Source organism: Papaver somniferum, chromosome 5 (assembly GCF_003573695.1).
Source record: "Papaver somniferum cultivar HN1 chromosome 5, ASM357369v1, whole genome shotgun sequence".
NCBI classification, from domain to species: Eukaryota; Viridiplantae; Streptophyta; class Magnoliopsida; order Ranunculales; family Papaveraceae; genus Papaver; species Papaver somniferum.
The window spans coordinates 145,803,842-145,864,789 of NC_039362.1; the positions used below are offsets into that span (position 1 = coordinate 145,803,842).

At 36.7% G+C, this 60,948-nt stretch overlaps 5 protein-coding genes and 1 non-coding gene across 7 annotated transcripts; 2 read left to right on the forward strand and 4 right to left on the reverse strand.

Moving 5' to 3' along the window:
• Positions 1–18,333: 18,333 nt before the first annotated feature.
• LOC113279812 lies at positions 18,334–19,083 on the reverse strand. The gene has a single exon (XM_026528471.1). The coding sequence runs from the start codon at positions 19,081–19,083 to the stop codon at positions 18,334–18,336; it is 750 nt and encodes a 249-aa protein (XP_026384256.1).
• A 5,470-nt stretch (positions 19,084–24,553) lies between these two features.
• On the reverse strand, positions 24,554–27,947 carry LOC113283084. The gene is made up of 2 exons (XM_026532239.1): positions 27,202–27,947; positions 24,554–27,037 (listed from the first exon to the last, which is right to left on the reverse strand). The coding sequence occupies exon 2, from the start codon at positions 26,164–26,166 to the stop codon at positions 25,093–25,095; it is 1,074 nt and encodes a 357-aa protein (XP_026388024.1). The 5' UTR covers positions 26,167–27,037; positions 27,202–27,947; the 3' UTR covers positions 24,554–25,092.
• Positions 27,948–36,348: 8,401 nt separating this feature from the next.
• On the forward strand, positions 36,349–41,090 carry LOC113283085 (putative G3BP-like protein). Its single transcript, XM_026532240.1, has 10 exons — positions 36,349–36,508; positions 36,656–36,786; positions 36,877–37,011; positions 37,464–37,770; positions 38,226–38,512; positions 38,598–38,754; positions 38,886–39,007; positions 39,212–39,277; positions 40,024–40,099; positions 40,606–41,090. Exons 2-10 carry the CDS (start codon positions 36,748–36,750, stop codon positions 40,806–40,808), a joined length of 1,392 nt encoding a protein of 463 aa, XP_026388025.1. The 5' UTR covers positions 36,349–36,508; positions 36,656–36,747; the 3' UTR covers positions 40,809–41,090.
• Positions 41,091–41,716: 626 nt separating this feature from the next.
• On the reverse strand, positions 41,717–41,819 carry LOC113284734. Its single transcript, XR_003328356.1, has one exon. It is a non-coding gene; the product is annotated as a U6 spliceosomal RNA (small nuclear RNA).
• Positions 41,820–41,888: 69 nt separating this feature from the next.
• LOC113283086 lies at positions 41,889–45,497 on the forward strand. Of its 2 annotated transcripts, none has more exons than XM_026532241.1 (4): positions 41,889–42,238; positions 42,864–43,092; positions 43,850–44,002; positions 44,356–45,497. In XM_026532241.1, the coding sequence occupies exons 1-4, from the start codon at positions 42,002–42,004 to the stop codon at positions 45,054–45,056; spliced, it is 1,320 nt and encodes a 439-aa protein (XP_026388026.1). In that variant the 5' UTR covers positions 41,889–42,001; the 3' UTR covers positions 45,057–45,497. The 2 variants fall into 2 exon arrangements, with proteins under 2 accessions (XP_026388026.1, XP_026388027.1); XM_026532242.1 differs by having other exon boundaries at positions 41,993–42,238; positions 42,871–43,092.
• Positions 45,498–45,682: 185 nt separating this feature from the next.
• Positions 45,683–47,350, reverse strand: LOC113277935 (cysteine-rich repeat secretory protein 11-like). The gene is made up of 3 exons (XM_026526898.1): positions 46,471–47,350; positions 46,181–46,303; positions 45,683–46,072 (listed from the first exon to the last, which is right to left on the reverse strand). The coding sequence occupies exons 1-3, from the start codon at positions 47,195–47,197 to the stop codon at positions 46,065–46,067; spliced, it is 858 nt and encodes a 285-aa protein (XP_026382683.1). The 5' UTR covers positions 47,198–47,350; the 3' UTR covers positions 45,683–46,064.
• Positions 47,351–60,948: the final 13,598 nt, after the last annotated feature.

Consider the following 60,948-nt stretch of genomic DNA (forward strand, 5'->3'; position numbering starts at 1 on the left):
CAATTTAAGCAAACCCATATGGAATCAATCCGAGTTTAAGTAAGATGAATCGAGACGAGGGAAGCCAGTCCTTGCCCTTTACTAGGAAATTAAAGCAGTCGTTTTCATATACTCGGCATATATACAAATGAAGGAATACAGTAACTCGCTGACAGGGGATTCGCGAGTGTTTCGACAAACTTACCTCCCGTACCAGATGGGGGATGAACCGCTGAAGTCGACTCGGGCCACGACTCTTATGTCATGTACGAACCCGAGGGGCCGAGGCGATATCGTAATCGCCGTCCTTCTTTGCAAAAAATTGATATTTAAACTACCCTTCCGTAAGGTTTTAAAAAAAAAAATTAAGTCCCAAAGTCCACAGTCCAAACTCCAAAATCTGTAAGGAAAAGAAAAAAACCCAAAAACGTAAAGAAGAACAAATAAAAATGAAAATGAAAAACAAATAAACACCTAAAAAAAATCCAAAAACTCTAGCCTAAAGACAAGTCCGCGTCGGCGACGCCAAAAATTGATGTGATTTCAAGTTGTTGTAGTAGTAATAGGTTCGTTGAAACTTGTGAAAGCAAAAGATTTTAGATTTAATGAAATTTAAAGACAAACAAAACTTAATTCAAGATTATTAGGAATAACCAAGACACTGATTCCACTATCACACATCAATTATGGAAAATGATCCAAAACTATAATTATCTTTTTAAGTCCCTTATTTCTTAATTCACAAATAATCAGGCAAATTCTCAAATATCAATTGTATTCCCTAAGCATAGATTATCAATTGACTAAACAAAGTATAACCTATCAGATTGAATCACAACTAATTAAGAAAATTATGCAAACAATTTAAAACTCTGCAAAAGCAGTTATTGAGTGAATTATAAATTATAAATTAGAGAAAATAAAATAGTTACCAATTATTCATGCGTAAATAGCTTCCTCATTGCCTTGGTTGTGGGAGATTTAGCTTATTATCATGTTGGAAACACGCTCAAAAGTTGATTTCATTGCTCAAATGGTGTTTACAAATGATGAAAAGGGAGAAATAATTCAAAACCGGGTTTGTAATGCTTATAATTGTTGTAAACCAAAGAACGATAGAACAGTACTGTCGCTGATTCTGTAGCTCTCGACCCACGCCTGTGTGTCGTTTCCACTGTTGAAAAACGACTGTCTTGGATGGTCTGTTCTTCGTGTTCTTCAGATGAGCAGCAACAGAAGCAGTTTTCTCTGGTGATCGTATTTCGCCTCTATGATGTTCCAAATCCTTCCCAAACTCTCTGTAACCTTCTCTGCAACACCATCACCCTTTATATAGCCAGCAACACCAATAAATCTCGCTCAATCACTCCAAATATTCCTCCATTACTCGGCAGTAAAAGAATATATCCTCGAGATATTTTCTTTCCTTTCTAGTCTTCTGACGCTGTCAACCAGTGACTAAATGCGTCAAACATGCAATCCTGTTTAGATGAAACAGGCCCAAAGCAACCAAACCCAGTGATTGATTCTCGCTCAAACTCCTCAGAATTCGAAACAGAGCCTTTCGTTTGAAGATAAACCCGAGATTCTGTTTTTCTTCAACTCCACCATTATAGCCAATTCTGGTCGAAACCTTTGATCATACAACGCATGTTAAGCTTAATCAAGACGTCCCACGAAGTCTCAGCCATTGAGTCCTTCTAAAACACCCCCAAAATACGAACCCTAATTCTGCCACCTGAAGAGCACCATTTCCCGCCAAAACCAGAACTTGAAATGTAGGAGATGACATGCCCCTTATCCACGACAGGGGTGCGAATAGCAGGTGGCGCCCTGGGGGTGCAAATAACGGGTAGTGTGCCTCTTAGTAATTGGGTGTTTAGGATGAATTTGGGCTACACATAACCCTGGGTGCCCCTTAGCCAAATCTGGGGTCCGTATAGCAAATGTCCTCAGGGGGTCCAAATAGCACTTTTTGAGCAACTTTTTCCACACAAGTGTATTTCTACAAAAACACCTACACAAACATAAAACACCATAAAAAGTACAAAATCAAGCACTAGCAATACAGACACTGAGGACAATTCAGACACAAAAATGTGTCTATCAGGTCCCAATAGCAAAATTGATTTCCGATATTCACATATACTTTAGGATTTTTGTGAGTTTTGAATTAGGGTTCTCTAGATAGGAAAGTTTTAGATTTCGACATAATTTGAACATGTGCATAATTATTATTGTTGATTGTTCAAAGATATTCCTTGATTCTCCAGGTGATCCCAAACCGAAATATTGGAGAATCTTTTGATTCAGATTTTCGAATTATATGTTTTTGATTTCCATCAATCAAAACATATCTCTAGAAAAGCTATATTAGTCAAGTGCTAAACTAATATTAGAAATTTTCTAAGAGTGATTTCGGGTTACAGGTTGGATATTATTTGGAAATATGAAATAGAAATTACGCATTTGATTGCATATCTTGAGAATCTTCTGGGTTTTCGAATTTCCTTGTTGTCCAAACATCCTTAGTCTATAAATACTGAAGTTTGTTCTTCTTACAAACTATCCTTAGCCGGGAAAGCTTAATATTTTTTTTTTCTGGTGAATCCAATTAATAGTACTGCTTCTCAACTGGGAAAATGGTTGTGATGTGTGTTTTGATGTCACTGGGGTGTCACCTTTCACTGGCAATTGGGCTAATCATCCGGGTGTTGCTTTGGGAAATGCTATCACTCGTAAAAATAAAAAATATCTTGATAAATGTTAAGATCAAGGTTATGGTTTTGGAGCATTGGCTTTTGAGACACTCGGTGATTTGGGGGACGATCTAGTGGTTTTATTGAAGAGGTTGCATAACCATCTGTCTAGGTTTGATGTTACTGCGAAGAAATTCTATCCACTCTATCTCCTATCTTGAGACAAAAGTCGTATTGCTATATAGACTTCGATTATACACATTTGCTATTTTCATCCGAGTTTATTTCGCTTATCTATTTCTAGAAATATGTGTTGGTAAGCTTTCGTTTTGGCCAAGTTAATCTTTACTCGTGACGAAAGTCATGTTGAACATTTCAATTTCTTGAAAATCGCTTTGATGAAAAATAGTTTGTGGATAACAACTATATAACATCCTCTAAGAATGTTTCAATGATTGAAATGAGAGTTGAGATTATATAACCATGTTCGGATATAAACATTGTATGTGAACTCATACTTGTGTAAGTCCAAAAATCCTTGAACCAAAGTATGCGTACTATACTGGTTTAGGATGACCGGAGCTGAGTCCGCGTACTATCGGAAGTTCACATCCCGTGAATTTCTGCTGGAGTTTGTGAACTGAAAACAAGCTCAGTCTGGGTACTTAAGTATGCGTACCCGTATGCGTACTTAAGTGGGTTATTTTCTAAAAAAGGTTTATTCATGAACTAAGAAAATTTTAAATTAAGGAATGCATATTTGCAAACCGTGGCTATAATGTTCAGGAATCGATTCGAGTGAATCAAAATCGTTTTTGCTTCAATTGTGTCTTGTATACTTCTATGAGATCTAAGTAATTGAACAACTCTCTAAACTAGTTCATTTGAGTCATTTGAATTAGTTATGGTGAAGGTGAATAAGTTTTATATGAAAGTGCTCATATGGATAACCATTGGTTAACTATTGTTGAACCAACTAGGTGTACATGTTTAGGTACAGTTACACAAACCTAAATGAACGTGCATTTCATTTGTGTATAACAAGTTAAGTTAGATATAACGGTTGAAAGATATTAGCTTGAATCTAATAAGGTTTTCGTCTAACGGTAAATATTGAATTCTTTGTTACCAAGGTAACTTAGATTGCAAACCCTGGTTTGGAGACTATATAAAGGAGAACTCTAGCAACTGAGAAACTAATCCCCATTCCTCATGTGTGATACTAGTTGTATAAGCTAGAGTCGATTCTCCTTTAACCTTAGGTTTCTACCGAGACCCTGTAGGTTAACAAATTCAAGACTTCATTGGGATTTAAAAGCCAGACCCAGCTATTTTCTCCATAGTTGCGTCATCCGATCTTGTTGTTTCTATCGTATTTGAGTACAATCGTAAGATTGGCTTGAGATTAATTTCTCCGATAGGCAAGATTTAAAAGTAGTCACAAACATCTTCGTCTCATCATTTGTGATTCCACAATATCTTGTTTCGCTAGTCGATTAAGATTATTGTGAGGTGATTGATATTTCTAGGTTGTTCTTCGGGAATATAAGTCTGGTATATCAATTGGTTCCTGTTCACCTTGATTTATCAAAATACAGAACAAAACTCGTAGGTATTTCTGTGGGATACAGTTTTATCTATTCCTATAGGCTTTTCCGTGTGAGACAGATTTGTTCAATAAAGTCTTCGACTTTGGGTCGTAGCAACTCTTAGTTGTGGGTGAGATCAACTAAGGGAATCAAGTGAGTAGTATCCTGCTGGGATCAGAGACGTAAGGAGGTACATTTGAGTGAAATTGTACCTTGGATTAGTGTGAGATTGATTAGGGTTCAACTACAGTCCAGACCGAAGTTAGTTTGTAGTAGGCTAGTGTCTGTAGCGGATTAATACAGTGTGTGTTCAATCTGGAATAGGTCCCGGGGTTTTTCCGTTGTTTTGGGGTAAAAACTGATTCTCCTGGAAATGGTAAGTTTGGGTGTTCCGCTGAGAAACCAATCTAAACCCTAAAAAAATGCATTTCACGGGAGTACTTTAGATTCGAGAGATCAATCTGTACAATTCTGACCTAAACCAATAAATGGTTGTTCCATCCTTGCTTATGTCACAAAGTGAAGGAGAAGGGTTGATCTTAGGGAGGGAAGCGAATAAGGTGTTGAGATCAGAATGGTTAACTCTGAAGGTGTGGCTATTTTATGACTTGTATCATAATATGGAACTGGCTTGCGGAATGTAAGCTATCAGTTCTTGGTGTTTTTCTGGATACTCGTATTGATAACCAAAACTCTGTTGTTGGTTGAAATAAGTCGAAACCTATTTATATCAGTATAGTTGCACGCACCCTGATCTCATAGGAAGTGGGAGTAGTTGAGTGATGGAGAAGTGGGGTCGTGTGAAAATATAGATACCACGTCTTACTATGAGGGGAGACGAGTCAGTTTACACCCACTAATTCTCTGTTGCCACTAACTTTCTGTCTTTCCTGACACTTTCTCATAATGGGCGTGTTGCACGCCGCACGCTGTAAACCGCCATACCAATACCCTGATGAACATCCCACAGTTTGTGACATGTTTGATGTCTCGAGTATAGAAAATATGTAGCAAGTTGCTGAGTGAGTCTTGCCTAATTATTCTGACGAATCACGCGCAGGCTAGGTGGCGGGTGGTCATGTGTGACGATCCAAGTCATGAGACTTGCCGCAAAGAATAGCATGTGGCGCTATTAGGTTAAATAACTAAGTTATTTATGAAGCCGATATTCATAAAATATCATATGTACTCGATGCATATAAAGCATCGCTTTTAAGCAAGCATCTCAAAATAATCGATACATGTGACACATCGTTGTATGGATCCTGTCTTGGTTGGTTGCAGAACCTAGCGTCTTAAAAGGAGCGTGATCGGCCACTTTCAGGAAGCTTTTGGGAGCTGTTCATGCATGCCAAAGGTAGGCCGGTCAGTCTCTTTAGGAGAGTGATGGTTGGTAGCCATTTCGACATCCTATTGGTCGGTCCAAGTTAAATCTAGACCGATTAAATTGGCTAGACAAATTGGATGGCTGAGATGATTTGCGCCAGTTATTAGTTGCCGCTAATTTATTTAAGATTTTTATGAAGGGCGCGGCCAACCAACTTTGGGCGGACGTTTAGAAGCCATATGGGCAGGCCGCGGCTTGCCCGATTGTTCTTCATGGAAGAGGAGCGGCCAATGGTCACGGCCACATCTTGTATGGCGCCTAGAATAGAAGTTTGGTCGTCCAATTCATCTGGCGAAGTTGGGCGGTTGAGATGATTTGCGGCAATTAATGGCTGCCGTTGATTTAATTTAGGTTTTAAAAGCCGTGTGGCCAACCTATTTTGGGCTAACGGTTTTGGGTGCTAGCGGCGCGCTGGAAGTTGTTCGACCGGCCATCACTATATCCGGGCCGCTGGTGAGCATATCCACACCTCACCCGTCGATCGATATTGAATCTAGGACGTTCAATTCGGCTGGCGAAGTTGGGAGGTCGAGATCGTTTTGCGGCAGTAATGTAATGTCGCTTAATAAAAATTAGGGTTTTGTAACTCGTGCGACCAACTATTTTGGTAAATGTTTAGTGGCTCCGCTTGCGAGTTGGAAGGATGCCAATCGGCCTGGGCATTACCAGGCCCGCCGGTATACACAATGACGCTTGTCCGACCATGTTAGGAGGCGGCTAAACTTGATAAATCGAGTGGCCAAATCGTGTGGTCGTGATCGTTTTTTTGAGACTGACATGGTAAGTCTAGATTAGATTCCTTAAGGAATTAGGCGTATCAACCAACCAACTTCCAACTTTATTTAAAAGTGTGTGTGGCGGGTTTAAAGTGATCTGATTGGTCGATGGGAAAGGGGGGCCGGAAAGCGGAAACATGGAGCATGGCCATCCGACCACAGGCGACTCCTGTTGAGGCAAATCGTCCGGCCAAGTGGAGCGTCCACGCCTCTTTGCTGCATGTTCCTACTCGCCGTGGCTCCTCTTTTACTTCTCGTTTTCTAATTTTTGGTAGGACTTTGCTCCTACTAGTCCATGGCAGATTAATTTCCCAGCTCACCTAGGCTTGGTTTCGACCAATAGGGTTCGAGATATTGCGCAGGGCGCAAAAAACCTAATTTTTGCAAATTAATTAGGCAAAAATTCGAATCTTGTAAGCTATCACAAAATTGAATAAATTTGATAAATTTTGTGTGTTGACACAAAATTCTTTGATTTCATTCTCAGAGACCAGTTAGCGCATCTTCTAACTGAGTGCTTTCATGCAGACCTTAATCTTGATACTTCGGGAAATTCATGCCACTCAGCTGCGAGTGAACACTAATTGTCATGTCATACCAATACTAAGGGTTCAGCCGGGGAACATAGCATAGGAAAAATACTCAATAAGCCATACATTAACGAATAATGCAGGCGGGAATTTACAGAATGTTTGGGATTGTTGCCACATGCACCATTCTGAATAAATATACTTAATTGCTCAATACATGTGTAAGTAGAGAGGCTCGGGCACTCATTACTTTTAAATGGCTCTGTCTCTTTGCAGAGCGACAACGCATTAAATACAGGGTTTTACAATTTTAGCCATGAACTAAAAACCACCCTCAACATCTGCATTTGCGGTTTCCAGGTTAACAAAACTTCTGGTGTATGTGTTATTTCTTTTCCGCATTATATTTTGTTATATAATTGAAATATCACAGGTTGTGCATTGTATCGATCAATTGATCGAACCTTTGGTTGTTGATTGAAATTGATTGATCATTGAACATTGGTCTTTGGTATCGTTCAATTGATTTCTCTTGTATTCAATCAGGCTCGCAAATTTCTGTTTGTTTGAGTAAGGATTGAATCAAAAAACTGAGATGTAACTTTTTGATATACTTTTTATTAAGATTGAGTATGACTGTCTAGTTGATTCTCCTAAAGGTATATTGGAGTTAGTTCATACAAATTATTAAGAGAAATATTGGATGAGGTTGTTGTACCTCCACTTTTTCATAGATAATTCAATTTCTATTTTAGTTTTCGATTATTGATTTGATTGACTAACAGTTGTTGATCCTTTTATTGCATCTAGTTTGATTATTCTTGATCACCTTCTCTTCTGACATATGGTCACTCAAACTAGATCAAAGGATTGAAGGGATATTTAAAACTGTTGTTTGATCTGAAGATAACTTGTAATCATCCATTGTTAACAAACTCCATTCTATGTGTGATCGATCATAAGTTGAATCAAGTTTTGTGTACAGGTAAAATCGAAGACAATTGAAGATTTCAAGACAAAAAGATTTTTCTTATTGGTTTCGCATCTTGTGATATTTGTACACACTCCGACTAAGATCTTATTTATCTTTGGTAGATTTGATCAAGTAGTCGTGTAGGTCGACAACTATCTTTGGTGGTATTCTTCAATATCTGAATCTGATAGCTTGTGAATTTAGATCTGATTATTTCAGATCTTGATTGATCTTACCCGACAAAGGATTTTACTTGTTAAACGGAAGAGCCTTTGTCAAAACTCAGCATATCTTTATTCAAAGAGTAATAGAGTGGTTACCAAACAACTTTATTCCTTTATTATTTGGAATACGATTAAAAGAAGTTGAGTGCTTAAGACTTTACACCGGTAAAACAACTTAAGTTAGTGGTTTCTGTTTTGGGATTCACGTGCTTTGGCCAGGAGGTTGTAGACGCAGGGATACTGAGGGAATTAAGTAGCCAGGGGTAGATTACTTGGTCTCAACTATACGAAGTTGGCTTTGTACTTTGTATATCGGCTTAATTTTGAGACTATTCAAAACTGGACTAGGTCCCGAAGGTTTTCTACATTTTCGGTTTTCTCGTTAAAAAAATATATTTGTGTGATTTACTTTTAATTTCCACAATTATAATTGCTTTTACTATGATTAATTAAATACACTAGTACGATAATCCAAGGCACTTGATAGTGATCCTATAGTATATCGATTTTATACCATAGCCATAACCAAGTGTATATCGTGTTGTTGTGTTGTCTCGACTTTGTCCATAGACGATCACACTAGGTATCAGATTTGTAGGTTGATGTCGAAAAGATTGTGGTGTACTTAGGTACCCTCGTCATTTCACTCTGGATGCTTAATCTTTTTTACCCATTTCACTTTGGATGCTTAATCTGTTCATGATGAAACTAGAGAAACAGAATGAAAGGTGACTCATATTGATGATCGTGTCTTGATACTAAGGAGCTTATTTAAACGACTTTTGAATCTTACAAGTAGGACGATAAAAATAACGCCACTGCTGATAAAGCAAGCACTATTGCGACATACTCAGATAAACTGGTTTCTGAAAAGGTCAATCACCATTGATTACCACTAACGGTGACTACACGTGAATCAACAAGGATATATGCAACAAAGATTAAATAACATTATCTGAGTTAACCCAAGAAAAAAGAAAAAACTTAAAGGGGTCTTAAAGCATATGACCAGCACAAAACTATAAGATATAGATGAACATATTTGAAAATGAAAAAAAATACAAGTTACAATTTGATTACTTCTACAAGGAATTAAAGAATCTGAACAACCAATCCGACTAACATAAAAACAGGACATGCTAACACATACTAACTTATGATATAGAAGGTGAAGAAGATAAAGACTAGACTATAAAAAATCAGCAAATCCAATATTGAGAACCGATTTTTAAAACCGAGTTAGCTTAAAATTTTCACTCGATCCTCAAACTATCTGGCTCATTTAGCTCGTCTACTAAAAGAACTATCTAAAAAAAGCTTTCAATTCTGAATGAAGGTTTTTGTCTGATGTTATTACTAGATGTGAATAAAATAAGAGAGTGATCTGACATACTTCTAGATGTGAATCAAGATTTTGGTGCTTTTAGGAAACTTACTTTTATAGTTTGGTGATATTATTAATCTATTTAATCTGTACAAAATTGGATGAGCTTGTATATTTATCCATGTTACAGGACACCCTTCATTGGGAGGTATGTGAGGTCTTGACTAGATATAAACTCATTGAACAACCTTTTTTCCTTTCTTGAGGCTCCCATTTTTTCCCCATCTTCTTCTTGCAGCATTAAGATCTTCAACTATACACCAAGCTTCTCCAGACCAACCTGATAAGTCATCCAGTTCCACCCAAAAATCCAACCTTTCATGGTCTACACAAGGACTGTAGAAATATGTCAAAGTCCATTCAAGTCCATCTATTTTTGATTTTCAATTTTTTCACTAACTGTTTTTAGATATACTACTTCATCTACACAATATAGTATTTCCATATTCCATATGAGCATTCCCATTGCAAGACCTTCTAATCGTATCATGCACCATTTAATATTATCACTTCCCCCAAATTGTACTCACAAACTAGTTTATGATTTCCATCAATTTTTGTTTCTTGTATGTCTACTATTGATGGTTTATGTATTATGATGAGGTCCTTTAAGCAATCTATCTTGTCACTAGCATTTAAGACCCTAGCTTTTCAAGAAGGAACTTCAATATTCATTAAGATTGACGATCCCATTACTTTCTGAAATGGTGATCTCCTTCTCCTTTTTTACTGGAGTAATTAATCCTTTCTCATTCCTTTCCACAACTCTTGTTAAAATCTTCTGCATTTTTCGATTTTTCCATTGTGGTTGAATTGAAACTTGCACCCATCAACAAGGGCAGTGATGGTGTCTACAATGTTGACTGCATCTGAATTCAGTTCATATATGTCTATGATACATATTTAAAAGATAAAATATAATATTTCGTTCATTCAAATTTATCATTAACGGTATATATGGATCCCATGGAACCTGGTTGCAAAATCCATTCCATTTTCCCATTCCGGTAGCTTAGTGGTGCGCTTGTTGTTATGGTGCCGACTCTTTTGTATGTTATACATTTTTTGGATAATCTACACGTGATTACTTTTTACTTGTTGGGTGGAGTGGCTTATCTTACCCTCCTCCTTAGGCTGAGTGTAGTGGAGGAGGGAAGGTATAGGTTGAGCAGTATTGACACGTCACGCTGAAGAGAGGCCTGAGTGTAGCGGTGGGGGAGGAAATTTCAATATAGGCGAGGACGTAAACATCGCTTGAGCGAGGTCCAAAACGTCGCTTCAAAAGCGACACCACGTCCTCGCTTGACTGGTCAACATGCGTTGAAGCGATGTCCCGCTCCCCGCTCCAGTTTTATTACAGACATAAGCATCGTATTCTCCTCCCTATTCGACCTCATTAGAAATTTTTCTCAAAATCCCTTCTTCATATAGGGTTTTCTCTTCATCCTTTTTGGTGATTGAGTGTGAGTGGTTCATGAAATATTAAGAGAATTCATTGGATGGTTTTATCATTATGGGATGGTGATCATATGGTTTAAATTAATTTGATTCTAAAGACCCAAAACTCATTGAGGTATGTAATTGAACCTAATTCTCTTGATTGTTATTGATTGTAGTATTTGTAGTGATTATTACTGATTATGTATTAAATAATATGTTGATGGTTAATTGATGTATGTTTTATTTCATTTGATTTTGAATTGTTCTTGGTATCTTAGGGTTTTAGGGTTCTATGTAGCATGAGAGTAATTTTGAATTGCAAACACCTATTTGGGAATATTTTGAATTGTTCTTGGTATTTTTAATTGATTGTTACCGATTTTGAATTGCAAACACCTATTTGGGAATATGAAAACACCTATTTGGGATTATTTTTTTGAATTTTTGAATTTTTGAATTGTTCTTGGTGAATTTTTGAATTGTTCTTGGTATTTGTAGTGATTGTTACTGATATCTGCAGTGATTGTTACTGATATTAATTTTTTGAATTTTTTGATTTTGAATTGTTCTTGGTATTTGTAGTGATTGTTACTGATTTTGAATTGCAAACACCTATTTGGATTATTATTTTTATTATCGTTAGATGAATGAATTTTTGCTGATTTATAATGCTTGGGTAAATTCTTATAGATATAGATGAAATAATTGTTAATGATTTACAATGTAATGCTTGGTTAATTTTTAAAATTTTCAATTTAGATGAAAACTTTATAATCATAAATGGAGAATGGGAGTAATATATGTTGTGCTTGTTTTCAATGTAGTCAATTTCCATGGCATCAAGTGAGATTTTATCTAGGAAGGGTGATGAAAATCATAAAAGTAAGGATAATTTATCAAAAAAATAGGTGTTTGCAATTTAAAACAAGTTGGTCTCAAGTGAAGAAATATTATGACATAGTGGTGAAAGATAATCCTCAAGCCTTAGATGTGTTACAAAGGTGTGGTTTTTCTTCGGTGTTTCGATTTGATTTATCTTATGTCGATTGTAAATTAACCGAAGCACTTATGGAGAGATGGTGGAAGAAAACTAGATCATTTCATTTTCCGGAGTTCGAGTTAGGAATCACACCTTTAGATTTTGTAAGGCTAACGGGTATTCCAATAGGTGGTAGATGAAGGTTTCCAAGAATACCTGCTGGTTTGAAGAAGGCAAATTATATAGGATATGATAGCACATATCTTTCTTGTGTGAAAGAAAACCGGGATGCAAGAGCATCTGCTGCAGAGCAAGCGAGGAGAGAAGGTCTTAGGGGTGATAAAGTTGGTTTATGGGATTTTTCTGCTAGTGTCATTCCAATCAGTTTTCTTGTAAACTACATTACTAGTAGGGAACACCTATATAACAAGGGTGTATGTGAATAATTGGCTAGAATTTTCTTATTATGGTGTACTGGTAGATTTTTGTTAGGAAACACCACGACAAGAGTACAAAAGGGTGGTTAGAATTGTTGGAGAATCTGCATGACTTGGGCGAATATGATTGGGGTAGTGCCGCATTGGGAAATTTGTATGATTGCCCTGACAAATGGACCTCTAGCGATCATAGTGAAATGGGTGGGATGTGGAATATTATAGAGTATTGGTGCTACTTTTATTTCCGCAATTGCCAACCACTTTTGAGAATGGACGAGACTATCATCAATAATCAGTGCATGTATCCCGCAATTTTATTATTTATGAAGGAAAATCGTCGAAGTCAATTTGATAGCTTCAAGCATTCACTTAGTACGACCAGACACCAGATAAACATGAGAACTATACAAGATATAATATGGAAACCTTGGAGAGATGATCAGTACAACGAATTTCAAGAGGTTCAGGTGGCCAAAAACTTATCAAAGACCACAATTGTGTTCTATGGGTGGAAGGGCGAGAAGTTGAGTATGTACCTCGGTGAGAGATTTGTGCGTCAGAGTACGGGTGAAATATTTATTCCATGTGATCCCGTCGATTTAGATTCAATACAGCCGATTGATGTTGAAGCCGTACATCATTCATGTTGCCCCATGGTGCTGAGTTCTACAATGCATGGTGGAAGGAGAAGAGTTTTGGAAAATTCTATCCTGGAGGAGTTACACACATACAAAACCATGCTGTGATTGGTGTAGTTGATAGTACACGTCGAAGCGGACCCTCCCGTCCACCTCCCGACATGATGTCTCAATCCTATGACGATTATCCCGAGGACGAGTTGGTAAGTGAACTACCGGTAGTCGACTGGCGTTTCCTTGTTTACATTAATGATTATCTTACAGATTTGGAGGTGCCCAGGCCTACATCTTATCCCTGTAATTTTGCTCATATTACTGCAGGACGGGTAAGTACGTTACATTTTATTTCCTTGTTTGATGGATTAATTGTTTAATTTGTTGTGAAATGGATTAATTGTTTAATATTTTTTTAGGAGGAATTGTTGAACAAGTGTTTCGAGAAACACATGTTTATCAATGAATGTAAAAGAATTGTTAAGGACCATACAAGAAAGTACTATCTTCGTGGGAGCTCTTCTTCTTTCGGTTTTACCACAGGTAAAACACCGACTTGGAGTAGTTCACCCTAAATGCCATAGGAACAGACACTACATGGCGCGTTTCGACAACATGAAGGTGTTGCGAAACTCCCAAACCATCAGGTACTATTATGTATAATCTTGAAGAATGTTATCAGCCGGTTCAACCAATGGAAGACCCCTATGCAAGTGTATATCACGGAAATATGGATATCGTTTGGGGAGTCAGGTAGATGATTCGATTGGTATGGATCTCAACATTGTTCTTTCGATGGATAGCACTTTTGATTGTGTTATGGATACCCCACCCGATTCATGAGCTTCAAATGACTAAAATAGTATGTTGAAACTAGTATGTTTGTTAAAGAAACAACTTTTTTATATTTGTAATTTTGCCATCTTTAGTTTGATGTTGACTAGACGTATTTGGACATTTCTGTATCTGTATAATAATCTTGTGACACAACATGTGGTAGGGGTCTTCCGTTGTTATTTTGTGTGGTAGGGGACACTGATTTCTTCCCAACTTGCTTTCTCTCTGATTCCTTTAATAGTGTTTGCAGGGTATCCAACACAATATTGTAATCAATAATGTAGACATGCATTTTCAGGGTTCCAACGTCTCGTTCAGCTTTTATAGCTTGACAGTATTCCGAAAATAATGTACTTATTTAATTTAAAAATATTTTTAGTTTTCCCAAATAAAGTATTGGCCCTTCAACTTGTCAGTTTTCCAACATCTCATTCTGTGAATATTGCTTGTCAGTATGCCGAAAATAGGGGTCTTATTTAATTTAAATATATAAGTAGTTTTACCAATAACCTGTATAGCATTACAACTATTTTTCTAATGAATTTCAAATTATATCCGTTGTTCCCTTGTGTGTATATAAAGAGGATAACCTATTCAGTATCGTACACTACCTTTTTCACAGAAATCTTTCTCCACTGTTATTTTTTTTCACTTGAAGATGTCAACTCCATCATCATCAACTATCGAAAACATACTTAGAAGATGCAAGCGAACAACCAAATCAATTACCGAAATGGAAAAAGAGATACAGAATAGAAGAAAACATGCAACTTCAAATGCAACTTCGTCTTCATCACTTAACAAATATATTAATGTAATGGATGAGTTGTACGCCAAACGAAAACCTATAACTTATGAAAGAATAATATCGCCAAAGGCTGTGAAAAATATAAATAGAAAATGGCGTCAAAGAAACGAGGTGAAGATCAACACAACCTAAAGGAAACAATGAAGCAAGTTGAGGAATAGACCGAATGGGTTAAAAATTATTACATAGTCAAGGATCTTGTCGAAGAACATTAACATGAGAATTTATTTTGGCAACAAGTACAGGATGGTCCTTTCGTATGAAGGTTGGGCGATAACTGGAAAAAACCACACTTTGATTATGAAGATTCCCACGTCAGTGATAGATTCTTTCATGTTAGGAAATTGTGCACCAAGTACAATGAGTTTCTTGCCAGGAACAGAGATGACATGTTTGTAGCACAGGATGCTTATACCAAGTGGAGAAAAGAGTTGTTTTATCATTTCGAAGCCGTCTTGATATTTGAATCTCGCACTAAGAAATAAAGAAATTTAATTTTATGCTTTTTAAATTAAATCATTGTGGTAGTCTAGTACCGTTCTAGTTTAAAAACCCACCGAAGTTATGAGCTGTGATCCTCCAAAAAAATGGAGGTGGGGCTAATATGTTTAAGAGATTAGTTTTTTATTTGAGTATTGGGTGAGTATCTCTATTATAAGAGTTGTCATTAGTTTTGTGTTCTTTCTTCTATTGTTGCTTTGTATGTCGTCAGTAACCATGGATCCACTATTCTATAAATCTTTTTTTTATTTTCCTATTATACTTGTGGTCCACTATTTTTGTTAGTTTCGTATCCTTTCTATATTATTGAAAAGCTAGGTAGGATGTCGGTCACCACTGTAGCCTTTTAATAATTCCAACCCATCGTATTCTAAATTACCTCTATAGCATCACAACTATATAAACCCAACCAGTCAGTGTAACCTCCTCATCCCAAACTTGTGTTGTTCCAAATTATATTCCTGTTAGAATCACCATCGAAATGCCTGCCTTTTCACTTGCGGAGGATTATGGTATGGTACGGTCTGAAGCTATTGCAAAGTTTTAGATGAGGGAGACAATTTAACGGGAAGACGATTTTGGTGTCGAGTTACTGAAGATTTTAATCGTACAAATGTCAATGATACCTATCGGAAACTCACTCAACTCCAGCACCGGCTTACCATTGTAAAGAGGTTTTGCGTGCTCTTTAGGAAGTATCTTTTTTCAGTAAATATATTCGATTTTTTTGCTTTAATAAAAAGTTGTTTGTTTGTTATATATATTTCGATTTATCTTTTACCTGTAAATAGTTCCCTCCACATAATTTATGGTGCAATGTGCAATTGCATTGTCACTACATTTATGGTGTAGTGTGACATTATGTTGTCACAACAATGTATGACCCTCAAATTAATATTGCAGCTTATCCATGAGTTATATGTACTCATTAATTCAGACAACATTTACTGGTCTTGTGTTGTCGTTTGCCTTTTTTTTTTCCTTCTATTATTGCGTTGCATGATCTCCATGAACACGGGAATGACAAATTTATACATTTTCACCAGTAATCCTATCAGGTAGTAATGTTATATAAACCCAAACACTCAACCATACTTTGTCACCCCAAGCTTGTCCAGTTTTAAATTTTATTTTTGCAATAACATCCACTGCAATGGCATATTCAAATGAGAAAGATAATGACCTCGTTAGAATTTTTTTCAAAGTGTTAGATCTGGTCCCAATGGCAGGAAGGAACCAGAATAGTACCAAATTCTGGAATCGAGTTAGGGAGGAGTTTGCTCTTGTCAATGGCAACCAGAACCAGAGGCTGGTGAAATCTCTGACGCATCATATTACAATACTGAAAAGAAATTGTAAGATATTTAGGAATTCTATATCTCTCGCAAATGGTGACCAAGTGGTTGTGCTATCCCTATATGAAGCAGAAAGGAAGCATCCTTTTACAAATTTCGGCGCAAAAGAATTATTTAATACTCGTATTTGAGTAATTAATAATGTAATACGTCCGTTTGTTTTATATTTTTTGTTTTCCCGTTGTATTAGTTTAATCACATGTTTTGTGGGTATACCTCTAAGTAAGCCCTCACGAGACACAACTCGTCCTCCAGGGTCACCTGGGGTTTAAAGGCATGTTGCACGGGCTAAGTGCAACCGTGTTCCCGACGATAATGGCATATTTTAATAAATTTGTCGTATTTTCTTTTTCGGAATCTTTTTTCAATAAATGTACTAGCCTTTTTAGCTCAAATCAATAATACTTGATTTGAATCCTTATGGTGTGGTGAGAAATCGTGTTGTCAATTCGTTTTGTGTCACAAAACAGTGACACCAATAATTCATAAACCCTTATAAATAGGATCCTTATTTTCCCAGTAACACACGTCCAACCAAGCCAGCCTTCTATCCGAGCTAAAGATTATACTCATCTTCTCTTTCCTCTTTATTATTATTTTGGTTTAGTTTTTTTTTTCCTTTTGAATGATGGTGAACTTTAGCGAGCGAGAAGACATAACCTTGATTAGTTCGTGGATTACCGTTGCACAACATGAAGATTACATAAATCTTTTGATTACCGATAACGAGTTTTGGGGCAGAGTTATGGATAGATTTATAGAGACTGTACCAAACCACCAGAGAAATAGTAATTCCATTCAATGCAGGGTGAAGGTGATCAAAAGAGCAGCTCGAACTTATGTAGCAATTCAAATAAATATATATCGGACAAAATCCCCTCGACTTAGTTGTGCCGACATCGTAAGTGATTATTACTATTTCTTCCATATATATTTTGTGTGTTATCTCAATGTCCACAGTAATTTGATATTTTGATATGATGTTGCAGGAACTCATTGCAAGACGAATGTATGAGCAAGAGAAAGGACAACGGTTTAAGTTCTAAAACTGTTATTTAATTTTTAAGGGCAACTTACCGGAGTTCAACCCGGAGCTAACACCAAGGCGTGATCCCACCCCCACCCCCCAAATTTGGATGAAGCGTCGTAATAAAAAATTAGGTTTTGTGGGTATACCTCTATGTAAGCCCTCACGAGACTACAACTCGTCCTCTAGGGTCACCTAGGGGTTTAAAGGCTTGTTGCACATGCTAAGTGCAGTCGCGTTACCGGCGATAATTGGTTTGGGTTTATTAAAGTGTTACCTTGAAATTCTTTTGTTATTTGTACCTCAATCCATCTCCTTTGTACGCAAATTATAATAAATCAGCCAGTGTTTTAACAAACATGCTAAAACCATATTTTGTAATTAATATTCCAACCCACACGTTACAAACATAATCCTACTGCTAACTAGATTAAAAGAAATACTGATACAACAAAAGCACCATACCACATTACATTAAAAAACATCATAATAAAATCATGTTATTATTCTCCATCCTCGAAAAAGTTCTCGTATACCTCTGGTTCATCTTCAGGCGGATATGCATCATTTCAGGGTCAATGTCTTCTGAATCCATGTGGACGTCTGCATGGTTGTCTATAATAATCGGTGTGTTTTCTTGGAAACCAGCCCTATGACGCTCCCAAATGTGCTTTGTCAGGTCCAACCTCATCCTTTCCTATGTAATTGGGTCCGCAAGAACACCGGCGGGCATTCTCAGATCACCAACCACTGGTTGAGTAGGTTGTTCCCCAATCCTATGCACGATTCTTGTTCTCCACAACCATGTTGTGCATTATCATGCATCCTCTCATTATTGATTTCATATCTGATTTTTTCCAATACATACACGGATTTTTCACAATAGCAAATTTGCGTTTCATAGTACTCAAAGCTCTTTCCGCATCTTTCCTCTTTGACTCTTGGTATGTGTTGAGGAGTTTCTTTTTTCGACTTAGGGTCGCTTCTTTGTAAGAAGCCACGAGTACTTTATACCTTGGATATATACCATCAGCCAAGTAGTAACCTTCAGTGTATCTGTGACCATTTACTTCGTATTCCCACCGGGGGGTAACACCATTATTGACGTTGTCAAACACATCAGAATGGTTCAAAACATTGATATCATTGTTTGACCCAGGTTTTTCAAAATATCCATGCCAAAACCATCTATCGAAAGAAGCAGCCTCCTCTAAGATGACCGTGGGTGCTCTCTTATGGCCCGAATAATGTTGACCCGCCCTGTAAGTTGGGCAGGCCATCCATTTCCAGTGGAGACAATCAATACTTCCTAGCATCCCAGGAAAACCGCTCACAGCATTATCTCTCAACAACCTTCCCGTATCATCCTGGGAGGGCCTACGCATGTATTTGTCGTTAAAACCATACATCAGCGCATCAAGAAACCTCTTCGGATACCTGTAGATGGTACACGCACCCATTGCAGTATAATCTTCAATACTATCCGGAGGAACTGCCTTGCACAAGCACTTCATGATGACAATCATTTTCATGTGGGTGAGTGTCCCATAATTCCAGCAGCATCGGGACGTTGTTCGAACTCGGGGTCCATCTCTATAATTTTGCTTAAGATAAGAAGAAATAGTGGTCGATACATACCAAAATGACAATGGAATTTCTTCTTACCGTAAACACAGTTGAAGTTGAAGTAGTCTTGCATCATCCTCGCATCGGCGGCGACACGATCCATATGAACTACTTCCCAAGATGTCACTTGAACCGGCACCGATTGATATAAATCATGAGCATTTTGTACAATTTGTTGATACGTTAATACAACTTCATCGTTGTCTGAATCATCCATTTCGTAATTAGCCCCCGCTTTCATTCTCATTAGTGTTCTGAAATAATCCATGGAGCATCAAAATTCGAACAACAAGGTTTTGATGATGAGAGTAGATTGATAATTGAAAGATGAAAATTATAATTCAAAGATTTTTATTTTTTTGGATAAAAGTAATTCAAAGATTGAAGATTACTGCAAATGGGTGTGGTTTAAAATGATGTTAAGTGCTCGATATTTATATGCATTGCGCACCTAAATGGATACATAGAAATTGGAGGAATACGTAACCATCAGATTCTTCTGTCTGTTGAATATCCAGTGGCTCAACTGGAGTCAAGGTCCCTCACCGAGGATATGATGGTGGCATCGCTACTTTTCTGAGCCGTTAGATGATCAACGGGAGAAAATATCTACCGGTCAGAAAACCCTGGATCCAACGTTCGTATTTTTTGGGCGATGAATGATTTCTCTCCGGGCGATATCAGAAGCCTCGCTATTATTTTCAGTCATATAATCTCAACGAGCATAATTATCGTGCGGTTATCATCATCACACATACAACGGCTCTATTGAATCTGAGATGCCTATATATACACTTCTGGTTTGTGAAGCAATTATCACTCCAAGCTGAAAAATCTCCATCTACCTATCTTATCTATTTCCTGATACATTTTATTTTTTCTTCAAAAATGGTCAATGTCTCCACCAGAGAAGATGTAGCGCTAGCAAGAGCCTTGGTCAGTATCACAAGAGATGGAATTGTCGGACATCAACAAACCGGTAAGATATTTTGGCATTGAATTATAACAGAATAAAACAAACAATTTTCAATTCCATACACACGAAGCGTAGGTTCTCTACAACACCGAGCGGGTATCCTTAAAAGGGAGTGTAAGTTGTATGCCGCAGTTGTTGCCCCATATCTGAGAAATGGACCGAGCGATTGGGACGATGATGTCAAGGTAAAAGGGCTAGGAAACCATACAAAGATTGTTGTATTTGTAGATTGTTTTTTTTTATATTATAATTAAAATCAATTACTAATACGTCTTTCATATGTGTTGCAGTATTAGGCAGGTCGAAGACAATATGAGATGGGTCCGCCCGCAAAAATTTGGAAATATGAGCAAGTATGGTTAATATGGAGGATATGAACCCGAAGACACCAAATGAAAACTGTAACCAGTCTCAACCGGCTCCGGCTCCTTTTCCCAGCTCAGATCCGGAATCCATGGTTGATTTAAATGCCGATACGGAAGATGGTTCTGGAATAAGTAGCCAAGGTCGCCGTCAGAGATTCTATGAAGAAGACGATCCAAGAGAATTCCCCGGTAGGGATAAGTTGAATAGGGTCGCTGTAAAAGCTAACTCCATCGACAGAGGAGCCACTCGAATTGCTGATCAAATGAGGGAAAACAGCACCGCTAAATTAGCCTCCTTAGCCACAAGTGACGCAATATTTCGTGAATATTTGGATATACAAAAGCAACAAAATAAGTGAACCTTATGGGGAGAAACTTGAGGAAAATGCCTCCATTACAAAGAGATGCAATGGAGAGACTTCAAAATCCTATTTTGACCCGACTCGGACTACCTACACACGGCAATCAAGCACAGGAAGATGACGGTGATGATGAAGATGAAGATGATTATGCAAGTTCATGATGACACTCAAGGAGTTGTAATTTTTTTAATTGCGGATTTCTTTGCTTTTTAGTTCCACCAATGTTAAAAAACCTTGTAACCCTATGAAATGAACAATAGCCCTGCTTAATTAAGTTATAATTATGTTTTTAATTTTAAAAGTGTTTGGTTGTATTAGTTTACTTTCGTAGCCTTAATTGGTGCAATCTGTTTTCGAATAAATGAAGTAAACCCATATTTATAGTAGTTCCACAAAAGTTATAAAATTAAATACTACTTTTATTAATCTCCAACATAATTGAAGTCAATACACTTATTAGTTATTGAATATTAAACCCAACTCACTGTCGCAGGCACCGCGGATGCACTTAGCACGTGTAACAAGCCTTTAAACCTCCAAGTGTCCCTGCCGGTCGAATGGTGTCTCGAGATGGTTTACAAGAGGTTTACCACTGTATTTACGATTCTATCCGTGCCTAAACAACCTTCTTGGATTGTAGTCATCCATTCCGTCCTTCATAAGGAGGTAGCATTCGTAAAACCTGAAATTGCGTCCATGCTTTTCATGAAAATATGATTTCATAATTGTTTCCTACATGAAGTAAATAAATACTCAAATTAGTATGTCTTATTTCCAAAAAAATCAAATAAAATGTATTTAAAACTATAATTACTTACGATATCCATTTCCGTTGTAATGAATGCCGGTGGAATGTCTCTAAATGGTGTAGCTTGGATGATAACATACGTTTTGACCTCTCTTTCTTATACTACCAACCTTGTATCTTAAAGCTTATTTTGATCTATGGTTTGGATTCAGAAAGTTTTCTAGAAAATGAGAATATACCAGTTCCCAGAAGTTATAGGGTGGTGTTACAGCATCAACTGCAACCGGAGCTCTCATTACACTAATCCATGCAGCTATGATTGTCGTATCTTCTTCAAAGGTGAAGTTAACATCCATATTGGATGAATAAGATGTTCACGGTTTGGTTGTGCAATCCAAATGAATACCCGGGACTCTATTTATATTAAAAAACTTGCAGTTACTCTTCACGGATATGTAATTTATTTCAAGGGACTTTTGTTTTTAAATTGATAATATCAGAAATACAACTTGGAATAGGCCATATCATTACACTCATAACTTTAGTATAGGACGTGACAGTTCAATGTCAATAGTTCCAAATCGTGGTGGTAATAATATTGTTGGTATCAGAATCACGTGGGAAGGGATACACTGCAAAATTTTAATGAGAGATAACCGAAAGGAAATAAATAGTTTTTCATTATTAATAATACATGGACAAATAACATAACAATGTCTTGTCGCCGGACCCGCGGTTTCATTGATCCCGTGCAACAAGCCTTTGAACCATCAGGCGACCCTGGTGCACGAGTTTAGTCTCGTGAGGGTTTATAAAGAGGTGCACCCACAAAACCAATTTATTTGATGCAAGCATCCTTAAAGACGTGCTTACAATTGGGGGTCCATATAAGAAAAGTGATGCCTGAAAAATGAGGCAGCAATTGTGATAAATAAATGTTTTTCCCTTATGTTGGCGGTATAACTGCCGCGCATTTGAATCCTCCAATAAAAAAACAAATATAAGGTTCGTGTTTAGATGAAACATTCAATTTAAAATCATGTAGACGTAGTTATATTGTTGAACCTACAATCATTTCTTCAGACCACCCTTCGGGTACATTGCGATATATCGGTACCTGGAGTGCAACAAAAATGTTCACCTCCTTCTTTATGGCGAAGACCCGAGACTTTAATGATTTCCATGTCAGACGGTTTTCATTGCCAATTATTTCGGTAAACAATTGAGCAACACTGATCCAAAAACTCATTTGATTTTTCATCCGTTAATATGTCTGGATCATTCGAAACATTGCAGCAAGCCCGTGTTAGAGCTTCGTCTTTTTGTGAAGTGTACTGGATTGCCATGCTACGCAGATAAAATATGAAAAACTAAAACAAAATGATACTCAAAGGATAAAGGTTATAATGCAATGAAAATATAAAACTTTAAAAAGCAATTGTGCATATTTATAGGTTAAATTTAACCCATCCATTAACAGTAAACGCCTTTTACTTTTTCCTAGAGTCGGGTGTCTATAATGGGTCTGACAGAGTCTATCTATAGGTAATAATCAACAAATAGGGTAACAGTAGATGACCTAAAAATATTTGAAAGAGTATTGTCACTGTTTACAAATGACCCCTTCTTTTCACCAACGTCCCAAACTTTTTATAGACGCTCATCGTTGTTCACAAACGACCCTTTCGCATTTCACTCGCATTATAAAAACGGCGGTAAGGTTACCCAAGAATATCCACAAAATATCTTACCTCTTTTTGAAATTAACCCGAGTAGAAAAAAAATCTTCAAAAATGAGTTATAATCGCAAGGGAAAACAAATAGTTTGTGTGAAAGCCAAAGAGATTTGTCCATTATGTTACAAGGATAACCATAGATTTCTTGAATGCCCATGGATTTACTCAAAGTGTCCCCAAAAATATTGTACTGGCATTAATATGGTAAAGGAGTCTCCGAGGGATAAGATACGTTATTTGAGGTGTATGTATGAAAATTGTTCTGAAGAACCGCAGTTGCTGTCAGATGCAATGAAAGCCAAGGAAGATGAAAAGATCGATGAACTTTGCAAGAACTTGAAGAAAAAAGGGAAATTTAAGATTGAGAACCAAAAAATTTCTCCTTGCTCAACCTCGGACTGCAATTTTTATATGAAACTCCTCTGCTCAAAAGCAAATAACACGTTTGGCATACATTGGGAATGTTCAGTATGTAACTCTGTGGAATGGACCGAATAGTTATCGTTATCCTACAGTTAAATGAAGCTGAAGTTGGTGATGTCCCATGCGGTTTTTATGTTTTATTCTGCGTTTTAGTTTGGTCAAGAGATGTTTATGATGTTAAGTGTGGTTGCATGTGTTAGTTCGAAATATGGAACAAAGGTAAGGATTATGATGTATTGTGTTTATTTTGTTTTTGCATTAATGTAATGAACACCTTTTTTAAATTACGAGTTTTATTATAAACATCTCAGTACATTACAAATAATTATTCAAAACCTAACTCACTTTCGTAGGAATCACGGTTACACTTAGCACGTGCAACAAGCCTTTAAACCGTAAGGTGTCTTAAACAGACGAGTGTTGTCTCGTGAGGGTTGATAATAGATTTACCCACAAAATCTTCTGTATAACTTAATAAGTACCTTCCCGTTCATCAGGAACTCCATTAAGTTTTCTTTTGAGATCTGTTAAAAGGTCCACCCGATACTTGGTTTTGAGAAATTCAAAAACTTCATTGTGAGGAAATTCTACGCCTATTATGTAGTGAACTCACTACAAGTTGTATTATCAGGAACAACTTTCATCTCTATGGATTTGGATAATTGGGAATAAATAGAAGGGATTAGAGAGTTAGATGAAGAATAGACGAATTAGGGGGATAGTAATAAGAAGACATTGTAGAGAAGGAGTAACAGAGAGATTCGGGGAATAATATAAGTTTCACATTATTCATTAGCTAAAGAGTATCCAAGGAAAAACAAGGATACTAATACACACTGCAAGCATGTCAACCGTGTGACATGGGGTTTAGGCACCCGATGACAATCTAAGGGCACCTCTATCAAGAATTATAAAATAGAAAGGCACTCAGAAAGTTGGTCTATGACAAATACCCACCCCTCCAAATCATCCTTGTCCTCAAGGATGGAGGATAGGAAACACTCTCGATCACGACAGATCCAGCTACTGCCACTACAATAAGAATTTGACTTCGTCCCCACTTCAAAATTGGCGCTGCAACTGATTGTACAAGCACATTTAAGAATGATGCAGTAAGAAAATACCCCTCTATATAGGTTGCCTTTTGTTGTACACTGAGCATGCAAGAAGTGTTTGTATACTGAATCACTGATAGTATCTGAAGGATGATGGTTCTTCTGTTGTAACAAAACTAGCATAAAGAATTGTAGCCTGTAAGGAAAATATAGACCACAGTATTCATAGTTATACCAAAATCAATCAAGACACGACTCTCTCTCTTGTGCTTATTTCTTTAAAACTGAAACTCCCAGAAACAGTAGAGGTGACGGCTTTGCAGGCATGAACAGAAATCGCATTGTGTATCCTCATTTTCATTATTTTCCAGGAACATTGGTGACAACAGATGTTCGCATGACCCTTGAATAGAACCATCAATATGACCCTACCTCTGAACCTGTGCATAAGAATTGGTGTAGCTGGGATGCAGTCAGCTGCACTTCTATAATTAGATGTGTAAACGCTCTCACCTACGTAGCCCCACATAGCTCCACAACCAGCAATTAGCGAAGTATCGCAGAAAATCCCTGAAGCACGAGCTGATATTTCTCCACTTTCATCACCAACACTACATGAAGCAAGAGCTGACATTTCCTCACTGTCATGTCCATCACTACTTAAACCTGAAATGAGTGTCATAAACTCTAACTGCGTCTTTAGTATACTGTCCAGCTCACTCCATTTACCACCATCTTCAACCTTGTCTTGTAACCACAAAGCTATTACTCGTCTGTCTACACCAGGTACAGTACCAAAAACAACTTCATTAGCTCCTATAGCCCTGTTATGCAATACTATTCGCAGTTTAAACTTTTTAGGTACTATAAACACAAGTGGATAATGCTGGATTTTTTTGAACCTCAACTTGAGAACCTCACAGCCACAATAACTCATAAATTGATTCCTACTTGCTTTTATCTTCACATAAGCGCCCTTCTGAGGCTGTGCCAGGTGATTCTTGTCGTAGCTAACATTCTTACCACCAGCTCCAGAGACCATAAATCTAAGTAACTCCATGATAATCCATTTGAAAAACAAAAAGTTGTACTCAATGAGAACGACGAGCTTCCATAGTAGTAACATACTGCATCTATTCGTGGATGTCACTGACTCTATGAACACATTCCCGATCGCTGTCATTTTTATACGAAGCCTGCAATTTTTCATCTGCAGTTGAGCAATTGGGCCTTGAAAGGATATTTTTATACGCGATGTATGATAGGTCCTGATAAATCGCCTCAACCAAGCACCATCATTCCCATCCATCATAAACATGAGATAAAATAGAACCCACTGCTGCAATTCTTAGAAACCACAGTAAATGATAGCCAACATCTTGAGTGAAAGGAACTTGCACTTAAAAACTTCCATAAGCAATCGATCAAAAGTGTCTTGTTTCATGCCATATTCATCTTGCCTTGGCCTTTGGAGACTCGATTGAATGATCCAGAGAATATCATCATCAGGCAACTTCTTAGCATCACCACTTCCACCATCTGCATAATAATGAGACATCCTTGTCGAGCCAAACAACTTCCCCCTATCAATTACTTTTCCATCAAAAACCAGGACATCATAGGAATATTCTTCACTACTTGCACAAATAAGACCTGATCCTAAATCCATCATTCTCGTGTACTTATGGAGAACATGAATTAAGATCAAACATGAAGCATTAAAACCTTCAAACGAGAAATCCACAGTATGGTTTCACCCATTCTTCCTCTATCAACACAATTGTCACAATTTTTAACAACTAAAAACACAATTGAGTTCATAAACCTTGAGTCTGATTGGTACACAAGATTCAGAACCATTCCATAAACAATTTTCCCATTGTAATCACCAATAAAATTGGACCAAATATTTCCTCTTTAATAAGAGTATCATTAACAAACACAGAAATGATAGATGGTGCAAGACTAAAATCTGGTTGATACCTCAAGACATGTAACAGTGGATAAATCAATTTCTCATAAGAATTCGAAGATGTAGCTGAGCACTTACCACGATCTAATAAAGAGCGAATGTCGACCCAGAGAAGATAAGAATAATCCTGACAGTGTAATTTGTGCTAGAGATAGAACAACTCCCTTAAGTAATAAGGATTTTCATAATTCTTCACTTCAACCGTGTAAGTATGATGCTGATACAAATTTGAACAATAAGCATTTAAACCCTTATAATTGAATGGTTTACCTTCTTGGTAATCCAGAAAAATTGTAGACGCCTTGTATTTCTGAATCTCATTAACATCACTAGATCCATTGACACGAGAGAATTCAACTATGGGTATAGATTGGAAATTACCTTCATCTGTTGCACTAAAATTTTGAGAGAATACCGTTTCTAAACTTGAATCTGCACCTGAATCGAGTGAAATTGATTTCAATTTGGCAATAATTTCGTCCTCGGCCATCTTCGATTCACCAGATCCGTTAGAATAATCTATTGTTGGAGAAAAACCTAAAACTTCATCCGATACTGGTGGATTTGAAGATCGTTGAGTGAAATTACGAGCTGAACTTGAATCAACTATCACTTATTCTATGACAATCTCATCCTCCATCTCCGTAGGTTCCATATCCCCAGCCTCTTGTAATGATTCCAACTTCTTCTCCGCGATGGAAATGAAAGACTCAATTTGTAGAAGATTAAAAATTACGATCTGGTGAATTCCTATCCCAGATTAGACGTATATACTTCATTTTCAAATCAAATAATACACTGTATAATGCTTGTCTGGCTTCATATGTATCTTGTTCTAAGATATCAACCCTAGTGGTTAATTCTTCAATTTCTGCTTCTGCTTGTGAAGCTTTAGTTGTTGCAGCGGCCATCATAGCGGTCGGAGAATCGACCGCTCTGATACCAGCTGTAGTGAACTCACTATAAGTTGGATTATCAGGAACAACTTTCATCTCTATGGATTTGGATAAATGGGAATAGATAGAAGGGATTAGAGGGTTAGATGAAGAAATAGACGAATTAGGGGGATAGTAATAAGAAGACATTGTAGAGAAGGAGTAACAGAGAGATTCAGGGAAGAAGATAAGTTTCACATTATTCATTAGCTAAAGAGTATCCAAGGAAAAATAAGGATACTAATACACACTGCAAGCATGTCAACCATGTACATGGGATTTAGGCATCCGATGACAATCTAAGGGCACCTCTAGTCAAGAATTATAAAATAGAAAGGCACTCAGAAAGTTGGTCTATGACACATTATCTCGCCGGTACTCCTCTTTTGCCACTAACTCCTGCAACATTGAAATATAAGCTATAAATCCATTTTGATTAAGTTAAAATCACAATAAATAAACGGTTAAAACATTTATCATTGTCGATTGGGTCATCTCTTTGAGATTAGGGTGGTTATTGAATGCGCGTTTCTGTTGGAAACGAAGGCTAGAAAGTTCAGATTTGATTAATCTGCATCTATCCTTTATGTGTTGTAATGTTCTTCCCCTTTCTATTCCATACTCCTACTCGTAATAGTGAAAAACCCGAAGCCAAAGAATTTCTTCACTTACGCTGCCTCGTCTATAGTCTTCACTGTTATATTATGCCACCCATATTTTCATTAATTACAAGATCTTCTGCGGAATCAAATCAGTCATTGTAGCTTATGATAAAAGAGGCTAAAGGAAACCACTAAATTTGATGTGTGAAATACCTTTGGGTAGCACATCCTTTTATAGGTTACAACTTACTAATTGGTGTGAATTTTTTTTTAAACCCATCTCTTACACTATTGCTTTGACAGTTACTGTTTACACACCAAAGTTATTTATTACGGACAACCCTTCCTAATTTCGAATAACTTCTCATGTTCATAAACACCCTTTGATGTTTTAAACACCTCTTGGATGATAAGGAAAGACCAATCACGTGTAAGAAGAGATATTATAACGACCCTTGGTTGTGTTAAATATATATGTGTGTATATATATATATATATATATATTGTCAGAAAAAGGTGTCCGGAATCAAATTCAGTCATTGTAGATTATGATAAAAGAGGCTAAAGGAAACCACTAAATTTGATGTGTGAAATACCTTTGGGTAGCCCATCCTTTTATAGGTTACAACTTACTAATTGGTGTGATTTTTTTTAAACCCATCTCTTACACTATTGCTTTGACAGTTACTGTTTACACATCATAGTTACTTATTACAGACAACCTTTCCTAATTTCGAATATCTTCTCATGTTCATAAACACCCTTTGCTGTTTTAAACACCTATTGGATGATAAGGAAATACCAATCCCGTGTAAGAAGAGATATTAGAACGACCCTTGGTTGTGTTAAATATATATATATGTATATATATATACTATGGTACGACCCGTGACGTAACGGCACGAGATTATTGTTGTTGTTGTTGCGGAATATTAGTTTCTCGTCATTTTTGACGCTTGTCATGCCGGTCTATAATTCATTTAAAATAAAAATACCTTTTACACTAAGTAAAACATTCCCCTATTATCCGTTTTTGAGAGACATGTCAGTAGGCATATCCAAATAGAATAACTCTTGAAGGGAAAATTTTAAAACACGTCCAAAACGGACACACACAAATATATAAGCCTCCACTAATTCGGTGGGTTGGGGTTGGGTTGGGTGCTTAAAAACCATGCGAGCGTCGATTTTGATTTTGTTCAAAACCGGTCCGTGTAGCAGGATTGCTCAAAATAAAAGTAAAGTCGAACATAACCTGCTTCACGATCGTAAGCCCCAATTTTTCGGTCGGCTGCGATCACCCCTTGCCAAATTGACACCTGCTTGCACTGTTCATCTCTGATTGCTTTTATAGAGTAAGATGATTATTTAGGGATGTTAATGCTTTTTATGGGTGGATGTTAATGCTTGTAAGTGATAATTATTCATAAAATTACCCCACTTTTTCTATTTCATATACATTTAGTATGTAATGTAATACTGCCTAATTCAAGCAGATTCATTCCATGAAGGAAGATATTTCCTTTAACATCTTTAATGGATGCAATTCTTACTGTTAAAATATTTCGCTCAGAGAAAAGTTGACTTAAGTTTATCCCATTCCTGTCTATATAGTGCTTTCCGTGTGCTGCATATGTCAACGTAATTAAGTAAAGATCATGAAAGTTATTGTGCACAAATTTTAAACCAAATAGCTCTATGGCATGAATTGCCTATCAAACAAAAAATATCGTAGATCCTAACAACACACTAACATTCGTTTAATACCATCTTTTTCATTTGAAAACTAATATTTTCTCTCTAGGAATAATTCTTGGCAGTGCAATTATGTACCCAAAGAAAAAAATAAAATAGCAGACATATTAGCTAAGTTTGCTAGAGTTTCATGAAAGTATCCTTTATCAACTTCAGGAGGATGCATAATTTGTAAACTCTGAAATTTAATCAATACATCTCTCGTTTGAAAAAAAAAATGAACCACTGGGGTGATACGTTTATAGTGGATAGTCATGGTAATCCAGTACTCTATCATGGATGACTTTGACCTGACTTAGTATGCAACCCATATCTCGTCTCATCAAATTTAGTGTTGGGCCTGTAACAATAATATCACAACATAACTAACATATAACATCGCAAACCCATTAATCCAATAGAAATTGACCGAGCTAGAACAAAATTAAAAGGCTAGTCACGATGAAATTTTTTTGTCTACTTCCCATGTATGTCCAAAATAGAGTCAGCCGGCTTGGAAAACGTTACAACGTGCTCATATGAGTTATATATAAGTTTGTAAATGTTGTGCACGACCATGGATATTAACTAAACATGGACACATTATCTCATATCAGTTTCATGAATGATTTTATTCCGATTAATTTGGCATCCCCTTAATGCTTTCATTATTGGAGCGTTTATTACAAAGAAATATCTGCTCTACAATACATGAACTGGAAGAGTCTATCGTTAAATATGAACATGAAATTGGCAGTGATGAGAGTTTCAAATAAGTAAACAATAAGAGTATCCAATCACTGTGAAGGAAGTGCATTCTAATTAGTTTAGGGTTTTATGTAACTATCTCGTCAGCAAATTTAGTAAAGATTGGCATGCCAACAGTTAAAAGACTACTAATGTTACTCCTAATGCCATGGTATGTGTGTGGAAAACTGTGTGGTGACATATTCACAATCTTTGTTTGTCGTCATCTTTCGAGTGGGATTCAAGTTCACATATTTGGCCATTCTTATCTTTGCTAAACTTTAAATCCGTTCCTCACATTTTTTGCTATAGAAAGAAGTGACCTGTAATCCAAAAGAAAATGCAGTTTCCCTGATGATAAACTCCTGCTATCAACCGTGTGTATATAATGTGAGGACTTAATTTGTCACCTTCTTATGTTAAATTGTGTGCTTTGTTATGTTTAAAGAATTCTTAAGAAATGACTTTCGTTTGCTCACATACCTTCCACCTTTCCATAAGTTGAGTGAGCAGATTGATGTACCCAGCAACACGCTCCTGGAAAAAAATTAGGTAAAAACTTCAAATACCAAAGACAGACATTAATCTAATTCATCAAAGAAACAAAAAAATCTGCACAACCAAATTGTTGTAGCATTTCATGTGTTCTCTAAAGCAATTTATTGTTTCAGTGAAGGTGCTTCGGTAATTTGAATTGACACATCAAAGATATCCTCAACGCTCTATATAGATCAAATTCTAGCTTAGAAGAGACCTCCCGATGCAACAAAATTACCACCAATAAAATTCCTATTTATATATTATCTAACGGTGCTATGAGAACTCCAACGTATCGCCAACTTATAATAGAACATGTCTTCATTTCAGAGTACTATCCAAGGTTGAAGAACAAAAAGCAAATTGACCGCATAGTGACTCGGAGTACTATGCCAGTCACAGAATAAATCAACTATACCAAACAATGTTAGAATTTAACATGAAAATGTTAAGATAAGATCATCCTCGATCTTGGAAATTTGAACATGAATACCATCAACAGTATCCCTCAACGATGGCTTGTAAGATATTAATCTTCATCCAAAGATAATACCATGATTTTATCACATTTGCTCAACAAAATTCAACCTTGTTATACCAAACAAATTGCAAGTTTTTTAGAAAATCAGCGGGAACTCCTCCACAGTTAATCCAGTACTATCAACAACTCAAGGCTGAAACTCCTTCTAATTTCTCGATATGTTATCTTGATTTATGTGAAACTTCTTGTACAAAATAATTTGACTACAGAACATTCAAACAAAAATAAATGAAAAAAGAATTCCCCAAAATTTCACTAAGTTAATCCAATTTTATTCAAATAACACCTTAGTAAGATCATTACTAAGATAAATAATAGAACCGAAAGTTCCAACACGTGGATCATGGTGTGAATCAAAACATTCACCCGGAGACACGTCTGTTATTTTCTTGGTGTAAATTTTACTTATGGTATTTACCTTTTTGGTTAAGACACGTACTACCTAAATTAAAAAATCAGACTTTCAGGCATCAAATGTATTACACAATATAATTCGAGAGAAAACTAAACGGGCAATTATATAGTTTGCTTACGTTTTCGTCTGGCATGGTTTCCTTTAGCCAATTTTAGGTAGCCTGATGCGCGATAACTGGGTTTTTCTGGTAAGAGATTCATCGAAGTTGAGATGCCATCGTTGAATCACTGCATTGGCGAGAATAACAAAAATCAGGATGCTACAAAATCTAAAATTGCTGACAAAGATTAAAATTCAGCTTGGAACAATTGCAGAACTTCAAAATCAAAACTATGGAAGCAATTGGTCATTGAACTAAAATTGTGAAAAAAAAACCTAAAATAGTGGTGCAGGTGAATAAATAGGATGTGTTTTAAAAATTCAAAACTAATATTTCAGGAGATTCATTCATGAATTCCATCAAACACAATCGAAAATCCTAAATATGCCAATGGAATTGAAAGGAGGAGCCTTTGGGAGAATGAATCAAACCTAAAATCAGGTTTACATCACCTATGTCTATTTCAATTTTCCCAGCATTTATTCACTGCAACGAAATTCATGGCAGAAGCAAAGGTGACTTTCAGGTCTGAGACGTACGTTACATTTTTTTGGGGGGCCTGTCAAGGGGAATTAGTGCGGAGAATCAAGACCGCCCTTTATACGTACGCCTAAGATATATCTAAATTATCTCGTATAGTTTCATGTATAAATCCAGATCGTCCTTTATATATCCAACTGTAGATACCCGTCCATATAGAAAAATACCATTGTTCCTTATAATATAGATATATTGTCAGAAAAAGGTGTCGCAAAAAAATAAAACTTCCTAGATGATTTGATTACTCAAAATAATCCATGAAAAATTATGATAATTCAGGGTGGAAAAAGGTGTAGGGAAAATAATAGAGACACTTCTCAAAGAATTGAAATTGCATTGACACAAAATCTCATCTTCCCAAAATATCAAAAATATGACAAAAAATCTAGTTGTGTGGTAAAACCAAACACATGGGGTTACAGGATAATATTTATGGCAAAAGCCATTGATAAGAGTAAAAAATTATTCGATGTAATTTATAAATTAAACGAATCAAGACCAACAAGTTTACTATAAACACCCTATACTGTAAATAAACGATACTTATTAATTTGGAAATTCCATAACTGCTCAAAAACACCCACGACTATTTACAAACGACCCTTATTCAAATAACCCAATCTTTTTTCAAATGTCATTTAATGTTAACTACCAAGCCTTACTATTTACCGAAAACCGTCCGTCTCGAGAAGAGAAGATTTTTAGTCACGAATTTCTAGTCGTCACTAGAATACCACTCAGTCCATTTGTGGTGAGGTTGATAACATACTTTATGTCAGAGTTTATTTTTTTCCACCCACTCTTCCTATTTAAGCCAACAAATTCACTGAGTACTCTTCAGTAATTAGAAAGACAAACAAATTTATACTCTGTATAAAATTAATCACGCGCTTTAGTAGTGAAGAAGATTTGGGGGTTGTGCGAGCATGTAATTCAGTTACAAATCAAGGTCCACCGGAAGAATGTGAAAATGAAAAATCTATTTTTTGGCGCCGTGTTTTTCAATCCTTCGAATATATTACCGCAAACGAAAACGGGAGAACAAAGATGTCTGTTAAAAAAAGATTTGCTTTGATCACGTCCGAAATTGATACTTTTGTAACATTTTTGCTTGACGTTAACATAGGTCATCCTGCATTGTCCTATGAAGCTCGCGTAAGTAAACATATCACCTTAATAATTACTTGGTCTAATAAAAAAAGGTCGGTACTTATTCATTTTATGTTTTTTTCCCTACAGAAAACAAGAGCTCGCATCGAATATCGTGCAAAATCAAAGAGGCCATTTAAGTATGATCAATTGTACGAGCTCTTAAAAGATGTAGTCCCGGCATACAATGTAGAGTGAATACATCTGTGTAAAATATAGTGGGACTTTGTTGTTTTCAGGATCAATACATTTATTTTATTTACTGCTAATCACCGTCATTGATTATTTGAAAAACGACCCCTACTGTTTATAATCGCCCCTCCTTTGTTATTTCGGAAAAACCCTTAATATATACGAGAAGATATTATGATGGCCATTGGTTGTATTAAATTGTAAAATGTAATTTTTTTAACTTTTTTGTTTCATAAAATGATATGACCCAACAAATTAAAGATCCATTGATACCAAATAAAACCAACCACATGGGAGGATAGGAAAATATTAGTAAGATGATGTGCAATCGACAAAAATGAATAAAGTTATTCGATGTAATTTAATATTTCAATGGATCCAGACAAAGAAGTTCACTATAAATACCTTCATTCTCTACCAGAAAATAAACAACACAGATCAAAAACCATCTTTATTTATCCTTTCAACACTTTGCTGTTATATTCTTGGGTTGGTTATGGAAATCAAATTCACAAACGAGGAAGATACATCTATAATATAATCATGGATGAGTGTCTTTGTGGCCGAAAATGTTACGCGAAATAGTATTTCCGGAGTGAACTTATGGGATTTGGTAGTTCAACATGTAACAGTTATAAACGAAAATCCAAATCAGAGAACTAGTCGTGTCTTACAAAATAGGGTCACCTCGATTAAGAACCAGGTGAAACGATACTTGGAATATGTAGTACCTTTATACCGAAACTTACCTAGCGGCTGGACTATCGACGAATGTGTAAGTGGTTCAAAATTTGAGTCAAATTATGTTAAGAAACCATTTAAATGAAACACTAATAATTTATTGTTTGTTTATTGAAGGAAAATGAGGCGAAACATAGATGCTCGGAGGCCACCAACAAAGAATTCAAATTCTATGAGTGTTATTTACTGCTTAAAGAAAGGATATCCGAGTTCAATCCGGATGAAATATGTCGTGAACTACATAAAGCTAGCGATGAAGATGATTAATTCCACTGCAAATGGAGTAAAGGTTTTGTGGGTAAACCTCTTGTAAACCCCCCGAGACACCACTCGGCCGACAGGGACACCTACCGGTTTAAAGGCTTATTGCACGTATTAAGTGCATCCGAGGTGCCTAAGACAGTGACCTAATACGAGTTGTCATTGGTCATTGTATTGGCTCAACGTACTATCTTGTGTTGTAGTTTAAAATTAATGAAATAAGTCAAATCTTTTTTGAGTCCACTAAACATAACACTCCGCATTCAACGTTGTGTCCAAAAAATTTGCTTGTTACTAGCGAAGAAGATTAATATGTTACATAATAAGCCACTTACAATTTTTTTATCGATACATTTACCACTATTGTCGCTCTCTAAAATTATAAAAAACACATGTACGTTAGGGTTAAGCTCGGTCACATTGATCCGGGTAACGAACCATTAATTCTGGACTATACTTTCAACGATTATGAGGAGAGCACGAATTAGATAGAAAGAGTGTAAATTGTGTAGTAGGGTGTGACAGGGATGTAAGACTGGAAAGGTCAAACAAATATTTCAAGATTGCGAGGACTACGTACTCGCTTAAAAAATTTGAGCGATGTCCCAGACGTTGCTCCTAAGCGAAGTCTACAACGTCACCGAATTTTATAAAAATGAGGTCATTCTCGTCGCTTTTTTATTTTTTTCTGGCCACGTCCTAAACCTCGCCCATTTTGAAATCCCCGCTTCCCTGCTTTCGAGCAGAAATCAGCCATATATCCCCAGACGCTTATACTTTGTTTTCCTTTTCCTTTTTCTGAATAATATTTTAACCATTTAAAGTAAAATAAATAAATAAAAAGAAATCCATAGGCCGATTTTTACACCCAGAAGAGATGACTGAAAAGTGGGCACACTGGTCAACGGCTGTCAAGAAATGATCCAAGACCAGAAGAAGAATAGGGATCAAAGGAAATTATATTCATTTATGGAAAATGATAGAATACGCGTCTTTTACTGATTGAAACGCCTCAAAGAAGGGGGAAGGATATATAAACAAAAAACCAGTGGAAGACTGAATAGTCACGGTAGAAAGAGTTCACCACTAAACACCACTACTCTTTCCTCTATAACAGAGAGAGAGAGAGTGAGAGAGAGAGAGAGCAGAGATCTCCGGAGGAAATTATCCAGGGATTTTTCTTGATTAATTTTGGTTAGGTTTTCGATTTTCTTTTCAAATTCAAAGTTCGATTTTCTTGATTTTCTTTCTATCTTTTAGTTTACGAGGGGATAAAGATAGATGTTATGAGTTTATTTTCTTTTGGTTATAAAACCCTAATCCGAATTCTACTTTTTACAGATCTTTTTCAGAGCATTGCAGATCTAGCTTGGGTACATCTAGGGGTTAGGGTTTTGAGATTCAGTTGCATGTTTTACTAGTGAAACGAAGTAATGGCGTCTGCGTATCCTGGTACCGTTACTGCTTCTCAGGTGATTGTACTGCCCTAAATCTTTCTTTGTTTCAGGATTTAGATGGGTTTTGGTTTGGTTTTTGAGTTTTGAGTTTTTTTCTCGTTACAGGTGGGTTCGTACTTTGTTGGGCAATACTACCAGGTTCTTCAAAAACAACGTGATTTAGTTCATCAGTTTTATACTGATATAAGCACCATGCTCCGTGTCGATGGAACTAATAGTGAAACGGCTGTCGGTATGCTGGTGAGAAAATGCTTCTCAATTTTTATCTTTTTGTTTTGGGTTTTAATCCAGTATATGCATGTGCTTAGATCCATGTTTCTTCTTATCTCTGCAATTTGGGTTCCCCTTTTTTTATTTATCTATACGTGTTATCAGTTTTAAGTTCTTTATGGAACATAGGAGACAGCAGTGAGAACCATTAGGCTTTTGGTTTCATGGTGAATTGCCATTACCATGGGAAGTGCAACTTCATACTTTAACCCTTTGAACAGGATGGTGCAAACTCAGACGCAAAATAAAATGATTATCATGCACCTCACATTGGTTATATCTTATTTTACTGTCCATCGTACTCGTAAGTTCTACATATAACATCCAGAGTAGTGAGTAGTATTCATTTTCACTTTTGCTCACATTTCGTTGTTGATTCATGTGTGTTTATGAGTGAACTTTTTGCTTTTTTCCCTTTGCAGCAAATTCATACAGTTATAATGGCGCTCAATTTCACTGAAATTGAGATCAAGACAGCACATTCTTTGGATTCATGGAATGGAGGTGTTCTTACCATGGTTTCTGGTTCTGTGCAAACAAAGGACTACGTAGGCAGAAGAAATTTTGCACAGTCCTTCTTTCTTGCTCCTCAGGAGAAAGGCTACTTTGTTCTCAGTGACATCTTTCACTTCCTTGCGGAGGAGCAAATTCATCCTCATCCATCTGACATGGCTACGCATAGTCAATTTGATTCCACACTTGATACTTCTACCTCTTATCAGGAGCCAGGTACATCAAGCTTCTCCTCTTACTACGAAGTTATTAACGAATAGTAAATATCAATATCTACTCCAGGATATCATTCCCATTGTCTCTTTTTTATTGTGCAAAAGCAACCATGGTGGTCGGTATTGTTGCACTTCCAAGAGTAATTATCTGTGTATCAACGACATGGGTACAAGTATCGATGTCCGACACAGCGACCTAAAACACTGAAGTTAAGGGGGTCAGTTAACGTTGCGCAGATTCTTTGTAGGAAAATAGAAAGACTAAGTCTAGGTATATTGAAGAAAGAGGCAGCCATGTTTCCTCTCTTTTTTTTTCTTTTGACCTTGAAATAATGCTAAAGTTAATGTCTGGAGAGCTGTTATCCGTTGACGACACTTCGTAAAAAAAGTTCATTTTATTGTAACAGTTTTTTTGCTGGAATCTAAGGAATATGTTATGTTTTTTTGGCTTTGCAGTTTCTGATTACTTGCAAGGTGGAGAAACACAGGCTAGGGATTTTGAGGACTCGGCCAATGCTGAAGAAAATGACTCAGCCGATCAGTACATACACTCGGAGCAACAGGAACAGCATTATCCTGAAATTGACGAAGTGGAACCACCAACACACGCTCTCGAAGAATTTCACCTGGAAGAGGCTGCACCTGCGTATTTGAGTGAAATGAGCAGTACCATGCAAGAGTATGCTCCTATCCCTGTTGAGGAACCTGTTGGAGAACCTCCAAAAAAAACATACGCTTCTATTGTATGTGCCTCCTAATCCTTGCATTATTTCTTTTTGGGTCTCATCTATTTTTGTCTGCTTACCTGTTACTTATGTCATCATGAAGTTGGCTAGGGGGCAATCTGCAGCGGCTCCTCAACAATCTGTGAGCAAGGGTGTCCCACCCACTTCAGAATGGAATCATGCACAACAGCCTTCCCAGCAGGCATATGGTTCGGAAAGGTCTAACGCTGAACCAGTTGAGGAGGCATCATTTGAAGAAGGTTAGTTGCTAATTCTTGGCTTATTGTTCTTCTTTAATTACTTGCTGGAAACAAGTGATCGTTGTCTGTTGAGGAAAGGTTCATTGTGGTGCCTTGTGTTAAATTGCTTTGCTATTGCTTTACTATTTCAGGTGAAGGAGTATCTGTTTATGTGAGGAATTTGTCCTCTACAGTTACCGCTTCTGAAATTGAGCAAGAGCTTAAACAGTTTGGTAGAATCAAGCCTGATGGAGTCGCCATTAGGGTTCGCCAGGTGCATTACACCGCCTACTCTTTAAATTCCCCGATGTGATTTTGTACTTGTACACTGGACATATTGTCTGGTTCAAACAATAAACCATATGCGAATCGTTTTTTATCATGTTAATGGTTATCTATGAGTGGTGGTTTTGTATTGACAATTTCCCAGAAGCTTTGGTCCCCATATTAAAGAAACCGACTGATTTCTGGTGTGTAGGATATTGGTGTTTGCTATGCATTTGTTGAATTTGAAGATGCTACCGGTGCTCAAATTGCTATTCAGGTTGGAGTCTCTTTCATTACTGGCCATTTTGCTAATGCAAAAGCCTTTGAGCTGTTTCCACTAATTTGTATACTGGTTTACCTTTTTTTAAATTCCTGCCATCCTTAGCAATGATTTTCAGTAGTCTCGTTGCGTGTTTATGCAGTATGTTGTGCTTGCATGATAAGATGTTTGGTGAGAAAATGATCTAGTTATTTTAGGTACTCGAGCTATTTTGGAAGGAAAAAGTAGTGTTAATAGTACTAAATTGTTTGGGGTCCACGACTTGTGTTGTAAATCATAAAAATGATGTGTTTTTCAGAAAGGTATTGTTGAACTCGTCTTGACGAAATCAATTGCTATAATTACATCAGAATCATGTGAGTGATAATTATGGTCAAGAAGTCTTTAAAACACACTTGTTCAGCGATGATGGTGTTGTTATTTCCAGCTTTTAGTTGTCTTTTATTATCTTAATGCGGATAGAGTGTTTGCAAAATTAGGCTTCAGTATCTCTTGTAATTCTCTTGTGATCTTGAGTCTGAAACTATATTCCATCTGATATGTTTCATACTTTTCTATGTACCATCTTCTGTTGTTATTGTTCATGATAATAGTACCTTACTTTAGTTTTTTGACGTTTGTGTTGTGTGTTTCGTCCTCTATGCTTTTTGCTTAGGTATTCATTTGATGTTCTGATTGGCGCGAGGCTGACCTTAATGGGCTAATACTTCTAAGATTCTGATAGATCATCTTTTTTTGTGCAGTCATCTCCAGTACAGCTTAATGGACGTGCTGTACACATCGAGGAGCGGAGGCCAAACCCCAGTGGCGTACGTGGAAGTATGTGTTTGATTCCTGATTCTCAAACTATCAGATTCTTATTTGTTTTTTCTGGAAATTCGTTAAATTCAGAAATTCTGTCTGAACATCTTGCATTATATCCCTGTTTCTGTTTTATTAACCCCTTCAACTGCTGGTATAGTCTCTTACTTTTTGTAGAATGGTTGCTGTTGATTCCAGTGTTTGCTCACTTAAATTCTATTTCCATGTCATGTATAACGCCTTGTTCCGGTATTGATCCTTAGAAGGCAGAACAGAGCAGATGACTGTATTTTTGCCTTAGCTTAGAAGCCCTTTGTGATGAACGTGGAAACCTTACATGTGATCTGGATGATTAGAAGCTTTGCTTTTTCCTCAGGGATAACATCCTCATTGGGATCGTAATAACGACTCGTGTCACAGTAGCACATAGCAATAAATTCAACCTTGCCCTTGATTTATCTAGATGAGGGTAGTTGCTTTCTTAGCCAACTCATTAAGCGTATTGATTAATTAATTTCTTATAGGAGGAAGAGGTGCTAGAGGAAGGGGAGGCTATCAGACAGATGCTTCTAGAGGTGGTCGCTTTGCCGGTGGACGGAGTTTTGGGAGAGGCAATGGACAAGATGGAGAGTACTACAATAGATCATCAAGAGGAAATGGTCTCCATCACCGTGGGTCCCGACAAGATGGTAGAGGGGTATTATCATCAAGAAATGGACAAGATTAGTCTTTAGAGTGAATTAGAGAGACTTTAGACAGCACAGAATTTTTGTTCTGGTGTAGTGATCGTTTCCTAGTGAACTTTTATTTGTTTACAGGATTTTGGAACAAAATTTGTATTCGTATTTTTGAGCGGTGCAGTTTTGGTATACTGTTAAAGTTTTACTGGGTTCCCTTCTAAATCAAACAAGGGACTGCAGTGGTCTTTGCCTCTTATGTTTTGTGATCCTCTTGTGTTAATGTTTTGATAACCAGCGTATGAATGATATATTGTCAAGACTTCATCTTCTCTTCAATGCAAATCATTTCAAGGTTACTCCTCTCCACAGAGTCCTTGTCAAACGGATGCCAGAAATCTGGTATCCACCATTTCTCTTTCAGACCTCGCTCTATTGATCTAGTTATCTAGTTCTAAGCAAAAGCGAGGATCGTCGTCTCTTTATTATTTTTGTTGATTTTCTTACACTTGACTGTTTTAGGATCAAACCACTGTACAAAAATTAGTCCAGTGTCAACAAATTATGTGATGTTTTAGGAGCAACGGCAGCAGAAAGGACAACAGAGGTTACATAAGGCAAGCTGCCACATTACTCGAGTTTAAATTGTTACTTTGGCTGGTACAGCCAATAAACTCCTGCAGTGTTCCTTGGCACCCATGGCATAAAAATTGAAAATTTGAAGGAATATAATATCAAACTTGATGAAACATTGGAGGAGAATCACTTAACTTAGCAAAATCCATGATGAAACCACTGTGATATTTCATCAAAACCACTGGATACTTTATCATTCTTTGATCAGAGCACCATAATGTAAATCACCATCTACCAAAATACTTAGCAAAATCCATGAACCACTGATATTTCATCAAGACTGACTGAAATGAAAATCAAAAAAAATTGAAATGAAAATCAAAAAAATTTGGACCATTTCTCGATTTGTGCGTGTCATCCTTGCGCAGGGGCCATGCTAATCTTCTCTGTATCGTTCCAATTTTATCAGATGTCCCCGAGGGGACAAGCTAATTCTTCATTTTCTGGTATATAGACAAATCTTTATTAATATCCTAAGTAATATGGGACTAAACTAGGGCCAGTTTTGGCGAAACTCACGACTTTCAGTCTCCTGGGTATATAAATCCCGCCCCCTTATTTAAAATGAACCCTTCTTTTCTTAAAAATAGAGAAAGTTAGGGTTTATATGATGATGATGTTGCAGACAGCCAGAAGGAGGACCTATAAGATATGGAATTCTCGTTATTTGTCTTCTAGAATACAATATCTTCATCTTCCACAAGACGAAGGAGATTGGTCTTATTCTTCTGAATGGTGGGGAACTGATTCTTCTTCTCCTGATGGTGGTCATACTGTTCTTCGTTCTAATTCAGACAAAGGAAATGGTGTTGTCTCCGTCGTTGCATATCCTTCTTCCAGACCGGTTAGTTGCTTAACACTTTTCATTTTCATGTTTGGATTATATTGAAACTTACACACATTTGGAACTATTATTCCGTTTTTGATTGAATTTTTATTGGCACCAATAGCTATAACTCGATTGGTAGGTGAAAACTTGATTAGAAATGAAGAACTACTGGTATGGAAACAAATTGAGTCTTCGCGATCTGTAGTTATTTGAATGATTCTGCAATAAAACTACCTTGAATTCTCTTGAAGAACTAGTCAAGACCAAGAAATTGATAAAAATAACCTTAACATATAAATTACAGGCATCAGTCCTGTAGAGTCTATGTCCTTGCAACGGCGACACCAATGCTATGCTTTTGATAACTGTCTACTGGACATCTAATAGGGAAAGAAAAAACAATTTGGTTATTTCTCTTGAGAATTTTAGTGAGATGTCTTTGGTAGTGCTTTATTTATCAATTGCGGGTGAAACGACTATATTCTCTCTATGTATTTCTGTAATTGGGTTGTTTGGTGTTGTGACCTATCCTGTCAGCTGATCTACTTAGTAACCCAGGCACTCTTTTAGTGCTTGAAATTATGATGTTTGAATGCTTAGTAGATACGTTGCGAGACATTCATGACATATTTGATCTTAGGATGCAGTTGAATGGACCGGAGTGGAGAAATGGCTCCAGCAAAGATTTCAAGAGATACAACCACAAGATGAAGACGATGCAGACTTTAAGGTACTTGGTTACCAGTGGCGCGTCCTTCGCTTTAACGACATCACTCGCCAAAGTGCCGTTAAGATAATGGCTGCATGCAAGAAGTCGGATCCTGGATCAGTGTTTTTTATGCAGCAACCGCATATCTTGGCTGTTCCATGTAATTCCCTTGATTTATATTACACAGAATTTTGGTTTGCATTCATTTTGAAGATTGATACCATTAGTATTTTTATGACTTCGATATCCACTCATCATTTTCTCATTCTAGAATGGTAACAGTACCTTGTTGGCTCGCCAAACTTGTTAATGAGTGTAAGATGTACATAGACAGATCAAAACATTTTTGAAGGCTTGCAGTTTATATAACCACCCTTAGATTTTAATATTCCGTAGGTATTAGGTGCCAGTTTATAGGTCAACGTAACCTAATATTTTGGATGTTATCATAGGGTAGACTAGCAGATTTTGTATAGCATTTAATATATCTTGCATCAGTTTATCTCATATGCTTCAGAGTTGACTATTGTAGTTCTTTCTCCATCATAAGTTTGCGCTGTTAACTTGCAAGATCATTCATCTGAAAATGTATGATGTTCACTTTACATATTATGCTCTTGCAATTAGGAAGGCAGACATTGTCAAAGTGAGAGACCAATCAAGATAAGAAAGGGGGACTAATTATGATTTCAGTTTGTTGTATGCCGGAGTTACAAGCATCAGTGTTGTTGTCACTTCTCCTCTTTCACGTGTCTATGGTTTCGTGACCAGTTTTTATTTTTGTGTACATGCTACAACCTGCGTCTAATATCTTGACATTGATACTGGTGCTATTATTATTGTGCTGCCTTAAATAACTTCTGAGTTCAGCATTTTATACCGCCATTTGATAATGTCTTGCTTCCTGGTTATCGCAGATATGAAGAGCATGGCCACTGTTGGTTTGACCACCGTTGCTTCATGTAATTTTGATCTCATGGGAGCGGTTTCTGGACGAAAACCTATGCATGTTTTATGTATTGGTCATGGTGGTGGAACCTTACCTTTATTTTTAGCAAGTAAAATTCCAGGTAAGTTCAATACTTCTTCCTTAATTGCGTACATGGCTTTTTACTTTCAATTTTTTGTTGATGTGGGGTCATAAGAATGATATAGACAAACTATCACGCACCTCTAGATCGCTTTTCTATCCTAAAGGTTGATTTTAGGTCTTTTTGGTTATTTAGTGTGGTGTTTAGCTTGGTGTATGTTTTGTTTTCTTAGCACAAAAAAAAAAAGTATTTGTCCCTTTTATAGTATTGCATGCCGAATCGAAAGTTATCCAGAATAGCACATAGCTATTATTGTTATTGTTAATTTGAGAGAGATATTGTAGCACAATCAATGAAGAAGTCTGAATATTTACTGCTATCTTCAAGTTCAGGTGCAATTGTACACAGTGTCGAGATAGATCCCCTGGTTGTTTCGGCTTCCATTCAGGCAATGGGTTTCCCTGCTTTTTCAATGATGAGACCATCAGGTGAGCGTGTACTCCCCCGTCCCGAAGTAATTGACGAAGTCCTATGGAAAGGAACCCATGAAAGGCTCTCTCTGTACGAATGTGATGCAGAGAATTTCATCCAAAACAGCACCACTCTCTACGATCTTGTGTTCATTGATGCTTACGATGGCGATGACATATTTCCTCGTAAATTTTGGGATCCCAATGGTCCATTTTTAGAAGCTCTTAAAAATCGCCTTCATCCTCAGCATGGTACTGTTGTGGTGAACCTTCACTCTGATGCTGATTTCTTTGACCAGGAAAGGAATGGCAGTCCGTCTTCTGGTGTTGGCAAATACGTTTCAAAAGTCTGCCGAGCGTACAAGGATGTTTTGGGTTGGAATGGAAGTAGTTTTCATGTAAACGATTCAGGTTTGGGTTTTATTGTCTCCGTTCCTTGGCTTTGCAATACTTCTCTCGTGGTATGCAGAGGAAGAGGTCTTGGGTTGGATAATGATGTGAAACGAAGCAGGGATTCAGTTTTAGAAAGACTTCTATCCAAATCCTGTGAAGTCGAAAGCATTCTTAGCTTGCCATATTGTTGCTTGGAATACATTAAAAGAGGATTCATCTTAGTCTATTAGTTTGTTAGATACCATGGGATGCTCATTTCGTAGGTATTCACTACAAGTTGTGAAGATGAAGTTAATAGCTCTTTAACCATGATCCTGATCTTTTTCTGACAGATTTTGATTTAATTGATAATTGCATAGTCTCTAAAATCTGATTTGGCTCCTTTTAGCTCGGCTGTTACAATGGAGTTTCAAGGTCTGGTACTCGTAGTGAAGCAAGGTAGGTTTAGAGAGATCTGCTGCACGGTTTTTTGTTGACAAATCTAGCCAGCTTGATTTGAGTTTGTTCTTCTTTGCTGCTGGTACAATTTTAAGCTTTTGAGATTCTGCATTTATTAATTTTAAACTTGTATGGAGGGAGGCAGCCACTGGTATCATGTAGGGACTACAAAGATACTGATGGAAAGGATGCATATCATATCGTTTTTTTTATACAGAGTTTCTTTTTCTCTCTGTTTCTTCTTCAAATTCTTTTTAATTATCTAAATACACCTTTGTACGCTGCGAAACGTGCCGGTTTTCAATAGGTTGATTTGGATACTCGTGGAGATATAAAATCTGATAAAGTTTATTGAGGAGGAGACGAAAAATTGTATAAAGAGAGATTGTTCAAAAGCAGCAGCATTGTTTCCTGGATGTAGAAGCTAACCAATTTTGATTGCAATTCGCAACTAGGACTTTTAAAGAAAAATTGAGTGGAGAAACAGAAAAGAGAGTAACAACAACACTAGTAACTAAAACAAAGGAAAAGCAACATGCCTAAATACTCCTATTCAGTATTCATATACATTACACAACATGAGTGTGTTTTTGACCATCCCTCCCTCCCACCATCACATTCATTCACATTACTCACCCCAAACAAAAACCATCAAATCTTCTTTATCATCCTTTTCACACCTTCCAATGCTTTTTCCCTTCTTCATTCCAGAATAAAAAATACTACTAAAATAAGAACATCATTCAATTGCCCTGCCCTCTTCAAAATTTTCCTCTCTTAATTCCTCCAACAACTACAACTCAGTAATCTGCACACAAAATTAGAGCACTTAAACCAACCCAATCATGAGAAAAAGATGCTAATATGATCAAAAAGAAACAATTCATTGTAGAAATTGACAGAAACTGCTACATACCATCTTTTTTCTTCTTACACAGAGATTTTAGAAACAAGAGAAAAACAAACAAGAATCCTCCAGCTGCGGTTCCTCCAACCACAATAGCTATTGTTTTCCCTAGGTTGCTGCTGTTTTGTGGTCCTGGACACCACCATCTAAATTATTATCTGACAGTCACACTCAACCAATCCAAAGATAAAATAGACCCTTTTAAGAAAATCAAGATTTGGGACACAAAACAAAACAAAATCACAAAGGGCTTCCCTAGAATCAAACAAGAAGAAGAGACAAACACAAAGAAATTATACCTGAAGAATGAGAAGATTTAGTAGGAACACCATTTGGGTAATAACTATAGCTAATATAACACTTATGAAGATAAATCTGACCAGAAATTGCACCCCCACATTGGATTTGAGCATTCTGAACAGCTGATTTTATACAAGTAACACAATCCCCTGAGCTCAAACTACCTTCACACTGACCCATCACATACATAGATTCAAAACTAGTTGCATAAAACCCATTTCCATTCACAATCCCATTCTGAACTTGCCCAAAAGCTGTGTTTCTCCGATCATCAAATCCACTCCCAGCTACTTGTACACTACCACAAGTTTTAAAAAGCAATTTCACACCTGAAACTTGAGGAAAACCAGCAGCTTCATATAAACCATAACAACCATTTAGTTGTATCCTTCCTGCTACTGTATTACCACATAATCTATTCAACATATCTGGGATTTTATTCACACATTTGTTACAATCATTGCCGTTTAGATCTCCTCTACATTGAAACAGCCCAGAAATGGAAGCTGTACCTGAACCTGACCCTGAAGATGTTTTTGAGAATTTGGTTTTGGATGATTGTGAAGATAAAGTGTTGAAAACGTAGGTGATGGTTTGTTTGAAAGATGGGTCATTAGAGGTTTGATTTGCACACCCTTTGTAGACTAAATTTGTTATATCTTGAGAAAGAGCTGATGAGAAGAAGAAGAAAAACAGAGTTAGGGAGATGAGAGAAACAGAGCCCATGTTTGTTTTTGAAGGTTGCTTTTTGGAATTAAATCATCATTTTTGCTTTTTGTTGATGGAGAGTAGTAGAATACAGAAAGGAGGAGCAGGAGCAGGAGCAGGAGCCTCTTTGATGTTGCTTTTTCACTAGTGACTTTATGATGGACAGAGTCACACTGAGACGGTGAGGGTATCTTTCACTGTTTGTTAGTAGGAAGTAGGTCAGGAGGTGTAAATGTAAATACGGAAGGGCATGGGAATTTCAATTTCATTTCTATCCAAAACTGAAAATGGAGATGAGAATTTTTACTGTTTTGTTTTTACACACTCAAATTAGTTACAGTGTTATATGTCGGTTGGGAAAGTGAAACGAAAATTGATTTGTAAAAGGTAAATGTGAAAAACCTTTACCTCAACCTCATGAACACAACAGGGCGTTATAATTCGAGAATATTCAAGAGCCATGTGAAAACAAAATAACAATACGGGTTATCTAATTTATCCTGGATCTGGACAAGCGTAGAAAAATGATTAAATCTTATCAAAGATAATTTTATTTGACAAGTTAAAAATGGAGCTTACACAAAAATTTGAGAAGTTAAATGGGTTGCCAATGTAGATATAATTCCAAAGATCACGAATATGGCCGGTGTCACTGTAGTATAGTGGTAAAGTCACCTGGTGATGATACCAGGGACCTAAGTTCGAAACTCGCCAGCATCAAATTCTTTACCGATCAAAAAAAAAAAAAAGATCACGAATATTCAAGAGTCGTCTCTACAAAGGGTTAATGAGTTGGTATCTCCTGAAGATAGTTGGGAACAAGAAAAACTAGATGATTACTTGATCCCAAATATTAAAGCAAAAATCCTACCCTATCCCCAAAGAGTCAAGAGCACGACAAAATTAGATGGCAACATCACCCATCAGGAAGCTTTTCGGTGAAAAATATAAGTATAATTTTCTCATAAGTCAAGATCAAGGAAATGATAACTCAAGTGTTCCCTTGGCAAAGGATATGGAAGATTCAAGCAATTCCGAGAATTAAATTATTCATCTGGAAATTAACTCAAAAAGCTCTTCCAACTTATTAAAGACTCGGGGGGACATAATACATACATAAATACGTATTGCCCGATGTGTAACTCACAGGAGCAAGAAACGGAACAACATTTATTTCGATTCTGCACATTTGCAAGAGCTATCTGGTTTGATTTCTCTTTAGATGTCGTTGATAAGAGAATTTGCACTGATTCCATAAAAACTTGGGTCAGAGAGTGGATCACGGAACCGGAATTCATGCAAATATCAGATAAAATTGCAACCATATCTTGGTTCATTTGGAAACACATATGTTCGATGGTGTTTGAAAATATCAATCCAAATTCAAGCAACCTTATGGAACAAATCAAGAAATTCATGCAACATATATTCCTCAGGAAAAGAACCAAAAGAAAATGATGGTCCAGAGAATAAATATACCTAAGCCGAAATGGTCAGACTTAAATTCGGATTGGATAATATTTATTGGTGCTTCCTTTAAGAAAGAAGACTCATCCATGGGCTAGTTTTATCTTTTACTCTGTGGAAAATGAGACTTTCATGCACATTTTGATGGGATCAGAATGCACGTCTTCAGCATTTCAAACAGACTTAAAAGCCTTGCTAAAAGTTACTACATGGTTAAGCGAAAATATATTGTCATGTGTCTCCATAGCAACAGATTGTGAAACCCTGGCAGAGACAATTAACATGACAAGCAAATAATTTCCTTGAGGGCGAAAAATACCATTCAGGAAACCCTCTCAATTCTGGAAAAAATAGCACACGCTCAAGTTAAATATATAAATAGAAAACATAACTCAGCGGCGGACTACATAGCTATAGAAGATCGAATAAAAAATCTTAAGCACAAGTCATCTCATGTTTAGCTAAGAGTTTTAAAATCAAGTGTTACACCAATATTTTCGATAAAAATGAACTTGTAAGTTTATTGTATTATATTCTTTAATTAATATATTATCTCCTTTACATAAAAAAAATGGACCTAGTTAAAATAACGTAAAATCTAGAAATGAAAAACAGTTTAAGTCAAAGCATATTTAAGACAAAGACCGGTGCTATCATACTCTCGAGTGTAACATGAGCACGAAGTTTTAGGTCGTTAGATTTGATGTTATATAAATGCATATAAATAAACGTAAATCTGATGAACACTTCAGGTTACCACAGAAGAACTGAAGAATAAGAATTAAAGATTACATGAAGACATCATCCGTTATACAAGTTTGAAGATTTGATTTCGTTGACCATGATCCTTTCTCTATTCATCTGTTTGTGTAGGAAACGAAGTATCGGATAAAGTGATGACCTTAGTACGAGAGACTTGATCGTTGAATATGATCAAAGTGTATAAAGAATAAAATACATGATCAATATTTTCTATTAACTCGTTGTATGGATTTCAAACTTAGGCTTACCTGATCTTTGAACAACCAACATATGGTCGGACAACACATGATGTTTTGTCCTCACTGACGAATTTTCGAAAAATAAAATGATGTAAATTTTGGAAGTTGAGCCATTAAATTTGGAAAATAAACATTTCACTGTCGTATTTATGGAAATTAACCTTGTTAACTTTCAAAAGTAAGGCAGTGGACGTGTTTTAGAATTCGCGGAACTTTCAAATTGAACTTTCGAAAGTAGACGAGTCAGTCAAGGAACATTGTTCGCGGTCATACTTTTGGAAGTTAAGCCCATTAATTTTAACAGTGAGGCAGTGGACGTATTTTGGTGTTTGCTAACATAATTTCAGGACCTAAGCTCTTGAGCTTTCAAAAGTTAGCCAACGACCATATTTTCTCGCTAATAAGGTTTTAGAATTGCACCTCTTGATTTTTGAAAGTGAAGTACTATTGTTATAACTTTCAGATTTAAAAGAGAAACACTTTCGAAACTTGCAAGAACGGAATTCATAACATGTATATTTAAGTTTATCATTCAATGTAACCTTCGTCACGCAATGATGAAGGTTCAAAAAAGTTATAATTAGTCATTCATGGTTATGTTAGCAACATAAAAATAGATCCCGATTTCTATCTTTGAAACATTGTTCTTTACTTTATGAAGTATGTTACTTAAATAAGTTGGTGACAACTGACAAGGATTCTATATTAGTCAAGTACAAGTTGTCTATTGTCTATAAAGCTAACTGGGAAAGAATATCGTTTGAGCATAAGTATTCATGAACTTGCTATAACTCAAAGATTGCCATAATTTTAATTGTCATTAATTAGTGAAATGCACTTACGCACAAAATTGAATATGGATGTGAACAAATGTAAAGGACGAAAGTGTTAAATTTTTCTGGTATACAATATTGGAAACAATATCTTTATATTTATTGCAAGTGAATTATTATGTTAATATATCATAGAAAATATAACTAAGTAAATTAATATGGAAGTAAACATAAGATTGGTATAGTAATTTCCGTAATTTACATAGCTTAATCACAAAGAAACCTTCATTTGATTCCCAAGATAATAAGCGTTGGTTGAAAACTATAAATATGAACTCTATACAATATTTACAAGCCGTCTCGTCTAACAAGTATGTTGTGATTAAGTAGCAGGGTGGCGGAGCCTATTACTTTTCTAACCTTCGGAATCAGGGTGCAAATTTAAAGTCTTCTACGGGATCAAGAAACCTTGAAGTATATGTACCTCGGTAGATGAGAAACTAGAGTTATCGTTCTTTGGTTTCTTTTACTATATGATAGTTTTGTAACTTTCTTGATGCATAGTTCATTAAGGTTATTATCTTATGATATAAGGGCACTCAAGAGTTGTCAAGTATAAGTTACCAGATTCTATAAATACTATGTTGGAATAGAGACTAACATTATCGTTTAGCAAATATGGATTTGTGAGACCATTTTGGAGTTGTTACGAGATGTTTGACTGGTTTAACATTTGTGTTTGTAGTTAGGGAATCAAGAGTTATTAAATTAACGGAAGAACTTTTTCTTAGAAGTTTCACCTTAATTATGATCGACAGTAAGTTTCATCAAATGTATTGACTTGATAATTTACAGAAAATCCTAGTCATCCAGTTGGAGGATGGGTAGCGATAGTTTTCCGATGGACTAAGGAGAAACTCCTGGACAATAACGGGTGGTTATTAGGAAATTCATGTGTATTTGACCAAAGTGGTTATAGGCACGAGAATACTGCTAAAATGGCGTAACTTGGTGCTAGTATATTCCAGGTCAACTACAATAAACCGAAGTATGATAGTAGGCAATAAGGGTGTAGCAGATTAACTCGATGAGTATTCGAAACTGTATTAGGCCCCGAAGCTTTTCTACACTAACAATTTTCCTCATTGACAAAATCTCTGGTGTCGTGCTTTACTCTATTCCCGCATTATATTGATATTTTAATAAAAGTAATAGCACTTAAAAGTTAATCTCTTTATAATTATAATAATTACTTTATCCGCAGAGAGATCACTCACATGGTGTATCCATATGTTATAATCAAAAACATTGGTGGTATACTTAATACTCTCACATTTTTAATTAGTGTCAGGGGAGACAAACATTGAAAAACCTCACAATATGTAATTGTATAGATATATAATCAACAGACAATGATTCAATATGAGAAATAACTTGGATGGTACCAAAGACCAATATCCAAGCGTCAATCAATTTCAATCAACAACCGAATGTTGGATTTAACAATTGATTGAACTACGCACAACCTGTGATATTTCAATTATATTGAAAATATAATGCGGAAAAGAAATAACACAGACACCAGAAGTTTTGTTAACGATGAAACCGCAAATACAGACCTAGTCCAGATTCGGACACCACACTGTATTAAGCCGCTACATGATGGGCCGGTAGACCGATTTTGTTTTACTGCAAGCGCGCGATGTCAAAAAGAGCACACAAAAGTAAGCACGGTTCGTTCCCTCAAGGAGTGTAAAAACTACTACTAACCATTATCAAGAACTAACTAATCAAGATTCAGTATTTCAAAGATTGTTGTACTAAGAAAATAAACTAACAAGTAGAATAAAGCAAATTTATAAGGAATTGTAATCAAGGATGTGGAAGTATTAGAGCTACGAAATCCGTTGTAGGTTAGGTTTTACTCATGTTCTATCACAAAGGTCACATTTAACTCATGTAAAATAGCAAACCTAGCTATCGAAACACGAAAGATATTTTTAGTTAAGAACAATAGACAAGAATTATCAAGAGGATATGTTTGTTCTCAACCTAAAGATAGAAACCCAAAGTACTAGAAATACATGGCATACATAGTCAAAGAATTATCATAAATCATTTATCACCAAGGTTCTATATGGATGTTGTTCAAGAATTCAACTATGAAGTATACATGGCCGACAAAAGACATTAAAAACTCATTAAACAAACAACCCAATCTTTAGAAACACAAACATGAAGTTGAGCTTTTATTTTTGAAACCTTTGTTTAAGAACACAAGCAATATGACCTACAAGTTCATCCTTCACCCTAAGAGGAGTTTATATAGACATAATTTTGTTCGAAGCCATAAAAAATGATATAAAGATCAATAATTTCAGCATATGAAAAATCAATCAAATAAAAATGGAGCTAAACCTAATTTCTTCCCTGAAAACGGCGTGCCTTTTCTTGAGTCTCTATTGTTGTTTATATGGTCGCTTATGTATAAAAGTACAAAATTAAGACCTAGCTGAACTGCAATGTCAAGGCCCAGTCCACTTCCTCCAAATTCCGGCCACACGTAATCTACATTCTATATCCATATAGACACCAATTACACCTATTTGGTTTCATTGCGACATTTTCTCAAGCATCAGACCCACGTATAGAGCACCAACTTCTATTCTCCGGTCTTACAACACCTTCATTCACCGGCAGCAACAGCTCCATTTGGACCCCCACTTCACTGCTCGAACTACACCAGTACCCCCAGAATTCAGACCTACACAATAAACCGAAATATCCTCCAACTTCAGCCACAACTCCTCCTATTTCATTTCACATCCAATCACAGTGAACCCCAAATTTGATTTAATGGCATATTTCCTGAATTGATCTCCATTACTTCCTTGAAGCTCAAAATTAACCAATGCCAACAAAACCCATTATAGATGACAGTAAATACACCTAACAACTAGATAAGGCAAATAAAAGATACACCTAACAATATCTGGGATATATACAAAAAGAATATATATGCAGTTACAGCCAAATAACAAACACAATAATGTCAAGATATATCATATCTTGACCATATCTTAACACCCCCCCCCCCCCCCAGACTCAAGGTGGTGGAGTACACATCTTGAGTCTTGAAATTAAGAATTGAAGACGAGCTGCAGAGTGAGTCTTGGTGAAAAGATCAGCCACTTGAAATTCTGATTTAACATGCGGAAGAGTGATTGTACCTTTCTTGAAATGATAACGAGTAAAATGACAATCTATCTCTATATGTTTTATACGCTCATGAAAGACATCATTGTGTGTAATTTGAATAGCATCCTTGTTATCACAATACAGTGGTGTGGGAGCAAAAATTAGAACTCCCATATCACTAAGTAGCCGCCGTAACCAAATGAGTTCAGATGTGGTGTGATCAAGTGCGCTATACTCTGCTTCAGCACTTGAACGAGAAACCACACTTTGTTTCTTACTTCTCCATGAAATCAACGAGTCTCCCAAGAACACACAATAGCCTGTAATAGATTTTCTATCCGTAATATCCCCAGCCCAATCGGAATCTGAGTAATCTTGAAGAGTGAGATCAGACTTTGATGAGAAACATAGACCTTGATGAAGAGACCCCTTGATATATCTTAGAATTATGAGAACAGTTGCATAATGAGTAGACCTTGGAGCATACATAAACTGACTGACTATGTGAACTGCATGACTTATGTTTGGTCTCGTAATGGTCAAGTAATTTAGACTCCCTACTAGTTGACGATACAGTGTTGGATTAGACAATAGAGTCTCATCTGTAGGACTGTATTTTACATTCAATTCAAGAGGTGTGTCAGTTACCTTATTGTCAGATAGCCCTGCACGCTGTAGAATCTCAGATGCATATTTGACTTGTGATGTGAAATAACCAGTGGGTGACATGCCAACTTCAATGCCAAGAAAGTAACTTAAATATCCAAGATCTTTCATCTTAAAACAATCACTGAGATATGATTCGAGTTCAGTAATACCTTGTAGATCACTGCCAGTAATAACCATGTCGTCAACATACGAGAGAAGAATGACAATTCCTTTTTCTGACGATCTGACAAACATAGCTGAATCACAGAAGCTTTGTGTAAATCCATACTGGAGAATTGCATTGCTAAACTTCTCAAACCAAGCACGAGGTGCTTGTTTGAGTCCATATAATGCTCGTCGAAGCTTACATACTTGATTAGGTTCATGAGGAAAACCAGGAGAAGGTTGCATGTAAACCTCTTCTTGTAACTCACCATGAAGAAACGTGTTTTTCACGTCCATTTGATGAAGCCTCCATTGTCGTGCTGCAACAACAACAAGTAATGTACGAACTGTAACCATTCTGGCTACTGGTGCAAATGTTTCTTCATAGTCAACACCATACTCTTGTGTATAACCTTTTGCAACAACTCGTGATTTACATCGTTCAAACTCACCATCTTACTTGGTCTTAACTTTATAGACCCATCTGCTTCCAACAACTGATTTTCCAGGAGGAAGGTCCACCATTTCCCATGTGCCTGCCTCTACATGTGCTTCCAATTCATCATCAATTGAATCTTGCCATTCTGGAATGGCTGCAGCTTCTCTGTATGTTTTTGGTTCATAAAATGAAAAAATAGAAGACAAGGAACAGTTATAGTCTGCATACTTAGCTGGTGGTCTTCGATTGCGAGGTGGCAAAGAATTTTCTTCAGAATCAGGATCTCGTTCCTGAGTTGCACTGTTAGGTTGAGTCTTAGAGTGGTCTTGGTCATCCGTATTTGGTGGATCAACAACTAGAGGAGATGGACTTTCAGGAGTAGATATAGGAAAAGTGCTAGGATTGGATTCACTAGGAAATGGATCAGAATAATTGAAAGATTCAAAAGATGATGATTTGTTGCTTGGAAGTGACCAAAATGGAACTTTCTCCCAGAATATGACATGACGAGAGACACGAAGCTTTCTATTTACTGGATCATAACAACAGTACCCTTTTTGTTCAATACCATAACCAAGGAAGACACATAAGACATTCTTTTGACCAAGTTTATGACGTTCACGTTCTGGAAGGAGTACAAAACAAGTTGAACCAAAGACTCGAAGCTCAGAATAGTTTGGTCTCTTACCATAGAGACGCTCATAAGGTGACATTCCTCCTATGACAGTTGTTGGGACTCTATTGATGGTGCAGACTGCAGTAAGGACTGATTCTCCCCAGAAATTTGAAGGAACTGAGCCAGAAATTAACTGAGTTCTAGCTGTCTCTATAATATGACGGTGTTTACGTTCTGCAGCTCCATTTTGTTATGGAGTTTCAGTACATGACAGTTGAAGAATTGTGCCTTGGGTTTTAAGAAATTCTTTGAATGGATTGGAAATATATTCCCCTCCTTGATCAACACGAAAAACTTTGATCACTTTACCAAACTGAGTTTTTATCATGGTTGAGAAATTAACATATAACTTAAGAAAATCTGCTCTAGAGCTGAATAGATATACCCATGTATAACGCGAATAATCATCAATAAAACTGACATAATACAAAACACCTCCCTTTGACATAATTGGATATTTACCCCAGACATCAAAATGTATAAGAGCAAAAGGTTCAGTTGAGACAGAAGTGCTAAGATTAAAAGAAAGAGCTGGTTGTTTTGCCAGTCTACAAGAGATACAATTTGGTTCTTTATCTAACCGAGTATCTCCTAGTACCCTTATTGATCATATATGAAAGACGAGAAAAGGAAACATGACCTAACCTAGAATGCCAATACATGAAGGGAGATATTGACACAGGTGCAGTGGGAGTAGCAGCTACGACATGACTTTTAGATTCCGCTGAGAGAGCAAGAGATTCAAGGAGATACAACCGACCAACTCTACGGCCTATCCCAACTAGCTTCCCAGTTTTGAGATCCTGTATAGCACAACCAAAAGGAAAACAATATGTGTTATAACCTTGATCACACAGTTGACCAACTGAAATAAGATTCATTGTAATATTTGGAACAAGAAGCACATCTGGTACATAGAAGTTATTTGAATTGTTGACCAAGCCTATATGACTTGCAGTTACTATTGATCCATCAGCAGTATGAATCTTAGGGGTGATGACAGGATGAAGACTTTCAAAAAACTTTTGATTAAAAGTCATATGGTTTGATGCTCCTGAGTCGAGAAACCATTCTATTGAATAAATACCTGAGGAGATAGAGAAGGCAGATGCAGATGTAGGGTTGTTACCAATTGAGAGTGATTGTTTAATCATCTCTTGAATATCAGCAAGGTTTGGTGCTGAACCACCACTAGGTACAACTAATGCAGATGAGGTTGTCGATGTTGCATATGGATCTGTTGCAGATGAAACTGGAGCTGCCGTAAATATGGTAGGTGTATTGAATTTGTTTCCTCCATTATCATTGATCCTTCTCATGTTTCTTGAGGTTGGTGAGGTGCAGAATCTAGATGAGTGACCAAATTCCTTACAATACCCACACTTTGTTGTGGGTGTGTCAGGTACTGAGGCAGCAGGTGATGTATTGGCCGATGGGAGATTGCAGTTCCTTGCCAAGTATCCAAAGGTCTTGTAGTTATGACACTGTACTTGAGACATATCACGTTGCACTTGAGCATTTGAGTTTTTTGGAAAATTGTTAGGGCTGGATCGTGAGGGCACAACAAATACTCCTGATATCTCTGGTGTGATTCTTTTCCTTGTTTCTTCTATAATAAGTTCAGACAAAGCAACTTCTTCTATAATAAGTTCTGACAAAGCAACTTCCACCGTGGGAAGAGGTGAACGATGAAGGACTGATGCCCTAACATACTCAAACTCATTACACAAAGCCATTAGAAACTGAACTAAACGTGTTTCCTCTCTATACTTCTTCCACAATTCCAAATCTACGGTCCATATTGGTTCCATGAGTGCTAATTGATTCCAGATTAAAGACATCTCAGAATGAAAAACATAAATAGACTGATCATGCGATTGTTTCATAGATATAATATCTTGTTCGAGTTTATACCTCTGAGGAAAGTTGATTTGGGTATACCTTTTCGAAAGAAAATCCCATGCATCTTTGACTACCTCAAAACTTGTGAGTTGCATGCTTATGGAAGGAATGATTGTGTTTCCAGTCCAAGTGAGAATCTTGTGATTGTTAATCTCCCATTCTTCTTTTGGATCCTTTTTCCGTGTTTCATTTTCTTTCCCTTTTTCAACAGAACTGCTTGCTGTAGGTTTCTTTTCTATACCATCGACATACTTCCACATACTATTTCCTTTAAGAAAACTCCTCATGAAGAATGACCAGTGATTGTAATTGGTTCCATCAAAACGGACAGTGATAGGTTGAGAATCTTCTCTTGACATGATTAATATGTTTTCTCTGGGTTGTATTTTCTCTGGATTGTATTGCAGCGGAAACTGGTTCTCAGATCTTTCCTAGCTCTGATGTCATGATAAACATGAGCATAGAGATTCTAATGTAGTTGTGAGAATAATTATTTGTATCTTCATTGATAGGCAAAAGCCTGATTTATACATGTTTACACAATTAGATAAGGCAAATAGAAGATACACCTAACAACTAGATAAGGCAAATAAAAGATACACCTAACAATATCTAGGATATATGCAGTTACAACCAAATAACAAACACAATAATGTCAAGATATATCATATCTTGACCATATCTTAACAGTAATAACTGATTTCGACATCAAAGACAATCGATCAATATCACTAACACACCATTCAAAACAGTGTGCTGCCAATTGCTTCTTTTTCTTCCCATATACTAGCAGCAACACCAATTTGAGTCAAACCCAGAAATCCCTAAAATTCATTGTAGTTGATGTTGACGGACTAGAACTTGCAGCGGCTTTCCAATCCCAATTGAATATAATCTCAGACGACCTTTAAAACCCCTATTGCAGAGCATAATCAGAACCTCACAGATACGTTGTTGTTGTTGTTGCAGAGACCTAAACTGACCACTGTTGCCCAATCCAACTGACAAACGGACGCAACTTGGTCTCTGCAATTTCTTTTCCCAATCGAGTATCCATACAATACAAAACTCTTCTCAATCTTCTATAATCGACCACCAAAACTGATTGTTTGATGCTTCATTTAACTTCAAAACCCCCAAATTTAATTGTTGTTGAGAGAAGCAATTGGCTTGAATTTCAACCCAAAAACCCCCAATATTCATTCTCGTCATCAATGCTTTAATCAATTCTTGACGTCTCCATCTCGGTTAGACTGCAGCTGCTCAAAATGATGCTCAGATCCCCTTTCTGTCAATAAGAACTCCAACAACTTGATTGAGAAATGAAAATCTCTTCCCCTTGTTTTGATACGAATGGGGTGCGTTGGAAATGATACCACGTCGTCCATTTTCTCTGTACTCAACATGTCCCTTTGTTTTTTATCCCACTAGTGGGCCGGGCTTGAGTGATGCAGACAACAAAATGCAATAACAAAGCAGCCCAACATAAGCTCTAGACTCCTTCAGTGCCACCAATAATTTTGGTTTTTCGGTACAAACGCCATTTAGCTTCTCGTTTAGCCATTTATCCTCCGAGTGAACGGATTTACTTATATTTCATGCAAACGACTTAAAACAATATTATTAGCTAACTAACGAGACCTAGTTAGTGTAAATGTGGGTATAAAAGCATCGCACTTACGTGCTTATCAAATTCCCCCACACTTACATTTTGCTAGTCCCGAGCAAAACAAGAAAAAAAATTATATCATCTACGCAGCTGGATATGGAGATAAGTCTGTTAAACAGCTAGACGAAACACTAAACAGTGGTTTAGAGAAGTCTGCTAAACAACGATATAGACTCAGAATGACCTGCTCAACAATTGGTCATGTTGTGCAAAACAATTATTTTTTTTCAAAAATTCCTAACAAGTGTGAAAACCTATAAAAATCTGAAGTGTTAACCACTCTCCCACACTTAAACATTACATTATCCTCAATGTAATTGAGTCATCCAACGTAAAATTTTAAAATGGGAAATTCATAACATGCAATTTGCAATAATCAAAACAAATAAAAGTAAAAGGGAACAAATCTGATGTTTTGACTCCCACAAAGCAAATGGTATCTGTTTCCCTGCTTGCACGCAACAAGTAATCTCAAACAAGGTTAAGATGAAGAATCTCAAACAAGGTTAAGATGAAGATCCAACGTAACCTGTCAAGCATATGCATAAAATCTAAAAAGTTGGGGATCAACCCAAAATATCAGTTTAGCTATAAACGTACACATGCAAACCTATCAACACCCAAAAATATATGTGAATCCATAAATAACTCACTCCTACAAACAATAAGTTCAGAATGTTTACTAGTTTTGATTCCCAGCGGGGACTCCCAATTGGGTTTTAGATCAATTGAAATATTGTCAGCGGATTCACTAGATATCGGAGGGAACAATGCATTAGCAATGTCAACGAGCATAAGATCACAAGTCTTGGCAAAAGGAGCTGACCAAACAATTTTCGTTTCTAATTTGTTATTGTGAATTACCTGACCATTATCCATATGTTCCATACTTATACTAGCATCTTGAAAAATACTAATAGTCGCACAAACAATTAGTTCGCCAGGCTCGACAAAATAAGATGAGAAAATATATGATGATTCAGTTTTTGTTAACTCTTTACAACCTGCAAAGTTTTCAGACTTGTTGTTGAGATTCTCATTGTAACAGTGAGTATAATCATTCGCACTATTGTTTATGGGTGAAAACTGTTTCTGCGGTTTTTGGTAAATTTGGGTGTGTGTGGATGAGAAACGAATCTAAACCCTAAACAAATGCACTGCACAGGAGTGCTTTCTGATTCGAGAGATCAATCTGTAAAATTCTGGCCTAAACCAAGAATGTCTGTTCCAGACTTGTTTCAGTCACAAAGTGAAGGAGATGAGGTTGATCTTAAGGAGGGAAGCGAAGAAGGTGTTGAGATTGTGAAGTTGTTGGTTGTTTATGACTTGTATCAGAATATCGAGCAGGCTTGCAATAATGTAAGCAATCAGCTCTGTGTGTTTGAATACGTTGTATCAACACTTGGTTTTTATCTGTTTTGGAAATAGGGAGGAAAACCTATTTATACAATCCATTGAGCATAACCCGCGTCTCTCTGAGAAGTGAAGGAAGTGGAGTGATGGAGTAGTGAGGTCGTGTTAGTGTCACACGATCAGTCTTTGCCCACTTCTTTCATCATCGCTAACCGTCCATATGTTCTTGACACATTCTTGTGATGGCGCGTTGCACGCTGCACGCTGTAAACCGCCAGAACAATACCCCAGTAAGTATCCCCCAATTTGTGACATGCTTGATGTCTCGAATGAGTGGATCGTGGGACCCACAGGGAGTAACATAGGATGCTAGGTTAAATAACTGAGTTATTTAGGAAATCGATATTCATGAAATATCGTGTATACTCTATGCATGTAATGCATCGAATATAATCAATGTGTATGAAGCATCGTTGTT

Excerpts from the sequence above, each read along its gene's own strand:
- LOC113279812 (XM_026528471.1), bottom strand. The coding sequence starts at position 19,083 with ATGATTGTCATCATGAAGTGCTTGTGCAAGGCAGTTCCTCCGGATAGT.
- LOC113283084 (XM_026532239.1), bottom strand. The coding sequence starts at position 26,166 with ATGTTTATGATGGATGGGAATGATGGTGCTTGGTTGAGGCGATTTATC.
- LOC113283085 (XM_026532240.1), top strand. The coding sequence starts at position 36,748 with ATGGCGTCTGCGTATCCTGGTACCGTTACTGCTTCTCAG. Across the intron at positions 36,787-36,876 it reads GTACCGTTACTGCTTCTCAG|GTGGGTTCGTACTTTGTTGG; the intron begins GTGATTGTACTG and ends TTCTCGTTACAG. Across the intron at positions 38,513-38,597 it reads AAAAAACATACGCTTCTATT|TTGGCTAGGGGGCAATCTGC; the intron begins GTATGTGCCTCC and ends GTCATCATGAAG.
- LOC113283086 (XM_026532241.1), top strand. The coding sequence starts at position 42,002 with ATGATGATGATGTTGCAGACAGCCAGAAGGAGGACCTATAAGATATGG. Across the intron at positions 42,239-42,863 it reads CATATCCTTCTTCCAGACCG|GATGCAGTTGAATGGACCGG; the intron begins GTTAGTTGCTTA and ends ATTTGATCTTAG. Across the intron at positions 44,003-44,355 it reads TTTAGCAAGTAAAATTCCAG|GTGCAATTGTACACAGTGTC; the intron begins GTAAGTTCAATA and ends CTTCAAGTTCAG.
- LOC113277935 (XM_026526898.1), bottom strand. The coding sequence starts at position 47,197 with ATGGGCTCTGTTTCTCTCATCTCCCTAACTCTGTTTTTCTTCTTCTTC. Across the intron at positions 46,304-46,470 it reads TAAATCTTCTCATTCTTCAG|GACCACAAAACAGCAGCAAC; the intron begins GTATAATTTCTT and ends GGTGGTGTCCAG.